The sequence below is a fragment of the Camellia sinensis genome, chromosome 3 (assembly GCF_055761805.1).
Source record: "Camellia sinensis isolate YWXY chromosome 3, ASM5576180v1, whole genome shotgun sequence".
NCBI classification, from domain to species: domain Eukaryota; kingdom Viridiplantae; phylum Streptophyta; class Magnoliopsida; order Ericales; family Theaceae; genus Camellia; species Camellia sinensis.
In genome coordinates, this window is record NC_138963.1 from 169,667,956 (window position 1) to 169,740,044 (window position 72,089).

Below are 72,089 nucleotides of genomic sequence, written 5' to 3' on the forward strand. Positions count from 1 at the left end.
GAATAGAATTCTTAAATTACATCACATGCGTGGATTAAATAAAAAATCTAATTATAAAATCAAAACTTTAGGATTAATTCCAAATTTCCATAAACTTGGTTTTCTTAAAACATTTCCTTTATCTCTTCAAAATATGGACTTGAATGACCCAATTCTCTTAAAACTCATGTATTACAAGAAAATACTACAAAATCAAATCAAAACTATTAATTTTCCAAATGAATTTCCACAACTATGAGTCTACTTAATTTCTTACTTAAAACCTTATTTCTTACAAAATCCAAGAGACTAATTTCATAGCTTTCTTAATTCATGATGCATATAACTCATTTTATGTTTAAAACTCAATTTCATCCTAATTCCATGAATTTAATCTCAAATCTCAAGTATTTAGGATGATTCTACAAAATCAAGATAAAGATAATTAATTTCTAACTTAACTCTCATAGACTTGATTTTAGCTCCAATTCATCATTTTCTTATCAATTTCCTTCTAATCCTATAAAATTGATTTCTAGCTCTTTTCTATCCCCTTAAATTATGAAATTAAAATTATAAAACTCTTAGAAAATATTTGCATGTGTAAAATTAGGGTCAAAATTCAAACCAATTACATCCAAAATTCCTTTAATTCAATATTAAGTTCAAAATGTTCATGAATTTATAATTTTCCAAAACTTGCTCTCCTTATACCCAAACATGAAATTAATTTTCCAACTTTCTCAAAGATTCATTGATGCATGTAAAGATGAAGTCCAAATTCATGAGGAATAACATAAATTAAACTTACTTGATAAATTTTCTCAAACCCATTTCCTTAATCTCAAGCTTAACTCAATTTATTTTAACCTCAATTTAATTCATAGTCATAGATGTTCTAAAATATGTTTAATTTGAGTCAAACTCTTAGATTATATTACATGCATTGGTTAATAATTAAAATCAAAACCCATATTTATTCTTTAATTCTTCCAAATCACATGCATGTAGAAATAAGGCCCAAATTCATGCAAGATTACAAAAATTAAATACAAAATAGTTAATTTCTAAATTGATTTCCATAACCAAGAACCTACCTTAATTTCTTCATCTTTGTTTCTCTAATTTCTTCCAAATTATATGAAATTGAACCCAAACTCATCTTTAATTCAAGTGTAATACAAAGATTCCACAAAATCAAGGTTGAAATCCATACCATTAATCTTTAATTTGATAGATTCTTGATGATTCTTCAATTTCCTTTCTTGAATCTCCTTCAAAACCCATTAGCACAAAGAAGCAAGCTCTCTCTCTCTTTCTCTGTCTCTCCCCGTGTTGTCCTTCCTCTCTCTCTCGGCTGTGCTAGTGTTCAGCACAAAATGAACACACACACACACACACCACACACCACACACCTACACTAAGTCTAAAATAATAAATAACTAAAGAATTAATAATGAATAAAACCACTATTTCTCTTCACCATCTTTCTAGGGCTTTTAAAATTTTACTCCATTTTATTTTATAATTAGGAATAGATTAATCACTAATTATCCATTAGCTTAGTTAATCACCTCTTAATTTAATTATTCTTGATCTTGATTCAATTAATCATAACTAGTCACAAATTCCACATAATTTAATTAATCTAATTTTACTTCCACTAGAGCCCAATTAATTATATTTAAATTTATCAATCTGAATCAGGTGTTAATTAAACTCCCAAAAGCTCCAAATATCAAATTGAACTTAATATCATTATCAATTTTGATTTCCCAAATCATTTAGGCCTTCAATTTCTGATCAGACTCAAATTTCCATCAATAAATTACATATTCAAATTGGACCTCCCATAAATGAATCTAATTCATAATAGTCACAATTCTCAATCCTCATAATTTAATTAACTTAATTTTCTCCAATTCGGATCTAATTAATCGAATCTCAATTTTACTAAACTGAATCGAATATTTAGTTAAACTCCCAAATGGATCCGTAATTAAGATTAAATTGATTCAACTTCCTAACTTCACTTTCTTAAGCCATTTGGACCTTTAATTTCTAATTCCAAAATAAATCCTCAATAAAATCATATATGAATCAATCTCCATAATTTTCGTGAATCTCAGATTAAATTCTAATAATCGGCAATTAAATTTCAAATCCTCCTAATTAATTAAGTGCTAATTATTATACGCGATGGGGTCGTTATACCTATCTTCTCAATAATCAAAATTTATGTTGTCATTCTAACACCAGAGTAAAATTTTACTATCATTCTAAACAAAGCATGTACCAGAGTAAAATTTTACTCTAATTCTCTTAAACAAAAAACAGAGCAATAGAACTAGAGTAAAATTTTACTCTCATTCTCTGAAACAAAAGACAGAGCAATAAAATCAGAGTAAAATTTTACTCTGATTCTGTCAAATGAAATCAGATCAAACACAACAAAAATAAATCAAAAAAAAAACAAATGAAAACAAAAAAAATTAATCAACTAATCAACATATCTAATTGAGAAGAAAAACCCCTACAACTCGATCAACAATCACAAATCTCAATGAAACTCTCTTTTAATTGAGAGTGTTGATCATCGGCGGCGAGATCATCTATTGTTGACCAAGTAATTGATGTTCGGCTGCGAGATCTTCAGATTTGGAGATCGTCTATCATCTTCGTCTTCATCGATTTCGTTCCTGCGAGATCTTCAGCTTAGATTTCAAATATTTCAAATGTATGATACGTATATATAGAAGGGCAATATTGTGATAAAAAAAATAGAAATTATAAAATGTCGTTATTAAGGTAGGCTTTTCCTACTCATGGGCTTTTTAAAAGAAAATTGATTGGGTTATCCTTTATCCTAATAAAAAGGCCCAAAAAGGGGGTTTCACCAAAAATCCCTTCTATTTATACTCAAGAAATCATTAAGTAGGATCAATTTTTTAATATATTCTATTAAATTATTTTGAGTTATAATTTACTTTCAATACATTTTATATTTTTTTTCCAAATTACCCTTTAAGGGATGCCCAAATAATAAACAAATCAAAAATCCCAAATCATACTACTTTAAAAACCCGTAAACAATTTTTTCATTACAACTATTCTTTTTGTTCACATATAAGGAACGACGGCACCGGCGAAAAAAACGACGAAACACACTTCTCTCTTCATCTCTACCTTCTCATTCTCTTCTAATCTAATAATATTAATATATAATAATATTAAATAATTATATATACACATTTATAGATATGATTTATAAACTATTTAAATCATTGTTGTTTTGGTAGCATTTTTGAAAATAAAATTTAAACCAGTTAGCAAACAACCCCATTGATGAGTGATGCATATAAAATCAATCATGTACAATGTAGCGATCCCGGTTTCGATCCTTCTTTCATGTTTTGCCACTTCGACTAGGCCAGTCGGGGATCGAGCTACCCAGTCAGCTCGTGGGGGTCTAGGAGGCAGAGCCCCTTGGCGAGTCCGGAGGCAACGCCCTAGCGGGGTCTAGGGGCAGCGCCCCTGAAGCAAAAATGCAAAATGCGTTCGAAGTTGCTTGTTCGCTTGAGCGGTCGTTAATGCGCTCGAGTGGAAAATGTTTGGTTTCAGAAGTTTGACATGTTTGCAAAAGTACTGGGTTAGTGTATTTGACGCTTGAGCAAGGCATTCCACGCTCGAGCAAACCATGTTATATCAGTTTGTGAACCTGATATTTCATATCACTTTTTTAGTCCTCTCTCTCTCTCTAAAACTCTCTAAAATTCCAGATCAGGAGCTTCTCTCTTTAGAAGTCATTTTCTCTCTTTGATTTCTCCAAATCCATTATGATTTAGACCTAAGTTCTTCACCAAAGCTGGTTATCATCTCAAGGGCTTTGTTGTGTGCGGTGAAGATCGAGTTTCGACACCGTTGATTTTGGGGGTTTCATCTCATTTATTCTTCAAAACATGAGGTAGGGATTTTCTTAGAATTATATATATATTTTTGCAAGATCTATATGATTTTTGAAATCATCTTTCGATAGCTTTGAAAATTGATTGTTAATTCAATAAGTTGAGTAATTTTGAAAGTGGGTTTGTCTCTTATTCTTTTAAAATGATCTTATGGGTTTTGATCTTCGTTGATTGAAGAAAATATGATTTTGGAAAGTTTTCTTTCAAATGATTTGAGCTGTATAGTTTTGGTGAGAAAACCTAGAATTTGGATGTTTGGAAATTTTCTTATTTATATTTATATAAATGATGAATTTCAGGGAATATGAGAATTGTTGTTCATTTTGGAAATTATTGTTCAAAACGTTGAAATAGTCTTGAAATGACTAATTGTTGATGATACTTGAGAAGAGGGAATTGTGTTATTCCTTGGATGATGAATTAGAAAAAAAGTATTTATATTTAACTTGTGTTATTGGCATAACAATTTATTTGATTACATTAAACTTTGAAAGTTGATTTGAAAACTTGAATTGAGAAAAGAATGTTGAGAAACAAGTTTTCATGAAATGGTTTTGAGGTTAATACGTTGGTAAGTCTTGATAGGTAGTATAGATGATATTGAATAAGTTGCCTGAGAGTTCGGGGTGAAAGACCGAAAACCCGTGCGGATAGGTGTCGAGTCTTTCGGTTAATGCCGGTAAAAATGACAATTTGGTAATACTTGTATAGTCTACTTGCAGACACCGACCTAGAGATTACCAAAGTCGTATTTACCGCCTTTGAAATAAATTGTTAAGTTTTGAACAATTAAAATTGCAAAACATCATTGAGCATGATGGTTTTCAAAAGATGAAAATGTGATTTATTTTCAAAAATGGGCATAGCATGGCATGTGCATTTCATGTCTTGAGACTTATATAAAATGTATATACTTTATTAAGGATTTCCTACTAGGTTTTATGCTCACCCTACAGGATTTTTGCGCAGGAAAAGATGTGGTGATGCCGCTTAACTAAAGGCGAGGAAATGTGTGTTGAGAGTACGAGACTCTCATTTTATTGTGACTCTATGTGTAAGCCAAGGGTTGTATGTGTATAGGTTTGAATAACCGTTTTGTGTAACCAGGCTCAAGCCTTAGAAACTTGTAAACCCTTGGGAGTATTTATTTGTTTATTTACTTATTGTTGGATTAATGTATTGTTGCATGAAGAACTATTGTATCATGTAATATAAGTTTGGAGATTTATATTCGGTTTTCCTTGAAAGAGCCATGATTGTTGTATTATCATTTGGGTTAGAATTTGAAGCGTTACATACAAGATCATCACATTTAAATACATGAAGCAAGGGTGCGTAGAAAAGAAAAAGGCAAAAGAGAGAAAGAAAAAAGGAAAAACAAAGGCATGAAGACTTTTAGAAGATTGGCTTCATAAAAAATCAAGAGGCTTTCAATGAAAATACAATGGCACATATTTTGTTCTTGTTTTCTTCTGTTTGTGAGTAACACAATAACAAATAATGATGTTGATGACAATGGTGAGTTTTGGTGGAGTGGATTGGAATTTTAGAGTGAGGAGAATATAAAATAATTGAAACTTGGGGATGAAGAAGAATACATATATAAGTGATTTGGGTGTACTATGAGAAAAAATATATATTTATTTTAGGATATAATGTGTATTGTCCATATTAATAAATTTATATTAGGATATAATAGCAATTAAAATTTTAAAAGATAGCTGCTATTTTCGTTGAACCCTTAATTTCTTTGAACCTCCACCCTAAATCCTAAATTTTAATAAGATTTATTTGAGCAATCCACTTAATACCAATTTTACCCATATTCATAATATCATCACCTAAGTACACATCCAACTAATTTTGCACACCCTCTACTTTTCTTCTCTCAGTACACGATGAACGATTGAAAGACAAATTAATTGTCCCTCGCTTCTCATTCTCTCATAAAATGATGATCTCTTTTTCGTTGTCACCGTGAACGATAGGGGTGTCCGCGGTTCGGTTTGGGACGATTTGCGGTTCGGTTTGGACCCGCCTGCATGTATGCGGTTTGAGGAAAAGTCAACCCGCAACTGCCCGCAATGCGGTTTACGGTTTGTGCGGATAGGGTTCGCGGTTGCGCGGGCGGTTTGCGGATTGAACTTTTTTTCAAATTTTTTTTGTTAAACCCTTTTTTTTCCCCATTTTTTTATCAATATTTCTTTTAGACCTTTTTCCTCCCATTTTCTAAAATGCTCTAACATCAATAATTAATGAATTAAAACTTACAAAAAAATTATAAAATAAAAAACACAACAAAATCAATTCGTAACCTAAACAAATCATTCAAAATCTACCTTCATCATTAACTTGCATACATCTCAATTCAAAACCTAAACAAATCATTCAAAATCTACATTCATCATTAACTTGCATTCATCCTACATTCATCATTCCTAACCCAAATTAAAAAATCCTACATTCATCATTCCTAACCCAAATACAAAAATAAATAAATAAATAATTCTTCATTAACTTACATTCAGCCAAAATGCAAAAAATAAATAAATAAATAAAAATTCATTAACTTACATTCATCCAAAACCAAAATGCAATTAAAAAAAAATTGTTGCCAAACTTCATTCAATTCAAGCCCATAAAATAAAATAAAAACATTTCTAAGATATCAAACTTCATCATGAATCATCCAATCCAACTTTTAGAGAAGATAGAGTGAGTGAGTTTGATTAGGGGGTTTTTTTTTTTTTTAACGATCAGATTTGAAGGGGAAAAAAAGGGTTTTTTTTTTAATGGCCAGATTTTTAAAAAAAAAAAAAAATTTATGCGGGCAGGTCCGCAACCCGAAAATTAGATAAAATCCAAACCGCACCCTACCCTAATGTGTTTGCGAAACTGCCCGTACATGTGTGGTTCGGATCAGGTATGGCGGTATGGGCGGGTCGGATGACCCTATGCCCAACCCTAGTGAACGACAGTATCTCAGTCAGAAATCTCTTCAACGGTTTCTTTCTTCTTCTCTCAAGTAGCCTCCAACTCCCCATCACATGTTTTTTCTTTCTTTTTTTTGTTTATTTCGAGGTAAAACCCTCGATACATGGGGTTTTAGAGGGAAAAACCCACAGAAAAAACAGAAATAAGGGAAAAATCCTACAAAATGGAACCGTTCGTTTATGTTCAGCATTGTATTATTGAACTAAATGTTTATATTCAGCACTATATTATTGAATAGAACCTTAACAATCGGCAAACCAGTACCAAACCGAAAACGACCCAAAATTGTAAATGCAAAATAGATAAACTTACCAATGCAATGTCAATCTTATCAAAGTTGTCGTCATCGTCCTCCATTGTTCTATAAGTATCGACGAATGGTAAAAACAACTACAAATGTAGAAAACTCGGAGTCTGTCATAGGATTTTTTGCAATGTTAATTGATTTGAAACATCAAACACATTTGAAGCTACCGAACAAAACATTAACTGATTAGGTAGTTTTAAATATTTTTCACGGAAGATGAATACAAGTTTAGGATGGTGATGAAGAAGAATAACGTTAGGATTTAAGTTGATAAGGAACCTATACTATATATATAATCAAATGTAGTTGTTAAGTCAAAAGACTCTAAAATTTGAATCCTAAATTCTCATAATTTTGAAAAAAAATAATATTACGTGGCACTTCCCTTTACCTCCCTTCCCACTCTTCAAGCCTTCTCACTCCTTCTCCCTATATAAAATATAAAATTAAAAAATAATAAAATATTTATCCATATCCATCACCCATAATAATACTTATCTCAAAATAATAAAATATTCATCTATATCCATCACTCACAATAATATCTATCTCACTCTCAATCTCAATTTAAAAGAAAAAAAGAAAGAAAAGAAACCGACAACTCCTACAACTTCCACACACACACATTTCTCTATTCAGTTTATTCCAGTCATCTTTTATTTTCTCATAATAACTTATCTTCTCCATTGTTACATTTTGCAAGTTTGATTATTTGCAAAAAATCATTACAAGGTCAGTATAATATTATTTTTTACTTTATATGCATTTTTTCAGTGTTTGTTACTTTGTGTGTATATATATTTTTAAATATTTTTAGTTCATCTGCATATATCTTTTCATTTTCTTCATTTTTATGCTCATAATATTATTTCTTACTTTATATGTATTTTTTCAGTGTTGATTACTTTTGTGTATATATATATATATTTCTTTTTTCCATTATTTTTCAGTTTATCTACATATCTTTTCATCTTCTTCATTATTACATTTCGCACGATTTGGGCTTGCTTACTTTTTAATTTGTAATTTGCTTTTGTTTTTCAATTTAATCAGATTCGAAACTCATCAAATCTTGAATTTAATTTAATTTACTTTATCTCATGTCTATCACACCATCACACCTGTTAATGACTTTGCGTAAACTCTCGAAATCAAGAAGATCAGCTCTGCATAAAGTTAATCTCACTTTTGCTCCTTCAAGCTCTCTCAAATGAGAGTTCTTCAGATCATCTACAACCAATATGCACCCACTTAACAACACAAACACAAACAACAGCTTCAAACCTTAAACACAATTTCTCAATTTTAAAATTTTTGAAAACAAAATTATATTTGGCTTAAAGTGATTGGTACATCTAACAATATTTAATTTTAAAATTTTAAAATCTTTAAATTTTATCTAAACATATCTAATTTAAAATTTTGGATTTTTTTTTACAATATTAGAAAAAAAAAAGACTCAAATCTATTAGTGTATTATCTAAATTTTGAATTATTACACATGGCATAATATTACTGGATTTAACATTTAAGTCTTAAAATTAATTAAAATATTTAACTATATGATTTGTGGAATTCCAATACTTTTTTTCTGAATTTTTCATTTTTTTTAAAAAATTTTTACAAAATTTAAGTTGCTAAGTGTCAATTTTTTATTGGCTATCCATGATTTTATCCAAAATTATTGGTTAATGATTGACCACTATTAAATTCTTTTTGGCTATAATGATAACAATTGACTACCATCAATTTTAAAATTTTCTATCAATGTATTTAAAAAAAAATAATTTATCATCAAGCATGCAATTTAAAAATTAAATATATTTTATTCTATTACAATTTTATTTAAAAAGTAAATTTATTTTGCTACTATTCAAGAAAATATATATGCCTTTATTTCAATATAACAAAAATTAAATCATCTTCTACTCATACATAATCTCTCATAAATATCTTATCTTTTTAAAAATTTTGATTATCAACAACTGAATTCTCACATTTCTCTCTCTCTCTCTCTCTTTTTTTTTTAAGGATGTTTATTTTACTTTTATCTTTTTTCAAATTAGATTTGATATCTATCTTTTTACCTATATATCTATATCTATCTATAGATATCTATCTTTTTACCTATATATCTATATCTATCTATACTATCTATCTATCTATCTATCTATACTTCTATCTATACTATCTATATAAGCAAATGTAGTGGAAGCTCACAGACTATCAATTATTTAATCCTAATTTCTCATAATTTTGAGAGATTAAAAAAATGAGGTGGCACTTCTTCCTCTCTCACCCTGTTTTTTCTAGCCAAAATAGAGGAGAGACAAAAATCCATATGAAATATATAAGAAAAAATATAGATTTATCATTTTAGATAAATTAAAAATTTTAAAACTCTCTTATCACCTTTTTCCTTTATCTCAATTAAAGTAACCTCCTTTCACATGACTTCCTCTCTCACATGTCTCTCTTCTCTCCTTATATATAGTTACATTTTTGTTTCAATCTCACATTGCTTCTTATAAAAAAATAAAAATATGACTATATCTCTCTCCCAAAAAACTTGCCCTTATTTGTCACCATCACCTCCATGGTCATTTCATAAGAAAGTTAGATTGGTATTGCCTATATGGCCATTCCGTAAGAAAGTTAGAGATTGGTATATATGATACAACAGAGATTGCCATTGCTTTATTTTTATTTATTTTTTAAGCCCCTTTCCAAGTTTTTGAGTTATATGTTTCACTTATTATATAGACAAAACAATTGCTTTACATAGAATTTTGTGTGTTTGTATTCCATATCAATAAAGCAATCTATCAATTTTTTTTTCTTTTTTTGAATATGTTTTTCTTTTTCTTATATTTGAGAAAATTTAGTATTTTACAAGTTACAATAGTGCTGAAGTTCAAACAATACTCCTAAGTCATAAGGAGAACAAACAACAATAAATGCGAAGGATAATCGAGAATTACTGGAACGATCAAATAGATGGCTTTTATAGAGGAATTAGAAAGTTTTACTATGAGGAAGAAATTTTAGTTTGGAAGCACATATGGCCAACGAGTCTTAAAACAATATGTCAATAATAAACTTATCAAAGACTCCTATGTAAAGAGGGCACTTCTGTTTTTGTTGCCCTTTTCTTTCTTTCCTTTTTTGTTTTATTTTTTGTTTTTGTTTTTGTTGTTTTTGTTTTTTTTTTTTGTGTGTGTATAACTAGAATCTTGAATCATAAAAATGGTGTATATAAGATGGAGAGTTTTCTATTTGAGTGTTCACTGTTGTTAATTGTGTTTCAATTTTTTTTTGGCATAATTTTTTCTTAGTCCAATAGATATGAGCACACCATTGTTTTTTCTTTCTTGCTAAAGTTTTAGCTTGAGGTCATGTGTGACAAATGGTTAAAACATTAATCTTAGATAATAATAATAATAATAATAATAATAATAATAATAATAATAATAATAATAAAAACTAAGGACCAAATAAGAAAAACAAAATTACTTATATTAATGTGTCATTTTGGTATATATGAAAAAATAAAAATAAAATATTTATAAGATGTTCAGTCCCTTCCTTGTTTTTTATCTTCTTATATATTATAAGAATGTAGTATGAAACATGAAAGGCCTCCAAACCCTTAATACTAACTCTTAATCACTTTCTTTCCTACTGGTATTCTCTCAAGTCCCCTTTACTAATTTTCCTAATTTTTATTTTTTTTTAAATAAACGTAAAAAAAAAATGATATAGAAATAGATAAAGTTAACAAATTTGATCTATCTCGCTTCTGTTAAAATCTTTCGTAATTAACAAATTTGATCCTATATTTTCAGTTAAAATCTTTATTTTATCTCTCAATATCTAATTTTAAATTTTATTTTTTTTAAAGTCTATCTAAACAAATCTAATTTAAAATTTTGATTTTTTTTATTTGAATTTTTATTTTTTTTACAAGAGCTTCAAGCATTAAATAGAAATTTTCAATTTTTAAATTTTTAAAAATAAAAAATATATTTGGCATAAAGTGATAAAAAATTACAAACCCACAAATATTTATAACCATATATATAAATTAAAAATATATATAAACCCATAACAAATATAGGTAGATAGATTTATGGCATTCAGTTTATTAGTAATTCTTTTTAGCATATATATGTTTTAGACATTAGGGTTATTGAGAAACATCTTATATATTGTTAGTATTATTTCATTAGTTAGAAATGAAGTTTATTATTTCAAGAAAAATAGATCAGTTGAATTATAATAACATTTTGTACATATCTGCTTTTTAAATTATTGTCTTTACTTATGAAATTTGAGAAGATGGTCTTTATTCATTATGATTATAATTTTAAGATAGAATTTAGAACTTGATGCATTATTAAAAAATTTATATACTATAAATCAGTCTCGTGCATAGCACGGGTTTACCACTAGTACGTATAGATGGGGATGGAGATGGGTGTATAATATTATAGTGTCATTTTAATTATTTTCATTTGGTGGGTGGGTATTCCATTGCAAGTTGTCTTTTAATGTAATTTTATTCTAGGGTATAATTGTAATAAAAAAATGTGAGAATTGAGGGGTTCAAAAAAATTAGGTTAGTATTAATAATAGTACTCTTTTAAAAAATTTAGTTGAATGTACTAAAGTATTAAATAAAATCACCCCCAAACTTTATATTTGTTGAACCGGTCACCACTAGGCTACATTAGGCACAATCACGTAATAAAAATAAAATAAAAGATAAATTTAAAAATCCCTCAAACAAATTTTATAATATGAAAGTTACATTCCACCAATTTTTAATGGCTAAAGTCATTTATTTCATGAAGTTTTTGCCGCTCTTTATATTTTTAAAAAACCCCAATAATAAATTTGTTGTTTAGGAATTTTCTTAATTATTTTGGGCATTTTTTTAATTATGTGCCACCAACGAAAAGGAAGTTGTGAGGTTACGAGTTTGTCAAATCTTCCAACAAACATTATCCTTGTATATGAACAAGGATAATGAATCCACTTAGCCGTTTATTGAGAAAGAAAGGACAACCTCCTTTCCAATAATATATTTTACAAATCTGCAAAATTTAAAGATGCCATAACTAAAGGGGTGACCTCCTTCTTTTACTTGTTTTTTTGTTATTCTAATTTTTTTATTAGCATTTCGGCGGTTGTGTTTTTTTTTGTTGTTTTGATCTTTCTATTCTACGTTTTTGTGGAGAGATTCAATATGAAGAGCAAGTCTTGTACTTTTTCTTTGTGGTCACAAATGTAAAATATTAAATGTTAATAGAAAAATGTAGGCTCTATTTGGTAGAGTTTTGGAACTTTAGTTTCACCTTTTAGTTTGTACATGAAGTTTTTTACAATTTTCAAAACTTAATTACATACTCACTTTTGGAAACTCTATCCAAGGCGGGAAAATTTAGACTAACTGGTCGTCCTCCCAGACGTCCTTTCGGTTGACCGAAACAGCGTAATTTTTTTTTTACAATTGCCACGAGTTATTTTTTATATTTTAAATAAAATAAAAATTCGGAATTTTTTTAAATTTTTTATGAGTTTTAAATAGAATTTTGAGTTGTGTGTTTGGTTATGAGTTGTAAGTTTTTATATCAAATATCATATGTCACATCAAAAATTTCCCAGTTAATTCAAAACTCTTTTCAAAACTCATTCACCAAACAAATTTTTTATACTCAAATCATAATTCTAAAACTCACAAATTCAAAATATAACTTATATTCTCAAATTATAGTTAGAAAATTCTATCAAACACTATCTAAATTACACCAAAAAATATATATATATCCCTGGTTTATCAGCTAGAATTTCAAATTTGACTGCACCTTAAAATTGACTACATGACCACGGTAAAAAATGTCAGGATCTCACCAACCTTACACTTATGATGACAACAATAGAATGTGCAACGATTATTTTATTTCCACTAATGTATTGAATATAAAATCAGTTTGAAAAGGAATCTTTCCCATTACTTATGCGAGCATGATTCCCTCCACTTTTTCTTTTTTTTTCTTTTTCTTTTTTTTAAATAATGTGTTCAAGGTACATTATGATGAGGTTGGCAGAATTGAACAAGTGAGATAACGTGATCAATTTAATTTTGATAACATATATTTTAATTCAAAAGGTTGAGAACTGATTATCCGAGCTAATGGTTGTCGGTGAACTTATGCCGAAAGCTATCTCATAAGTTTAAGATTATGTTAAAAAAAATAAAAAATTATGATTTATTTGAATCGAATGGTAAAATTTTAGGAAAATTTACTTAAAATTTCACTTTAGAAATCTGCATATCATGAAACCCCCCTCCCTTTTTTATAGATCGGTAGGTCTTGTTTATTTGAAAATATTTTTTATGAGATCCTGCTTAGAGTTTTTTTTTTTTTTTTTTTTTTTTTTTATCAGTAAAAAATTCTTTATTGATGATAGCAAAACAAAATTACATCTTGGTATACATCAACAAAAAGGGGAAGACAAGAGCAAAAAGTATCATCACATACCTCCCTAATCCCAACTAGGTTGGCACTAAAGCCCCGTTTGTTTACAGAGGTAGAATGAAGGGGATTAATAGTGAGGGGATTAAGTAAAATTGTGTTTGTTTTGATGATAATTATTCATGTAGGGATTGTTAAATTATTTTTAGATAAAATAATAAAACAAATAAAAAAATACAAAAACATTAAACATTAATGTTTTTAAAAAAATGCCCAACATATAAAAAAAAAATTAAAAAATAAAAATAAAATAAAATTTTTCCAGAAAAAAATAAAACAAATAAAATAATGATTTTTACTTAACAAAAAATATAAAAAATTAAATATAAATGTTCAAAAAAAAATGCCCGACATGTAAAAAATAAAATAAAAAATAAATAAAAATAAAAAATTTCTAGTCCGTCGGACTATTTTTCTAATACCAAGTCCTGGAGATCCATCTGAATCCCCTTGGGGAGGCCCGTCCTAATTCGGAGCTCACTATCAATCCCCTCCCCATCTCTCAAAACAAACACAATATTACCAATCCCAATCTCCCCTCTAACTCTCCAAACAAACGGGAAAGGAGACTGCACAATCATCTGCTAGCTCAAGCCAGGAGGTTGGAGAGAAACCAACCAAAAGAGTAAACAAGCACTGATGAAAAAACAACACCAAAACCCCACACAGCAACCCCACACAGCTAACCAGTGGGTGATCCCAAAAACACATCAACATTTAAACACACAAACAGATAGACACTCCAGCAGCACTGCCTCACTCCATTTTGTAATCCAAGAAAAGAACCAAACCAAGCCATTTAAATAGCACTGCCTCACTCCGATTTCACACCACTATCTCAACACTGCCTCACTCCATTTTGTAATCCAAGAGCAGAACAAAACAGATCAGCAATGATGCACAAAACTGATCAGCACAAAACAAATCCATTTTGTTAGCCTAGATAAGCACAGAAAGTCCATATAGAGCCAAAGGACCACCATTCCAAAAGAGTAGATCAGCACTACACGACTCTAGTATCAATGCCTCAGACCATTTTGTATACTAGATAATCACAGGAACAAATCCCAGATCACACAACAAAAAGACAGAGTAAAAAAAGACAGACCAACCTAGAAATGATCAGCAATGCATCATAGAATAATCAACAATACCTCAATGTGCCAATGTGTAGCCCAGATATTCACAAATCAACACCATTCAAACAGACAGATCCAGCAAAAAACACTGCCCTCACAGAAGCAACAACCTCAATGTGCTCACTCACTCACAGGATAGATTAACAATACCTCAATGTGCTCCTTTGTTTCAAAATAAGGTATCTAGACTTGGATTTTTCTTCACCAGCAGTAGTAGCAGCCAAATCAGTAGCAGCAACCAAATTAGGTAGCAGCAGCAGAGACACACCAAGCAGCAAATTAAGAAACACTAGGAACAAAAACAACCAAATCCACTAGCAGTAGCAACCAAATCAGATGTGCTTTCAACTTCTTCTCCCTGAACCAATAGAATTTCTCGCCTGCTGTAGATTAGCCACAAAGTCATGAACAGAATAAAACTTGCCCAAAGAGTTGTTCTTCATCCATATTGCCACTCTTATCTTGATAAGATCAACCAATTCCATGTAATCTGGTTGAGCATTATTGAAAATGATGTCATTCTTATGCTTCCAGATTGACCACATTACTGCACATGGCAGAACTTTCCAAATATGCAATTCACTCTTCTTGAATTTCCATCAATTCCACCAACTAAGCAACCTTACAATGGATTCAGGAGTTACCCATTGGCACCCCCACCAGTTGATTATCTCAATCCATATCCTCCAAAAAAAAGGGCAGTTAAGCATTATATGATCTACTGTTTCTGGTTCATACTTACAGAACACACAGGTTAAATCTACACCATCATGTAAGACACCAATCCTCTGAAGCCACACTGATGTTTTTAATCTGTCTTTCCAAACCAGCCAAGTGAAGAATTGTGTCTTTAGAGGGACATGATTATTCCAGATCAGGGGTGGTAACGCTAAATCCGGACCCCAAAGTGATTCACACCAATTGAACACTGATTTGACTTTAAAAGTCTCAGAGTTATCAGCTTTCCAAACCAATGAGTCCCCTGCTCCTGGAAGCAACACTGGGCCCGATTCCAACAGGGTTTGTAATCTTGTAGCTTCCTACTCCTCCCATGCCAAAAGTTGTCTCCTGAACCTTAGATTCCAATTGCACGAACTTAGCTTATTATTGACAAAAAACTTCAGTGATTCATTCTTGTCCAACGACAGGCTGAAGAGTCTAGGGAAATGTTCTAGCAATCTTATTTCCCCACACCAAATGTCTCTCCAAAATGAAATTCTATTACCATCCCCAATTATAATTTTAATATTCTCCATGAAGTAGCTTAAAAATCCATTATTAGAGGTTATAACACCAATGATATCACTCCAAACATTTGACATGGCTACACTCACAGCCTAGTTAGGGAACCAAGTACCTCCTTCAGTCTTGTATTTGCTGCATAAAAGAGTTTTCCATAAAACATTCTTCTCAAAACCAAACCTCCACCACCATTTCATTAACAAGCAAGAGTTTACAGTTCTGATATCACGGATTCCCAGTCCACCTTTAGATTTATTTATTGCTACCTCTTTTCACTTTACAAGGTGAACTTTTCTTCTCACTTCTGTGTCTCCCCACAAAAAAGCAACTTGAACCTTCTCTATTTCTTTAGCGATCCCCACAGGTATTCTAAAAATGGACATATAATAAATAGGAAGATTAGACATCACAGCTTTAATCATTGTTAACCTCCCAGCAAAAGATAATACCTTTCGTTTCCAACCAGCCAGCTTCACCTTATACTTATCCAAAATTGGTTTCCAAAAAGCTTTCCTTCTTGGATTGGCACCTAATGGCAATCCTAGGTACTTCAATGGTAAGTCTTGCTTCAAACAATTGAGCTTTGTAGTAAATTCTTCAACTAGCTCACCTGAAACCCCAATTCCACTGACTGTACTCTTATGAAAATTTATCTTCAAGCTAGACATCACCTCAAAACATCTAAGGATTCTCTTTATATTAACAATCTCCTCCCATTCAGCTTCACAAAAAATAATAGTATCATCAGCAAATTGAAGGTGTGATATGCTAAAGTTATTTTCACCAATTTTTGTACCTTTCACTAGGCCCAAGTCTTTAGCTCTTGTTAACAGAATGTTCAAACCTTCTGCAACAATATTAAATAGAGTTTATATGGGAAGAACATTTGGGCTAAAATAACCATATAAGACAAAATAAACTATTTTAGTCAAATAGGACAAAATGTCACACCCAACCCATAATCATTTCATTTCTTTTTTTACAAAAGTCAGAAAAAATCAAAAAGTCTATTCCAAACGAAACTTTTTAGCCCTAAGAAAATAGCTAAAAAGTCAAAAAGTCAACCCACATCCTAATTATTGTGTCATGTTGGGGCTTTGTTTTGGGATATGGGTTGGTTTTTTTTTATTATTTTAGCCTGAGGTTAAAAAGTCTGGTTTGAAATGGACTTTTTGGGTTTTGTGACTTTTGTGAGAGAGAAAATGAAATGATTATGGTTTGAATGTGATATTGTCTTATTGACTTTTTGGCATTTTTTATGACTAAAATAATATATAAAAAAAACCCCTCAAACCTACATGCCAAAAGAAGGCTGAGACATTTTTACCTTTATTAATTGTTAGGCTCAATTTTTTCTTGGAATGTGATTTTTGAAATGTAGCATAAGGTTTGATTTTCATAATGGGCATGTTATATTTTGGGTGGAATGAATGTGGAATGTAATTTTTGAAATATGAGATGTGGAATATGATTTGTCCAAATTAGTAATGTAACTACAAAATAAAACACTAAAATTGAGAAGAGAATCTTGGCCATATCATAAAACCAATGGTAAATGTGTCAATTTATACAAACAATAACTTATGTGTTCATTAAAATAATGGTAAGACTAGTTGATTAAGTTCTCATTTTAAAATTTATAGATCAGTGCCCTTTTAACTTTTAAATTTTGAATTTTTTCTTGAAATGACAAAAAAAAAATAATAATAATAATTTTTTTTTTGAGCTTATAGATTAGTCTATATAAGATGGACCGGAAAAATAAAATTGTTTGACATAATTTTAAAGAAGATCACTAAAAAATAATAATAATAAATAAAATAAAGTGGGTTATTTGAAAGTTCCCAAACAACCATTGTCATAGTAAATAGTTGTTTGAGAAGACGTTAAATTAATAAAAAAGTAAAAAAACAATAAATTTCCATTATTTCTATTTTTTGCACTGTATTTTCATAAAAAAAATTTTAAAAATGGGAGATTTTTTTTAGGGTCCTTGGTATTAAGATTTTATAGCATAAAGGACACACAATATTTTTATAATGTCTAAAGTCCCTCAACATGGATCCAGAGAAATTTCGATCCAGAGAATTTATCTGGACTTCCTAGAGAAATTATCTCCAGAGAAATTCTTTGCCTTTTCCAGAGGAATTCGGGAATTTCCCAAAGAAATTCTTTGCCCAGAGAAATTCTAATTTCCCAGAGAAATTTTGGGAATTTCCTAAAGAAATTCTTTGCCCAAAAAAATTCTACACCAAAGAAATTGATACTATTATGACCAATTGAAGAAACCAAATCCAGTAACATTATTATTCAATCAATAAGAAACTCTAATAACTAGAAACCCATCATCCCATAAACACTAACCTAAATGAATTTAACAAGAAAAAACCAACACTTGGAAGGGTTTAGACACAATAGACAGCCAATCAAGAAATTAATCCAATCAACGCAACAAATAATCACAAATACAAACCAGAGAAATTCATAGAGAAATTCTGGTTCAAAGAGCATTTCTCTGGTCTACTTTTCTCTGGACTTCACAGAGAAATTATCTCCAAACTAGGGAAATTCTCTTCAAATCAGAGAAATTCCTCTGTCTCATTACGAGCAGATAGAATTACTCTGGAATCAAACCAGAGAAAATTGAGATTTCTCTAAACAAAATTGTCAAATTTTGAAACTAAACTTTACAAATACAAAGCAATTCATTGTGCTCCATTTGAAAAACCAGAGAATTTCTTTAGTTCAAACCAGAGAAATTCAATCCAAACCATAAAAAATTCAATCTAAACCAAAGAAGCCAGAGAAAATTCAGTCCAAACCAGAGAATTTATCTGGTCAAACTAGAGAAATTCAATCCAAACACATTTCTAGTATGTATCTGATGTTTCACTAAGATCAATATTAATAAAAATTTAACCGATCAAGCAATCGAACAAACAAACAAATCATAAAAAAATAAAAAATAAAAAATTGAAAATGGGAATCAAGGTCTAGCCATATTGGGCAGAGCCAAAATTGATATAAGCGTAGCTAAGAGAGGTTTGTCTGGCTTGATGATAAGCCGATCTAGTGGTCAGAAAGCGGACGAGGCGAGATTTGGAGATGGTATAACAGAGGCTGATGGTGGTATAATTGGGTTTTCGTCTGATGATTCGGCAGCTAGAATAGTTGTTCCTACCACCACTCCCCTACTTCTTTTATAGCGATTCTGGTTTTCCCTTTCTGTATCTTGTATTCCGGACTTGGGTTCCGTGGAGTTAGTGGTTGTATACCTTATTGTTATCCTTTAATTCCGTATATTTGAGTTTTGGGATGTGTTGGGTGTGTTTCGAACAGGTAGCTTGAGTTTTGGTCCCTAATGTAGTTGCCCAGGTTTTTGGTGTTACGCTCGAGCGGGTCATTCTGCGCTCGAGCGGAGTTTTGGTTTTTGGTTGTCCGTTCGAGCGGGCTTTATTGCGCTCGAGCGGGTTTTACACACTCCCAGTATTTCGTGTCCCTGCAAAACTTCTGCAGGTGTGTTTTTCACTCTCGAGCGGGTAGCGCTCGAGCGGGTAGTGCTTTGTCTGTGAAAGTTCTGGAAATGGGAAATCTACGCTCGAGCGGATTGGTTTTCGCGCTCGAGTAGATGTACTTTATTCTTGTGTCTTGGCGCTCGAGCGTGTCCAGATTTTTGTGTTTGACGCTCGAGCGCTCTATTCTCCGCTCGAGCGGGTCATACGTATATCAGTTGGCAGCTGGGCATTTTTGAATCACTTTTTACACTTTTTCTCTCTCTCTCTTTTACTTTTCCAAAATCGATTTTGAGAGCTCCTCTCTCTAGAATCTCCCTTCTCTCTAGGGTTTGATCTAGCTAGAGTGTCCCACTACCTTGTTGTCTTTGCAAAAGGTGTGTTGATCGTCGAGGGCTACATTTTGATCCGAAAAGTTTGGATTTTGGAGCACTTTGAATTTCTTCTTTTTCTCCGTTTGAGCTCTAACTTCGAGGTAGGGATATCCTACTCCTCCTTATGAGTTTTGTCTTTAAATTTTAACATTTTGATATGTTGGGGATTGTTGGGTGATTTTGAGAAAGTTTGGGTCTTTGTGTAATTTTACAAAAGATGGGATTTTATTTATATAAGCCTATATGTATGTTTAGCATGGAGAAATGAGATAAATGTTGGGTGATTGATAGAAATGAAACCTTAGGGTTGTTTTGTTAATTATGGGAAATGCCCTAATTACATTGATGAATTAATTTGTGAAATAATTTTGAGAAATGAGAAGTCGAATTGAGAATGTTGAAATTGGAAACGTATGGGATTAAAGGGTGTAGTTGGATCATTTATCACTCACCTAGTTGAAATGTTGATATTTTATCCATTTGGTGCATTTATTTTCTGTTTAGAAATAACTGCTTTGGGCTATCGGTGGAGGATAGTCTTGATTGTTGTAGACAATGCATGATGATTAGGCAAACTAAAACTAATCGATTGAGTATGCTATAGAATATAGCGGTTGGAATAATACATTAACTTTATGTATTGATTAATTGTGTATGTGATCTATGTTTATATACATTGTGTGTGGGAGGAGATAGGGGATGTACTCCACGGTTTAGGAGAAGATAAGGGATGGACCTCTAAATCGAATTTCGGGTGACATTGATGCAGCACTACAATGTGTATCAAGTGTGGATTATGGTAGTGTATGAATTGATTTGATATAGCAGTAAAATGTATATCGTTATCAATTGTGAAGTATAGAAGTGTTTCTATGCGTTATTGATACAACACCAAAATGTGTATGCATCATGAATTTCGAAAGTGTTTTAAAGATGAGTCTTCATTTCATTGAGTTATTTGGCTAGGTTCTAAGCCTTGTTTTCAAACTCAAAGTTGAATAAGAAATTGAAACCGAAGTATGCCATGGGCATGAGTGTCGTGAAACTGTAATACGAGATACGTTGGAATACAAGTGTGGACCATCTATTGAATGCTATCATTTTAGTCATTGTTTATAGTTGGTTTAGTATATTTCTGCTGGGTTGTGGCTCACCCTTTATGGGACATCATTTTCAAGTATAGGCAGCATGCCACCTCCAAGGACATAGCTTGGGAGGCTGCAGACTGTTGGGTTGTTTTGTATTTTTGATTGTATTACATGTATATCAAGCCAAGGGCTTTCTGTGTATAGAGTCAGTACTCTCTTTTTGTAACCAAGTGTTGACTTGGAAAGTTGTAAGCCCATAGGGCATTTACTTTTGATATCAACATGTAATACATCTTGTAAAGACTACTCTGATAGAATATATTTATGCTTTATCCACTTATGTTTAAGCATGCTATTGTTGGATGGTTTATGGGTTTATTTTGAGGGCGTTACAACTTGGTATCAGAGCGTACCGGGTTTGAATACTTTGGGTACGTGGGAAGTGATTAGTATCACAATGGGTTTGTCTCGCTTGTTAGAGACTTATGTGTGACAGCATGTGTTTATTTGATATCATGTTTATGTGACTACTTGAGTATGGGATTTAATTTCTAGGATGTTGATTGGATCCTTGGGTTTCTGTGAGTCTTGTTGGAAAAGCACTTGATCAATGCTATTTCTAACCGGAACTCTAGTAACGCCTCGGGACTATCATTATCCGGAAATAAAATTCGTAAGTGCTTATGTGTTTATGTGCTTACATGGAGTGAATTACAGTTGTCCATGTATTAGGACGCGAGTGTTTGGTTTTGGCACACTTATGAATGTGCTAATGTTCTTCGTTACCTTTATTAGGATGTCAGGACGAAGAAGAGGTGACGAAGAAGAGGTGACGAAGAAGAGGTGGTAGGCGTGGTAGGCCTAGGAGGTAGGAAGTGCCTTTATCATATGAGATTCCGGCAATGCATGAGGGGGTTGGCCAGGCCAATGTGGCCGAGCCAGCAGGTCAGCAGGCTATGGGCGACTTAGCCCATAGGATAGCCGACGCTTTGAGGGAGTCTATGGGTATCCTCAGAGCTGAGGCTCCAGTTCAGGCTCCAGTGCAGATCCAGGTTGTTGAGACAGGGCCTTCCTTCTTGAAGATGGAGTTCTTCTGGTCTAATCCAGACGAGTTTGTTGGGGATCCAAAGGAGCCACTTAAGGCGGATGAGTGGTTGGAACAAATGACGAAGACATTCGAGATGCTTAGCATCGAGGACGGTGCATTGAAAGTGACCTTGGCATCCTTCCAGCTTAAGGGGGGCGTGGGTCAATGGTAGAAATACATGAGGGGCCGCATTGGTGGCACGCGGGAGGCTTTTGTAGAGGCTTTCCAGGAGAAGTATTTATCTCCAGCAGTCAAGGAGAAGCTGAGAGAACAGTTTTGCCAGCTCAAGCAACTGAGTTTGTCTGTGGCCGAGTTTGAGGCTGCTTTTACTAGTTTGTCCAGGTTTGCACCTGAACTTGTGGTGTATGAGGAACGCCGTCGCATCGAGTTTGAGAAGAAGTTGAGGCGCGGCCTCAAGATAAGAGTTTGGGGTTCTATGACCCGAGATTATGGGCGCCTGGTTGATGCTGCAGCTCATATGGAGATCATGATGCAGGAAGAGGAGGAAGGGCAGAAAGGCTCCAAGAGGAGCCAGGATGGTCAGGGTGATGGCAGGAGACAGAGAGGTTCTAACCCTCAGCAGTCTCAGGGTGGCATTGCTAGATCGACCTTTCTAGTACTAAGTGCAAGCTCGGGGAGAGGCAACCAGGGAGATTTCACCTGTTACAAGTGTGGTCAGTTGGGCCACAAGGCTTCGGTTTGCCCATAGAGGGGAGGAGGTCAGAGAGCTGCTTCATCTTCAGCTAGACCGCAGAGCCAGAGTCAGGGCAGGGGCCAGCCCTTGTCTTATTATTAGTGTGGTCAGCCTGGGCACCTGAAGAGGTTTTGCCCCCAGTTGAGTGCCACTTCGGGGGCATCTGGTTCTAGGCAGACGCAGGGTTTTCAGCCAGCTCAGTCTGTACAGGCCTCGAGGGCCAATCCGGGAGCTTCGTCGTCCCAGTTTGTGCAGCAGTCGTATACTCCGAGGGGTGAGCAGGTGGATCAGGGGCCTACTGGGCGCGTGTATGCTGTTACCGTGCAGGATCTTGTACCTGCTCCATCAGTTGTGAGAGGTACCTTCTTGTTTTGCAACTCGGTTGCTAGTGTATTGATTGATACGGGTGCATCTCATTCTTTTGTATCTGCTGCATTTGTATCTGTTTTGGGATTGGAGTTGGCACAGTTAGCATCTCCTATTTGTATAGTGTCACCTATTGGGGGTGAGCTGATTTTGAAACAGGGATGTAGGGGTTGTGATATAGAAGTCGCCGATCGCCGGCTTCCGTTTCCTTTTGTGGTTATGCCCATGTCGGGATTTGATGTTATTTTGGGTATGGACTGGCTATCGTCATACCGAGCAGTTATTGATTGCTACTGCCAGTGGGTCATAGTATGTACCCTAAGCGGGGAGTGTTTCCATTTATTGGGGGACCGGGTTGGTAGTGTGTTGCCACCGGTGTATGATCCGCGAGGGCAGAGTGAGCTTAGTGGTCTTCTTGCTAGCTTTATAAATAGTGAGTGTGATGAGACCCAGATTGTATTGCCGAGAGTGGTTTGTGAGTATTCGGATGTCTTTCCCGATGATCTCGTTAGTTTGTCACCTCATCGAGAGATCGAGTTCTCTATTGATTTAGTGCCGGGCACGGCACCGATTTCTATGGCACCTTATCGTTTTGCCCCAGCTAAGTTGAGTGAGTTGAAGGTTCAGCTCCAGGAATTGCTAGATAAGGGCTTCATCTGCCCTAGTGTTTCGCCGTGGAGAGCACCGGCTCTCTTTGCTAAAAAGAAAGATGGTGCCTTAAGACTTTGCATAGATTACCGGAAGTTGAATCGGGCTACAGTTAAGAATAAGTACCCTATGCCCCGTATAGATGATCTGTTTGACCAGTTGAAGGGGTCCCGTTATTTCTCTAAGATAGACTTGAGATCGGGTTACCACCAGTTGAGGCTCAGGGAGGAGGATATTCCGAAGACGGCATTTCGTACACGGTATGGCCATTATGAGTTTCTGGTGCTGCCCTTTGGATTCACCAATGCACTGGCAGTGTTTATGGATTTGATGAACCGGATATTCTGGGAATTCTTAGATCGTTTTGTAGTCGTCTTCATGGATGACATTTTGATTTATTCACCTTCTGTATGCCAAGTTTGGGAAGTGTGAGTTCTGGCTAGGGGAAGTCAAGTTCTTAGGCCATGTGGTTTCCGGGGAAGGGGTATCTGTTGATACATCCAAGATAGAGGCATTGCAAGATTGGACACAGCCTAAGAGTGTTTTTGAGATCCGCAATTTTCTGGGATTAGCTGGGTATTATCACCGGTTTGTGAAGGATTTCTCCAGGCTAGCTTCGCCATTGACTAGATTGACTAGGAAGGGAATCAAATTTGTGTGGAGTGAGACTTGTGAAAAGTCGTTCCAAGAGCTGAAAGTTAGATTGACCACCGCTCCGGTCTTGATTATTCCGAAGAGAGGGTTGGGTTATGCGGTTTATTGTGATGTCTCACGAGAGGGTTTGGGTTGTGTGTTAATGCAAGAGGGGAAAGTGGTGGCCTATGGCTCACGTCAGTTGAAAATACACAAGAAGAATTACCCTACGTATGACTTAGAACTAGCAGCTATGATCTTTGCCTTGAAAATCTGGAGGCACTACCTTTATGGAGAGAGGTTCGAGGTGTTCTCGGATCATAAGAGTTTGAAGTATCTGTTTACACAGAGAGACTTGAACTTGAGGCAGAGGAGGTGGATGGAGTTTATTGAGGATTACGACTTCGAGTTGCACTATCATTCGGGGAAGGCCAATGTTGTGGCCGATGTCGTTAGCAGGAAATCCATTATTGATGTTGCTTATACAGCCATCCGGGAGTGGGAGATGTTAGGTGCGCTTGGCGAGTTTGACTTGCTTTTGAGCGAATCTGTTGAGGCTGCAGCCTTGTTTTCGGTTGTCGCGCAGCTTACACTTACGACTCGAGTGTTAGAGGCATAGGGAGGTGACCTTGAGGTAGAGTCTTTTCGAGAAAAGATTTCCAGTGGAAAGGTTGAAAAGGGTTTGACGGTGTATCCCGATCAGAGTGTGAGATACCGAGACCGTTTGTTTATGCCGGAGTCTTGCCGAGAGGAGGTACTCTGAGAGTTTCACCATTTACGCCTTGCGGTACATCCGGGAGGCACTAAGATGTATCGGGATTTGGGTCGCCAATTTTAGTGGAGGGGTATGAAGAAGGATGTGGCAGTGTTTGTGTCTAAGTGCCTTACTTGTCAGCAAGTGAAGGCCGAGCATCAAAGGCCAGCGGGTTTGTTACAACCCTTGCCTATTGCCGAGTAGAAGTAGGAGCATGTCACTATGGACTTCGTTGTAGGTCTTCCGAGGACTCAGCGGGGTAGTGATGCTATTTGGGTGGTTGTAGACCGGTTGACTAAGTCGGCGCACTTTATCCCTATGCGCGTGAGAGATTCGGTAGATCATCTTGCCGACTTGTATATTCGGGACATAGTGAGATTGCACGGGGTCCCAGTGACGATCGTCTCAGATAGAGACCCTCGTTTTACTGCTAGGTTGTGGCAGAGTTTGCAGAGTGCCTTGGGCACTAAGTTGACCTTTAGTACGGCTTATCATCATCAGACTGACGGGCAGTCCGAGCGTACTATTCAGATCCTTGAGGATATGCTTCGAGGTTGTGTCATTGACTTTAGTGGGACGTAGGAGAGGCACTTGTCCTTGGTGGAGTTTGCCTACGACAACAGCTTTCAGTCGAGTATCGGTATGACACCGTTTGAGGCCTTGTATGGCTGACCGTGTAGGTCTTCAGTTTGTTGGGCTGAAGTGGGTGATGCACCCTTGTTGGGCCCGGAGTTGGTGAGGGAAACGACGGAGAAAATTGAGTTTATCCGTAGGAGGCTTGTTACAGCCCAGAGTTGCCAAAATAGTTATGCCGACCGTAGGAGGAGGCCTTTAGCTTTTGAGGCGGGTGATCATGTCTTTCTGAAAATATCACCTAGGCAAGGTTTGATGAGGTTTGGGAAGAGTGGGAAGTTATCCCCTCGGTTTATCGGTCCCTTTGAGATCCTTGAGAGGATTGGGGAGGTTGCTTATCGTTTGGCTTTGCCACCGCAATTGTTCGGGGTACATGACGTATTTCATGTTAGTATGCTTCGGAAGTACGAGCCAGATCCATCGCACGTGTTGGATTGGGCTGACTTAGAGGTAGATGAGGATGCCTCGTATGAGGAGAGATCGATTTGGGTCTTGGATAGGCGGGATCAAGTCTTGCGACGCAAGACCATTCCCTTGATAAAGGTTTTGTGGAAGCATTACGGAGTGGAGGAAGCCACTTGGGAACGTGAGGCTGATGTCCGTGAGAATTATCCGGGCTTGTTTGTTGATGTATAATCATGTATTGAGATTTTGTAATATTGTTGAACTTTAAGAGCATTATATATGTCTTAAGTTGTAAAACATGGTATATGTTTTGGTTTATGGAATTATGTTTTGGAACTTGCCTTAAAATGGAAGTTTAATGTAACATTGTATATGTTGAATGTATTGTAGGAATGAAAATATATCATGAATATTGAATATGATATAGAATTGTGGAATGTGGTATTGAAATTTGTGAAATTTCAAAAAATACATAACTATAATGCATGTTGTGGGAAAATGTTGTAAATTGCCTCTTGAGAAGAGATGAGATGACCGATAATGGGTCGAGTTGTTAAAATTCGTATTGTAATAATGTGGGGAATTGAGAAAATCTTGTCTTTGAAAAACTTGTATTTAATTTCGGGGACGAAATTCTTTAAGGGGGAAAGGTTATAGCGATTCCGGTTTTCCCTTTCTGTATCTGTTGTATTCCGGACTTGGGTTCCGTGGAGTTGGTGGTTGTATACCTTGTTGTTATCCTTTAATTCCGTATGTTTGAGTTTTGGGATGTGTTGGGTGTGTTTCGAACAGGTAGGTTGAGTTCTGGTCCCTAATGTAGTTGCCCAGGTTTTTGGTGTTACGCTCGAGCGGGTCATTCTGCGCTCGAGCGGAGTTTTGGTTTTTGGTTGTCCGCTCGAGCGGGCCTTATTGTGCTCGAGCGGGTTTTACACACTCCCAGTATTTCGTGTCCCTGCAAAACTTCTGCAGGTGTGCTTTTCACACTCGAGCGGGTAGTGCTTTGTCTGTGAAAGTTTTAGGAAGGGGAAATCTACGCTCGAGCGGATTGGTTTTCGTGCTTGAGCGGATGTACTTTATTCTTGTGTCTTGGAGCTCGAGCGGGCCTTCTTACGCTCGAGCGTGTCTAGATTTTTGTGCTTGACGCTCGAGCGTTCTATTCTCCGCTCGAGCGGGTCATACGTATATCAGTTGGCAGCTGGGCATTTTTGAATCACTTTTTACACTTTCTCTCTCTCTCTCTCTTACTTTCCCAAAATCGATTTTGGGAGCTCCTCTATCTAGAATCTCCTTTCTCTCTAGGGTTTAATCTAGCTAAAATGTCCCACTATCTTGTTGTCTTTGCAAAATGTGTGTTGATCGTCGAGGGCTACATTTTGATCCGAAAAGTTTGGATTTTGGAGCACTTTGAATTTCTTCTTCTTCTCCGTTTGAGCTCTAACTTCGAGGTAAGGATATCCTACTCCTCCTTATGAGCTTTGTCTTTAAATTTTAACATTTTGATATGTTGGGTGATTTTGAGAAAGTTTGGGTCTTTGTGTAATTTTACAAAAGATGGGATTTTATTTATATAAGCCTATATGCATGTTTAGCATGGAGAAATGAGATAAATGTTGGGTGATTGATAGAAATGGAACCTTAGGATTGTTTTATTAATTATGGGAAATGCCCTAATTACATTGATGAATTAATTTGTGAAATAAATTTTGAGAAATGAGAAGTTGAATTGAGAATGTTGAAATTGGGAACGTATGGGATTGAAGGGTGTAGTTGGATCATTTATCACTCACCTAGTTGAAATGTTGATATTTTATCCATTTGGTGCATTTATTTTCTGTTTAGAAATAACTGCTTTGGGCTATCGGTGGAGGATAGTCTTGATTGTTGTAGACAATGCATGATGATTAGGCAAACTAAAACTAATCGATTGAGTATGCTATAGAATATAGCGGTTGGAATAATACATTAACTTTATGTATTAATTGATTGTGTATATGATCTATGTTTATATACATTGTGTGTGGGAGGAGACAGGGGATGTATTCCACGGTTTAGGAGAAGATAGGGGATGAACCTCTAAATCGGATTTCGGGTGACATTGATACAGCACTACAATGTGTATCAAGTGTGGATTATGGAAGTGTTTGAATTGATTTGATATAGCAGTAAAATGTATATCGTTATCAATTGTGAAGTGTAGAAGTGTTTCTATGCGTTATTGATACAGCACCAAAATATGTATCCATCATGAATTTCGAAAGTGTTTTAAAGATGAGTTTTCATCTTATTAAGTTATTTGGCTAGGTTCTAAGCCTTGTTTTCAAACTCAAAGTTGAATAAGAAATGGGAACTGAAGTATGCCATGGGCATGAGTATCGTGAAACTGTAATACGAGATACGTTGGAATACAAGTGTGGATCATCTATTGAATGCTATTATTTTAGTCATTGTTTATAGTTGGTTTAGTATATTTCTGCTGGGCTGTGGCTCACCTTTTATGGGACATCATTTTCAGGTACAGGTAGTATGCCACCTCCAAGGACATAACTTGGGAGGCTACAGACTGTTGGGCTGTTTTGTGTTTTTGATTGTATTACATGTAAATCAAGCCAAGGGCTTTCTGTGTATAGAGTTAGTTCTCTCTTTTGTAACCAAGTGTTGACTTGAAAAGTTGTAAGCCCGTAGGGTATTTACTTTTGATGTCAACATGTAATACATTTTGTAAAGACTACTCTGATAGAATATATTTATGCTTTATCCACTTATGTTTAAGCATGCTATTGTTGGATGGTTTATGGGTTTATTTTGAGGGTGTTACATCTTTATTGGTGACAGAGGTGGAGCTGCGGTGGTAACAACAGTGGCACTGAAGGACGCTGGTGGTGCTTGGCGAAGAGAGAAGAGGAGACGATGAAGGAGATAGCGACGACGATTGCGATTGCGATCTGAGGTGATGATGGAGATGGCAGAGGCGGCGAGAAGCCAAAGATAAGAGAAAAGGAGAAAAGAGATAGATCTAGGGAAGGAGATCGTCGTTGAGATCGATGAAAGAAAGACAAAAGAGCAGCGAGAGAGCAGCAGAAGAGAGAGAGAGATAGAGAGCGTGAGATACTTCAAATTTCTCTGTGATAAATGTGCGTGAGATTGAGAGACCTGAGACATCAAAAAATAATATTATGGATCCCTTCCATTACTACAACTGGGAGAGGGACTTCAGACTAATTTTCCTTAAGAAAAATCACTACAAATAAATAAATTTACAAACAAACCCTAAATGTAGTGATTAGTGATGATGAAATTTCATTTTAAATGTAAATTTAGCTAGTATAACTTTATTGTCCTAGTTAATAGAGATAAATTAAAATTTATTTATATATTTTTTATTTTTATAATAATTTATAGGTAACATGTATATTGTTTACTGTTTTGTTGAGTTTTTGGAAAGTATTTTCGAATTTGTTACTTTTTTATATATATATTTTTTGTCCTCAGTATTTTTTATATTTTAATTATTTTTTTTTACACTTTTTAAATACACCTTAAACTAGATATAATTTGAAAGTAAAATATATTTAAAAAACATAAAAATTATCAAATAGAAAAATTTATAAAAAATATTATTTTTTGCAATAAATATATTTGCATTTACTCCCCCCACAAATATGTTGTTTTTTATATGTATATAAATAAAGTGAATTTATGAAAATAAACTAAAAATTAAAAATTAAAAAAATAAGAACTTAAAAACAGAATTCGGATCTGAAATATAATTTTGGAAAATCTAGTGTAACATCCCTCTTTAACTTTTAGTAATGAAAGAGGTTCACAATATTGTTTTTCGTAGCCTAAAGTCCCTCGCTCATATCCTCTCTCATCTCTTTCTATTCTCTTCTTTCTCCCCCATGATTGTCTAACATTTGGACGGTGCCAGTGATCATGTTCTTGACATAATTGGCATGGTGTCAAGGTGCGCCCATCCAAGGGTCAACACCTTAATGCCACACTCGTTTGTGCCCTTCAAAGAGCCAAAATCACGCCTAAGAAATTGTTGGTGCAAGTGCAAGCAAAGGCCTAAGGCATTGTGCAAGATAGCCCAAGGCATGCCATGAAGCAACCTAGCCACAGTAGGCCACAAACTTGCCTATCAAAGTAGCAACTTTAGGCCAACTTAGGGTCAAATGTAATCTTTTTGCCTTGCAAATTTTTATATAAATACATTAGTATTGAAGGTATTTTGGGACCAAGAGTTGTAATTTTTTCTATTTTTGTAGAATTTTTAAAAATCCATTATGACTCTTTAAATATATTGGATATTTCCTTCTGCCAACTAGGAAAAGACTTAACAAGCTATATTAAGGAGGGGGTACCCAAGTATTGAACCAGACTACTTGTACCTTTAATGTACCTCAACCTAGCTTATGGTAAGGCAACTTTTGTAGCACTTTTGGTACATTATTCAACTATTGTAATGCCTTCTTTTGATCGATGAAAAATTCATTTCGCCTTTAAATTGTGCAAAGCCTTTCAATTATTGCTTACTTTAAATTTTAGCTTGTTGATTGCTATTTTGTGGCTTGTCTCCAATCTTGTGGCTCATTAACTTAACTAATATTGTGTTTGCTTGTTTTTGCAAACCTTTTGAGCTTTATTGGCGGGTTAGTGAAGAGAGATAACTAGCGCCACGCACACTTGCATATCTTTGTCAAGGCTTCCGCATTGTCGGTATGTGACACATGGCCAGGGCAATCGACATGAGCATAATGCCAATTCTTCGTTTCGTACTCGACCGTCGCGATGTTGATTGTGATTTCTCTTGCTTGCTTCTCCAGCGCGACATCGATTTCGTCGTAAGTCTCACTATCAATCTTCTTATTGTGCTTTTGTTGTTCCTCTATGAGTGTTCCCGTCTTCTCTCTCAATTACTTACTGGGTTTCTTCTTATATTTGCATGATCTATTGAATTTGCAACTTGGGTTATCCTAAAATTGCTTTCTTTTTTCACTTGTCTGCTGTATTAGAGGATTGGGAAAATGGGTTTTGTGAAATTTTTCTATTCACATTGTTGTGTTATAGGCTTTGATATGAATTGGGTTAGTGGTGATATTGTTTAATTTGTTTATATTTCCTTACTATGTTGCCTTGGCTATTTAATTTGTTGGACTTTGCCATTGTTTTGCATTCTTAACACTTGTTTATTATCACTGAGGACGTGTTGTCTGCTTGGTTATTTAAGGTTTCTTTTGGCTTAATTTTGATTTCCAAGATGGTGTTGCTAGAGAGATCGATGTCCGTTGCCAGAGAGTTTTGATGATGACACTATGGTGGATCTGAAAAGTGTTAAAGAGAAGAGAGTGGTGGTGGTTAGGGTTGGGTTTGGATTTTCTGGATCTAGTGAAAGTGAGGTTAGATAAAGAAACATGTGAATGTGATGAAAATAGAGAGAAATGAATGTTTGATCGAAGAGGTTGTGACACTCTTGTACTTGCAGCCATGGAAGTTGTGTAGAGAGTTGGTGAGTTTAGGATTGTGACAATCTCTCTCTCTATATATTTTTATTTGGTTAAAATACAGAAAATTGTTCAAAACATAGTAAAAATTATGAGTAAATTAGAGAAATTTGTGAGTAGTCAGAGAAATTTCAAATCAAAAAAATTTCAAAAGACGAAAAAAAATTGAAATATAGAAAAAATCAGAGAAATTTCAACCCAGAGAAATTTCTCTGGTTTAAAATTTCTTTGGATTAAAATTTATCTGAAAAAATATTGAGATACTTCTACCACTATGAAAATATTACATATCATCATATAATATTTTAATAATAGGGACCTTAAAAACAATTTCCTTATAATTTTATCAAAAATATTATCTACATAAAAATTATCTAATTTTAAAACTTAAAAAAAAAAGATCCTTTTTATCATAAATTATCAAAAATATTATCTACATAAAAATATTATAAATCTTAAATTTTTTTATAAAATAAATGACTAAGGCTTTATTTGGCATGATTTAAAAAAGTCAAAAAGTTAAAAAGTTACTATCTTATTTAAGTCACATCATCTTAAGTCACATCACCTCTCTAACACATCACTTCAAATTCAACCCATTTTTCATAAAAATTTAAAAAGTACATTTATATAGATCACTCCAAACCACCCCTAAATGTTTGGGATTGACAAAAGTATTTAGTGTGTTTGGCTTGAGTTTCTGGATTAAGTTTTTTGAAAATTGAGTTTTTGGGTTTTCGTATTCTTTTGTTTTTAGTGAATATTTTTTAAATTTTAAACATTTTTTTTACTTTTTTAGATGCACCTTAGTTAGATGTATCTAAAATTTGTGAAAAAATATTTTAAAAAATTAATAAATGCATAAAAATATAAAAAATATACTGAATTCTTGTATTTTTTTTTATTTTTTTGGTATTTAGTGAATTTTTAAAAGATTTTTTTTACAATTTTTTTACTTTTTAAATGTATTTATGTTAAATATGTCTAAAAAGTAAAAAAATTATTAAAAATATTAAAAAAATACGAAAAATAAAAATATAAAATTTTTAAAAAAATAAAAACAAACAAGCTGATTAATTCCACGTCTACGTGAGATATTGTGAGACATTTAACCGTTTATTTATTAAATTTTTTTTGTATTTCTGACGTTGCCCAGTTATAAAACCGTGGGCACCGCGTGCTATTGCGAAAACCAGACGGTCGTCCCCTGTTCCCTGAAAAGTTCAAAACAAAGGGCTTTTCACCAGAACCTTCCAAAACGAATACAAAAATGTCAATGATCCTCCAAAACCCATCAGCACGAAGCTTCGTGTACCACCACATCCATCTTCAAGTTCTGCCTCCAATGTACTTTCCCGGGAAACAAACAACCACCTTCCCAAAATTAGGGTTCTTTTTCCCTCCCCTTGCCCCATTTACATATTCTAAAGACCCAAAATGAATGCCTTCAACCAAGTTTCTAATTTTGGACAGGTCATTTTGAGAAGTTTAATTTGATTGTTATTTTGGGTATTTATTTATTGTGTTTCTTGTAAAGTTGTTATTTGTAGACATAAATATAGTTCTGTTTCTATCTTTAGTGGTGGTGATGTTAGTGCTTATCTGTTCTTTCAATTTGGAGTGGGGACGAATTTGTGGGGCTTTAAAGCCAAAGTCAATGCTTTTCCAGCTCTTACCATGGTTTGGTTATTTATTTATATATGGAATAACACAGCTTGAGATTTTGATTAATACTCAACTTTCATTGACTTTCTAGGATTCTTTCACGTTGCCAGCTCTAACTTTGTTTTCTTTGTTTGGTATATATATATATATATATAAGAAATACAGCTTGACATCTTAGATTCATTTTGATTTGAGTTTTTTGGATTCTTTCACGTTTCCAGCTCTCATCTTGGGCAACTTTCAAGATTTGGATCTCAAGAACCATTTTTGAAGGCTTTTGAACTTCTGGGTCCTTTCTTTGCCTTCTTCCATTGTCGATTTTTGGGTGAATTGGGAAATTCAATTCTGTGGGTTTTTGAGTTTCTGGGTCCTGTCTTTGCCTTCTTCTTGGTGCTAGTGCTTTGAATGGGGCAGAGGATGGGAGGATAAGTGCAATGGTAGTGGGGAGTAAGTCTAAAAATTAACAGTTAGATTTCTGACAAATCCGTAGCAGCAGTCATCGTTGTTCTTAGATATTCTCAATCGAAGGAGTTGAGTGATACTTGTTCGCCTCGGATTTGGAGGGGTTGGTACATGCAATCTTTTGTTTGATTTATTTTATTTTGTTATATATCTATATATATTTTCTCATTTATGAATGTGGAGATCTAACATTAAGCTTAGCAATCCAAGTAGTTATAGCACTTTCTTCATATTGAAATTCACCTTCAAAATAAGTGTGCTAGATCTTTTCGTTTATCCCATTCCCACAAGTAATATATAAACTCTCTAACTGTCTGGAAAAAGTTGAGCGAAATCTTCTTTGACCCTATCATTTAAAAATCTGCAAAGTTTATGGTTTGAGATTAAAGTGCACAGTTAACACTATGAACGGATAATATAAAAAGACTTTTATACCCGCCTACCATTACACTGTCTTCCTCCCATTCACTGTGTCAAACACTGCCGTCTTCAACCCACCACCACCACTATATTCAATTTACAATATGTTGAAATCAAATGGCTTTAATGCTTGAATTTATGAAAATAAAAATAAAAATGGCTTTAACGCTTGACAACCAAAAGTAACATCCTAAGAAAAAAAAATTCATGTATTAGCGAATAAAAATTCAAGCTCTCTAGTGGTGTAGCCTCAAAATGTTATGACTCATTTGTTTCAGTGCCACAGATTTGTATCTGAGCACCTGACTTTAGTTATGGTTTGATATCTTGAACCACTTCTAGGTGGTTTAGAACTGTTCCCTTTTTCTTTAGGGCTATATTGTTGTTTTTATGCGTTCGCTGACATTGTGGTATTAATTTTCTTAAAGGTTTGGACCATTGCATCACTGCACCTGAGGGCTCTCACAAAAATCTCTTTATGGATAGACTGTCAGACCTTGAGAAGGTGAATATCATAACATTGACTGCATATATTGAAGTATTCAACTCCTTATGCATTCTATTTTCACATCTCTACCCAAATACATAAAAACCAATCAACAATGCTTTACAAATACATATGTATATCATAAACATCAGGGGTGAGAATTTCCAACGTGACACGTTAACCATACATGAACTTAGTGGGCTAGGGTTAGCCATTTTTTGACACGAACTCGATTCTAACACAACACGATGACACGATAAATAATCAGGTTAGGTCAGCGTTGAACCTACATAACATGAAGTTGACACGAATGGCCTGTTTAATGGAAGATTACACATTTTAATGTTATTTTTGCTCAGAGGTGTCATGACATGTTTAAATCCCTAATTAAACAAGCATGGATGGGATTATTTTATTGGTTGTTGATTCCTAATGTTTTCGTTGCTATCTCTTGATGAGTTTATTGTAGATGACGTTATTTAGTGGTATGATATTCTGAACCACTTAGCTATTGGTTCTGGAGCAAGAATTATGCTATTATAAATATTTCTCATCATTATTTCATGATCTATGGTACACGGGCTTAGTATGAGTATCATGTGAGGGTGTGTGTCTAGTTGTTAGGATGTACGAATATGTATCCAAACTCAAAGCCTTAGGATGCACATATTTTACGGTTCATGACTATAATATTTCTTATCATCATCATTATTACTCCCAAACTCGAAGCCTTAGGACGCATGAATATGTATCCAAAAGTTGGGTATTGGTACATGTGTGCATTTCCTCCACATTCAAATACATTGATTGTGCATTAAACTGTAGTGTAGTATGCTGCTATTATTTAAAAGTATACTTGACATTAGATGAATTCAATGGGAAAAAAGGAATTTTTATTTCCCTACACACGTGAGAAGCACAACTTCTTTTTCTTTTTCCATGATCAAATGTAGGTTTCAGGTGCCAGATTTGGGTATTAAGGTTGGACACATATCTGATACCCTTGTCATATTGTGTCATCACTGGTATCTTGGAAGGAAGAGAGGAGCACATGTTATACGATTCATGTAAAAGCTGATTCATTTCTAGATATGTTGTTTTCTCTTTATTGGTTGAATGCTGATTAGTTGATGTGATTTTATTGTCTGTTATATCTTGTAAATGTGCTTTAAGGTATGCTTTCTGTCAAGTAGTTACTCGAGAATCTTATTACTCATGTTTATCCCTTCTGTCCTCCCGTAGAAGTCCTGTTATTTTAGTGTATTATTATATTAAGTTTTTACTATTTTTTTCCTTCTTATGTTTGTTCTCAGGAAAATTTCATTGTGAACCTGGTAAAGATTCAAAATGACAGTACATTGGAGGTTGATCTATCTAAGAGTGCACCTGTTACCTCGAAAATGTCAGAACCTAAGTCTGTTGAAGGTCCACCTTGTAATATTGATCACGTCACCACCGAATTTAATAAATCAGTTCCAAAATTGAAAATTGCTATGGTTGTGGTTGGGACAAGAGGCGATGTTCAGCCTTTTTTGGCCGTGGCAAAGAGGCTTCAGGTATGTTTGACTCAAGTGCAATATATAATTCATAAGAAAAAGCAAACAACGGGCTATATTTGTTGGTTCAATGATAGTACAAATAACATAGTTTGTTGATTTTCACTGGTCCCTCCCAAAAAGAATGGCATGGAGGATCTTTGTAACTCCCACCCATGGTATAACAATAAATCACCACAAAAATGAAGAAAAGTACCTTAAATCAACCGGTTATGTTTATCTGAAGCAACCAGCATCAGCACCAAGAAGAACCATAATAATAGAGGGCACAATCAAGCCTGAATCTTAAAAGTTTGAAGCCCCAGTTGAGTATATCTAAGTATTTAAAACAAGTGGGGGGCAACAAGAAGCAGAGAAAGGAAGAAAAATGGTGTATACTTGTGTTATGTGGCTCTAATGCCTAATCTAAGTACTGTATTTAATAAATGTCTTATTTTACATTCTGCAGTGTAAAAAATCAGGTACTTAATCTCATGTATCCTCCACTTCTTTTTTTACGGGAGGAAGATACTATTACCAGTATTTTTGATTATTGTTGTTGTTATTCATATATATGTATATATTAACGTTAGTGTTTGTTTTGATGTAAGCTGATTCTGTGTTTACCTGCAGGAGTTTGGTCATCATGTTAGGTTGGCCACTCATGTTAACTTCTCCACTTTTGTAAAGTCAGCTGGAATAGACTTTTACCCTTTGGGCGGTGATTCTCGGGCTTTGGCAAGATGTAAGATGTCCTTGACTTTCATTTTTTTTTTCAATTTGTTTTCTTAATATGCATTACCTTTTGCAGTTGCCACTTTCTATTCTAGGCCCCAGATTTTGTTTCACTTGGATTAGTTTTTAATCTTATGCGACCTTTAGGAACCTGCGGAGAAATGCATTGTAGCATTATTTCTTATTTATTTGTTTTTAATTTGGTTTTGATGTATGTGCAGAGCCCAGTTCTTTATGACCAATGATTTGTTGAAGCCAATAATATGCCATTAAATGCATCTCTTACTACAGTCTTGAGATTTCAACCTCTTTAGATTAGACTTCATACTGCCAATTCTCAACCTGTTTCTAGAATGTATTAAACATGTTTGATACCGTCAATACTTTAGACAAACTAAGCTGTGCTTTTTTTCCTTGTCTTCTCTCTCTCTCTCTCTTTTTTTTTTTTTTTGCCACAATTTTAGATATGGCCAAGAATAAAGGTTTAATTCCGTCTGCACCAGGAGAAATATTGATGCATAGAAAGCAAATAAAGGCCATTATTGAATCTTTTCTTCCAGCATGTACTGGACCAGATATAGAAACTGGTCAGCCTTTTAGAGCCCAGGCAATTATTGCAAATCCGCCTGCCTATGGTGAGTTCAGACAAATTGAATTTGTAATGCTCATTTATTTATTTTCTTCCTTCTTAAAATATTATTTCTGCTAACTTTTTATATATTTAATAAAAATAGAAAGTTTAGCTAATCCTGAGGGGTGGACAAGATATGTAGGATTCTGCCTTGGGAACTGGGAGTCTTAAGTGTGAGTTGTGCCCTCCCCCTCTAAAGGTCATTGCCAGTGTGTCCTAGAAGAAATGCAAACAGCTTGTTACCCGGGGGAAAAAATAAAACTAAAACTAAAATCAAAATTTTGAAAGTTGGTTTTATAGATTTCTAGCTGTATGTTTAAGATGTATGGACATGGATACATTATGATATAGACACTTTAACGAGGCTATTTTCAAATAATTAGGGCATGAGCACAATAGGGACATGACAAGAAATAAATACACTTATTTTGTATATCATATGAAGATAATAACAAAATATTCATTTTCTATGTTCATAACTTGGAAAAGAAATGGGAACCAAAAGCTCTAGTGCCTATTATAAAAATTCCCAAATATTTACAGGTAAAATAGAAGCACTCAGTGCTAATAATGACTAAAGGAAGGCTTAACTTTTATTTTGTTAGATAACTGATAATGATAAGAAGTTAAATAAGTTTCATAAGGACTAAAAACTTAAGTAAGTTTCATAAGCACTAAATATCTTTTCCTGATTAGTGTACTCCAAGCATTTAATATGTCCTTCTGGCTTGCAGGACATGCACATGTTGCTGAAGCTCTTGGTGTACCCCTCCACATTTTCTTCACAATTCCTTGGACGTGAGTATTAGTTAAAAATTTTGTCTTTGAATTCTGTAATGTTTATGATTTTTCCATGTTTTTTAGTGTAATGTTACAAGAAATATTTTGCCACTTTGAAAGGAAATCTGGCCTTTTTTTTATTTTTTATGTTTATTTTTGTTTTGGATGACATTTATAGTTTGTTAATGAGAACTGAGCTCATTGTTACGGTCTGAAGTTGTTTTTTGCTTGGTAATTGGTGCAGGCTTAATTTACTTGGGGAACTTTTGTTTTATTTGCTCTAACATAATGAGGAAAATTTTGGATGTTCAATGTGTTATATGTTATGTCCCCAACCCCACATGGTGAGGGTTGTGAAGATGATCGGCCAGTAATACCCTTTTGTCAAGGGGTTGGCCTGGTGGCAAGGTCTTAGGTCTTGGGTGCCTCTTAGGTGCTAACAAATCCTTTGAGCCATCGGACTGGGGCAAAACCTTTGAATTAACCGTGATGCACTTGTGGGAAACTCTTTGTCAAGGGCCTGTGCACCCCTGGGGATTAGTCGGGCTTTGATTCTGACACCCCACTGCCAATAAAAAAAGATAAATAAATAAAATAAAAGATAATCTGAAATAGCGGACTCAATAAATTTGTGAACAATTGCTAAATTAATCATCAACATACTATCTAAATTAATGAGATATTGATTTTGAAATTCAAATCTCAACCCATGATCTCTAGCTAAAGGATCTATTACACTTCTTAATCTCAAATACGAAACATTTTGACATCCATTTGTTGTATCTAACATCTTGACATACATTTGTGGTATCTGTGTCTGTACTTCTCAGGTTATCGGTCATGGTCTTATATTTAACAAATCTTACTAAAAAATTGTTGTAGCAGAAAGTTCAAAAACAACACCATTAGCTGTAAGCAAAATTTTTCTTTCTCCAAAATTTAGGATAATTTATTTATGTTATTTTCTGCACCACAGCTTGTAGAATTCTTCGTTTGGAGTGACAAGATGTCTAGGGTGCAACTGTTTGTACTTTCTGCTAGGACGGACGATTTTCACCTCCCTTAGCATGGAAATATGGAAAGCAGGAGAAAGGATGCTTGTGTGCACTTGCACATTTCCTATATGTGATATTGGCATTTTAAAATGAAAAACAAATGCACAGTGCCGAGCCAATGTGTGTTTATTGATTTTGAAAGTCATGTGATTTTAATTACAACCATTGGTTAGATTGTGTCAAACATTTTTTCTGTTCCTTATTTTTTTTTTTTAATATTTTATTTCATTAGACAATGGCCTCTTACATCCTTTTTCAATAGGCAGACCAACAAATGAATTTCCCCATCCATTGATACGTGTACCCCAAAGCGCTGGTTATTGGGTATGTTCTTGTCTAATACTTTGTTTTGCATTTGATTTCCCAATTGAAGAGCTTTTGACTTAAATTTTACCAATGAAATATTCTCTAATTTTTTCTTGCTGGGTCCAGCTATCATATATAGTTGTTGATTTACTGATATGGTGGGGCATAAGGGGATATATTAATGACTTAAGGACAAAGAAGTTGAAGCTTGCTCCTATTGCATACTTCAGTTGGTACCATGGGTCGGTATCTTATTTGCCAACAACCTATATGTGGAGTCCCCATGTTGTGCCAAAGCCAAGTGGTAAGGATGATATTGTTCATTTCTTCTGTAATGCCTGAAGGATGATATTTGCCAAAGCCAGATCATCTTTGTTATTGTCCATTTCTTCTGTAATGCCTCAAGGACATCCTCCAGTGTTGTCTAATTTTTTGTATTTTTAATTTAGTTATTTACTTGCATAACTATCTTCTTTTTTGACATGTCTTATTAACAAGGCAGGAGTGGGTGCCACCTGTGAGAATATTATGTTAGTTACGGAAATATATTAGATTGATTGTATATTTTAGATTGATTGTGTGGATATTAGATTGATTGTATAAGGTTATTCTTATTTCCTATTTTAGATTAGTTCTAGGATTACTTTGTATATCGGTTATACTATTTGCATCATACACAATTTGAATATACAGATTTATTCAGAAACTTACATGGTATTAGAGCCATGTCTGAAACCCTAGTTCTCACCTCTAATTAATTTGAAGTTTTCTCTGGTTCAAGGTTTTGCCTTTGATTCGAAGTTCTCTCTTTCTGGCTTGAAACCATCTCTGGTTTTGATCTCTGGCTTGATCGAGTTCTCTGGCTCAAGTCCTCGTCTGAGTTCAAATCAACCCTTTTGTTTCAGCCTCTGGTTCGTGGCCATCAGACGCAACCTCCCTCTGAAATCATAGCCATGGTCGTGGCCTCTCTCTCTCTCTCCGAAATCACGATCGTGGTAGGTAGCGATCTCTTTCTCTTTTCCAACTTGCGTTCGTGATCGCCACTCCTTTGAAATTGCAGCTGCCTTGCTTCTCTCGATCAGCTTTAGTCTCTCTAGTTCTCTGCTTCGGTGCTTTCTTTGACTTAGGATAGTTGTGTTCAGTCTCCCTCTGGCGCTTCTAGTTCGGTGCCTTCATCTGACTTGGGTATATTTGTGGTCTCTAGGTCAAAATTCTAGTTATTATATTTTGACCCCACTTGATTATTATGGGTGTGTTTGGTTTGTGTTTGTAGAGTAGTTTTTGAGATAAAAAGTACAAAAACTTGTTTGGTTTGCCTTTTTTCAGAAATGGTTTTGGAAAATTGTTTTGGGGAGAGTTTTAAAAAAAGTGATTGATTTGATGTGTATGAAAGAGAGAGTGATTTTGGAAAGTAGGTAACCAAACAAAATTTTGAGATTTTTTTTGGAAAAATTTGTTTGGTTTGATTACTCTTGAAAATTTGTTTGTGGAGAATTTTTCTCAAAATTTTTTCTGAAAAACAAACCAAACAAGCCCTATATCTTTCATTTAGGACCTTTGCAGTTTGTAGGTCTTTGGATAATTTGTTGCTTATTACAATTTGACCCATCTGGTTCTGGTTGTGGGTTATTATAGTTTGAATCCTTGAGCTTTCTATTTATGATGTCTTTGGCTTCTGATGAGTGTGCCTTCTGCCATTAGAGGGACCATTGGAAGTACCATTGTCCCAAGAAGAGGGATGTTTGCCTGCCTCTACTCAACAGTCTCAGAACCAATTCTGGGCTCCTCTTGTTGCTTATATTGCATCTGTTTCGGCTTCTGATCCTGATTTAACTTCCTTGAGTGCTCAAATTAGTCAGTTTCAGCATATACTGTCTACTTCCCAACCATCCTCATCTGCCTCCATTGTTTTCTCTTTTCATTCAGGTTTGCTTGGGTCTTCTTCAGGTATTTGTTCGTCTGTCTGGATTTTTGATTCTGATGCCTCTCATCATATGACTCCCCATCTCTCCTTACTTCAAAATTGTACACCCCCTCCGTTTCCTATTACTGTTAATGCTGCTAATGAGTCTGGTATGTTTGTTATATTTGTTGGTTCTGTCTTACCGTTTGCTATGTCTGCTGTTTCTATTTCATCTGTCCTTTATGTTTCTCAGTTATCTGTGAATTTATTATCTATCAGTCAGCTTAATGCCTCTAGTTTTGATGTTATTTTTTCTTTATCTATCTGTTCTGTGCAGGATCAGATGTTCAAGCAGTAGATTGGGACTGGTCGTAGAACTGGAGACCTCTATGTGGTGGAGAGCCTATATGTACCTATGACTACCTCTCCGATTGCTTTTTCCTCTTTTCAGTTAGATTCTTTGTCAAGTCCTTTCTATTTGTGTCATTCCAGGTTAGGACATTTGTTTGTTGACTGTTTACGGTCTTTAGTTCAGCCAGGTATATTGGGTAAAATTTCTCCTAGTCCATTTACCAAGTGTCGAGGATGTAAAATTGCTAAAATGACAGCTTTACCTTTCCGTAAAAGTACCTCTATATCTGATACACCATTTTCTTTAGTTTAAATTGATGTCTTGGGTCCTTCTGCTGATCTCACTAAAGGGGGTTCTGCATACTATGTTTCATTTGTTGATGACTGCACCGGTTACACTTGGGTTTATCTTATGACTCATAAGTCTGACTTCTACTAGATACACCGTACTTTTCAGGCTATGGTTACTACATAGTTTGGGTTTACTATTAAATTGTTACGATCTGACTTGGGCGAGGAATACTTTAAAATTGAGTTCTGTGAATATTTGGCCAATTTAGGTACCATTCACCAAATATCCTATACTTGTACACCTACCAAAATGATCGAGCTGTGCATACACACCGTCATCTCTTTGAAACAGCTAGGTTTCTCCTTTCTGCCTCTGTTCTAGCTCCGTTTTGGGGCAAGGCGGTTCTTACTACTATTCTTCTCAACCATATGCCTACCCCCTTTCTTTTTAGTCGGTCTCCTTATGAGGTTTTGTTTTCTCAACTTCCTAATTACTCACTCCTTCGTGTGTTTGAGTTGGCTTGTTTTGTCCTTTTACCCCGTAAAGATGGGACCAACCTTAGTATCCGGTCTGCCTATGTGTCTTTTTGGGTTATAGTTTCACTCAGAAAGGTTATCGTTGTTATGATCCTGTTTTCCGTCGCCTTTATATCTCCCGTCATGTTGCCTTTCTCGAACGTCTACTTTACTTTCAGCTTTCTCCTCTCACAACCCCAGTTTTCAAAGAGGTTTTTGTTCATATAAATCCATTTCCTTCTGAGGTCTCTCTTGATGAGTACATCTCTGCTGTTCCCCATAAGTTTATTCCCTTTTCTTCTTGTACCACCCCTCCTAATATCCACTGATCCCTATGAGTCTGTTTCCTCATCTCCTTCTATTTTCCCACCTGCTCCTGCTCCTGCTCCTGCTCCTTCTCCTTCTCCTTCTCCTTCTCCTTCGGTGTTAGTCTATTCTCGTCGCAAGGCTCTCCCTCCGCCAATTGTCTCTGCCCCTGCTGCTGATCCTCCTGCTTCTGACAACTCTGATCTTGCTAATCGTAAGTATCCCCTTCGCATCCGTAAACAGGTAGTCAAATTTGATTTTGTTAAAACATATTTTTCTCCTTTATGCTGTACATTTTTGTTTGTTATTTACTCTTTTTCGGAACCTCATTCTTACAAGGAGGCCTGTCAGGATCCTCGTTGGATTCAAGTTATAAAGGATTGTCTGCTTTGCAGAAAATTAGTACTTGGGAGTTGGTTCCTTTGCCTGCTGGTAAGAATTTGGTGGTTGCAAATGAGTCTACAAAGTCAAGACTCATTCTAATAGTTCTCTTGAGCATTACAAGGCTCGCCTAGTTGCTAAGGGGTTTTCACAGGAGTATGGTATTAATTATAAGGAGACCTTTTGTAAGAATTTATGTATTATTGATTGATATGTTGTATACAATGATTCCTATATATAGAAGAGTAGGTGGTAGTAGGTGGTAGATGGAGTAGGTAAAGTGGAGGTGGTAGTGGTGTAGTGGGTTAGGTTTAGTAGAGTAGGTGAGGTGGTAGTGGTGTAGTGGGTTAGGTTTAGTGGGTGAAATAGGTGATAGGTTTTAACAGCCCCCCGCAAACTCAAGGGGGATAGGAACTAACCAACTTGAGTTTGGAGAGAGTAACAAAACAAGAAAATACTCTGAAAAATAAAAAAATGGATAGGAGACACTGTATGGTCGTGTCAGACCGTTGTAGAAGACTGTATGGTTATGGCAGACCGATGTAGAAGACAGTTTATGGGGTCATGTCGGACCGTTGTAGCAGACAATGTTGTGACAGTTTACGGAGTCTTGCTGGACCCTTGTAGAAACTAACCGGAATTAATGTCGGGACAGTTTACAGAGTCTTGTCGGACCCATGAAGGAGCTAACCGGAATCAATGTCGGGACAGTTTACAGAGTCTTGTCGGACCCATAAAAAGTCGCACCCTTAAAAGGTGTGCCCAATCTGTCAAAAGGCGTGCCATCAAAAGGCGTGCCCAATCTATAAAAAGGCGTGCCATCAAAAGGCGTGCCTATCAAAAGGAGCGCCCATGTTGTCGGCGAGCGCCGAGAGGCGCATGATGCGCGTGTCTGCCTCGGCTATATAACCAAGGTTGAGGCGGAGGCTGTGCAAACCAGTCTGAAACCGCCGAAAATCCTTTGAAAAAACTCTTCCGTTTCTGAGAAAGAGATTCTGGAACACTCTATTGCCATTCTGTAACCAACCCTTCTCTGAAACACTCAGCAACCCATAACATGGCCTCGTCTTCCCGTTCAGCTACCCAGAATATGGCCTCTTCGTCCCGTGGTCTGCTCACTCTCTTTCCAGACCTCAACGAGTCAACAAGAGAGATAACTGGTGCGGTGGCCCGTGAACCTCAACCAAACACCTCTGATTTTGCTCCGTTGAACTTTCCGATGCGGTCTATGGAGCAAAAAATGGCGGTGCAAACTGATATTGAGGCCAATCAGTATACTTTGAAGTCATGTGTGGAGACCATGACGGCGGTCACAAACTTGTCGCACCGGCTGCAGAGTAGGACAAATGAGGTGCAGCAGTTAAACTCCCAGCTGGCTCTGCTCCAACGCATGTATAAGGATGCGCGAGCAGAGATAAGTGTGCTAAAGGCGGAAAATAAGGAGCTGAAGCGGAAGGCCACCGTTATGTTCCGATTTGGAGGTCCACCATATACTGTAGTGGAGGAGCAGGGAGTAGGCAACTTGCTTGGTGGTTTGGGAAACACGGAGGCAGCACCGGCAAGGGCCGCCCAGGACGGAGGCAAGAAGAAAAGACCGGCGGAAGAGTAGGTCGGTGGGTAGCCGTCTGATGATGCATCGGGGAGGAAGGGACGACGAGCTGGTCGGGACGACGAGATCGACATCGGGGAGGAAGGCTGTGAGGCCGTTGGACTGGCCATGGCCTTCGAGATCTAGGGCGAAGCAGGCGAACCCATGTTGGGCGAGGAAGATCGGGGTGGACTGGAATGTCCAGCTGATGCCGTTGCCGTAGCCGTGGACCATCAGGATGACGCCACGTGGAGGGGAGCTGGAAAGGGGAAACCATGATCGAGTGAAGAGGGGAAACAGAGCCGGAGATGTAATTAGATATGTCGAGCGAAACAATTGATCTGTTGTTGGTATCACATTTGATGCCAGTCCAAGAACAGAGAGACATGTAATTTGAGACATTCCAAGTATTCAGACAAGAGATTGGAGGTTTAAATGATTGTGTGAGAGAAACAAGGATTGAAGCTTGCCTTTTAAGATACAGATTGTGCAGAGGAATTGAATGAGAAGGTGTGAGGAGGATGAAGAGGAGAGAGAAGATGAAGAGAAGCCTCATAATAGGTTCGGAAGCAGCCATTAATGGAAGATTTGTTGAACTCAGAAGGTGGTGATTTTAAAGAATTCAACTGAGCTGCCAGAGACACAGAGGAAGAGAGAGGGTTGAATTGGTTGAGATCCGGCGGGCGGTCAAGGCAAGGTTGCCGCCCGCCGGAAGGCGAAGAACACCAAGATCTTTAACCTTGCTCTGATACCATGTAAGAATTTATGTATTATTGATTGATGTTTGTATACAATGATTCCTATATATAGAAGAGTAGGTGGTAGTAGGTGGTAGATGGAGTAGGTAAAGTGGAGGTGGTAGTGGTGTAGTGGGTTAGGTTTAGTGGAGTAGGTGAGGTGGTAGTGGTGTAGTGGGTTAGGTTTAGTGGGTGAAATAGGTGATAGGTTTTAACACCTTTGCCCCTATTGCCAAGATGACTACTGTCCGTACTTTGATATCTGTCGTTGTTGTTCGTCATTAGCCTGTTTATCAGATGGATGTTAAGAATGTTTTTCTTAATGGTCATCTCGCTGAGGAGGTTTACATGTATCCTCCCCCAGCCTTCCTCATTCATCTGGACAGATTTTTCGTCTTCGACGTGCTCTGTATGGTCTGAAGCAATCGCCTTGTGCTCAGTATGATATCTTTCAAACTGCTGTTACTGAGCGTGGGTTTCATCCTTCTGCCCAGGACTCTGCTTTGTTTCTCCTCCACACCTTTGCTGGTTTTGTTTCCTCATTATTATATGTGGATGATATGATTATTACTGGCTCTGATTCTTCTGCTATTTCTGAGGTCAAGCAGCGTCTCTTCCGCACCTTCGAAATGAAGGATTTGGGCCCCTTGGGATACTTTCTTGGTATTGAGGTAGTTTCTTCTCCCAAGGGTTACTTTCTATCTCAGACCAAGTATACTAATGAAATTATTCGCCGTGCTGGTCTTACTGACACTAACATTGTTGTTACCCATTGAGCTTAATGTGAAACTTAATACTACTAATGGTGTCCCTCTACCGGATCCTACTTTATATCGAGAGCTCGTGGGTTGCTTAGTCTATTTGACGGTTACTCGTCTTGATCTTGCCTATGCTGTTCCTGAGGTTAGTCAATTCGTTTCTGCTCCTCGTTCTACACATTGGGTTGCTTTGGTTCGGATTCTTCTCTATCTTCGAGGTACTATATTTTAGGGTTTACTGTTGTTTTCTACTTCCTCTTTGGACTTGATGGCTTATGTTGATTTTAATTGGGCTGGTGATATCACTGATCGCAAGGCCACTTCTGGCATCTGCATGTTTCTTGGTAATTCCTTGATTTCTTGGAAGAGCAAGAAATAGACTGTTGTTGCAGGTTCCACTACTGAGACGGAGTATCATGCTATGGCTCATGCCAATGCTGAGATTGTTTGACTTTGTTGTCTTTTGATTGATTTGGGTGTCCCTCAGTCTTGTCCGACCTCCTTTTACTGTAACAACTGCAGTGCTATTCAGATTGCCCATAACACTGTCTTCCATGAGCGGACAAAGCACATTGAGATTGATTGTGTTTTTGTTCGTCAGCATCTTGCAACTTGCTGATTTCTTTATCAAAACTCACACCACTGCTCGATTTCAGTTTCTTCTTGGTAAACTCTCAGTGTTTTCTGCTAAAACACCTTGAGTTTGAGTGGGAGTGTTAGAATATTATGTTAATTATGAAAATATATTAGATTGATTGTATATTTTAGATTGATTGTATAGGGTTATTCTTATTTCCTATTTTAGATTAGGTCTAGGATTACTATATATATCGGTTGTACTCTTTGCATCATGCACAATTTGAATATACAGATTTATTCAGAAACTTACACCCACATACAACTAGAGATCAAAACACCAAAAGAAAAATCTGCTATACAGAAACTCCTCCCCCAAAAGTCACTGAAATTATAAATATCATCAAGAGATGCGGAAACATTCCTCTTTTTATTCCAAATAGAGGTTGCTCCACCTCCTCAAAAATCCTCATCCTATTGTTCCCACCACAAATGATCGACATCAAACATAATAACACAGCTGTCTTCTTAGCCTGTTTTCTTTGCATCGTTATGGGCAGATGCATGCCAAGCTTATTATTGAATGCTTGGTCAATGAATCTTTTGATGGTTAGGCATTATCCCATTTCTCAATAATTTTACTTGCACCTCATTGGTTCTAATTTAGCTTCCATAGAGTGGTATTGGGTGATTCAAGGGAGCTTACTTGTCTTCCATATTCGTGGCTTGTTTTATTGTTGTCAGTTCACCACATATATTCACTTTGCTTCCCTTATACCGGATTATATGGCTAGGGTTTATATATTATATTTACTAGTATAGCATTTGTTCTAGACTAAGAAGCGCAAACACTTCTATGGAGGCGTGTCATGTTGGACACGACACTCTGTTGACACTCCTAAAAGCACATCTGAAGCTTCTTTGGCTCCGTTTGGCAAGAGCTAAACGAGGCTTTTTTGGCAATTTTAGCCATAAAAGACAAAATAGGCTATTTTAGCCACAAAAAAAACAAAATATCACATCCAACTCATAATCATTACATTCTTTTCTCAAAAAAAAATCAAAAAGCCAAAAAGCCAAAAAGCCCTTCCTAAACCAAACTTTTTAGCCCAGGCTAAAATAGCCTAAAAATCCAAAAAGCCAACCCACTTCCCAAACGGAGGCTTTACGTGTTTTAATGAAAAAATTAATTCAAAATATTGGATACTTTACTGACACTTATCTTACACTTCAGTGACACTTCTTGAGTCCTCTAAACACAACCTATGTGATGAATCTATATTAATAATGTTCTACATTCTCCGAATGCAACTTGTGCACTCTAAATGATGGTACAAATTTGCTCAATTTTGTGATTGATGCTAAAATCTTGTCATGTAAAGAGATATTTTTTTAGTTCCCAATATGATCATCATAGCTACTGCTACATCCAAGCCTTTTACTCCATGTGATTTCATTTTTTTTTTATGCAGAACAGAAATATCTATGATTTGTATAGTAACAACTTACTAAAAGATTGATTTCATCTGACTAACGTGCAGATTGGGGCCCCCTGGTTGATGTTGGTGGTTATTGTTTCCTAAACCTTGGGTTAAATTATCAACCTCCTGAAGATTTTGTTCGATGGATTAAAAAAGGACCTCAACCTATATATATTGGTTTTGGGAGCATGGTATGGTGATCCCCTTAAAACTATGTAGAAATATAATTTGCATTCGCAGGTGTAGTTATTCTTTTGGCTACCAATCATTGGATTATTAGGGTTTAATCCTTCATGTTATGACCGGGTACAATAGTTTCATCTACCTACTGTGTTTTTTACTTTAAATGAATGAGTTAATTTATATTTTTCTCCAGATTATTTGAACTTCAAAGCATTTTGTCTAACTTAACAATATTTTGACATTTTTAATAGTTTATCATTGCATCATTTGTGTTCAGATTTGCCTAACCTTGATCTTCTTGGATGCATTTAATGGGTCTGGCAATGAAAATTGCATTGTATTTTGAATGTTTTAATCAGCCGGAAATCACAGAATTTGCAATGGAGGTGGACTGCATATGAGTTATATACGTGTGGCAGTGGGTTTTAGGTCATTTGGTGTTAGCGATGGAGTCATAAAGGATGCATTCGTGGTTAGGATGGTGTTCTGTGCTTCTGCCATAGTGAATGCCATTTTAGCCACTTTGAGTCAGTATTTCCACCTGTGGAATACTTCAGTTAGAGCGTCATTGCTCAGTAGCTATCGTGGTCAAGGAACTGAAAGTAAATGAAGGATTTCTATGAATGTAATTTATTCACTATTAAATTTGTGTCACACTTTAAAGCAGGCAGTGAAGCAAATAGATAAAGGGGGAAAAAAAAAAAAATTCAAGGTATCAGCAATTTGGTTATCATTTTTTTTCATAATTTGTTCATTTAACTGCACAAAGGTGTAAAATCAAGAAAGCTAAAGAGTAAACTACTTCAGCCTGTAGCTGGAGGCACAAGTTGAGTGAAAGACTGCTTATCAAGGTTTGTGAATTGGGATTCTTGGTAAGACTGGCGTGAGGGCTATCGAATTCAAGTCATTTGAAATTTAGAATCAAATCAAATGAAATAATAAAAAAATTATAAATATTTTGAAAGGGAGCCATATGTTATAGAAACAAAGTTAAAGAACTTGAAACTTTTAAAAAAATAAATAAGACTTGAGACAGAGCAAATTCCTATGTTTTTTTTTTACTTCATCTCAACATGCAGGAAAGCAAATCAAAATGGTAAAACTATGGAATAGATTTAATTTATTTGTTTATGAAAAATACATGCAGTTGAAGACGATTAAGTAATTAGATTTTGGTGTTAATCGTATCCCAGTCATGGATTCTAGTGTTGCAGAATCACCTCGCTTTCCAGTGAATCTGGACTGTTTTCTTGCTATATGAATATGACGTGAATATTAAGGAAGTATAACTTCTTGCATATCTCTTGCCTCATCTTGTTTTCAATCTGTTCATTGGAGAGTTCATTGCACAGTATATTTGCTTCATTTTTTTGAATTAATTATTGGATGTTTTATTTTATTGTGGTGATGGGGTTTGGTGTTGACATAACGGATGTGTCTGCTGAATTTTCTGTGAACTTTGTGTTCAAGGTCTTGGCTATAATGTTGGTAGATGTTATGTGTTCTATTTATTGAAATTTTGGAGAGGTTATAATTCAATATGTTACTTATTGCTTGTTAAGCTTCTTGAAGATCCCAAGAAAACTACAGAGATTATTTTGGAGGCGTTGAAGAATACAGGACAAAGGGGAATAATTGACCGAGGTTGGGGAGGACTTGGTACCTGTGAGTGTCTCCCCGCTGCCCTCCTTTTTTTTTGGTTAAATGATTGATGCCTAGTTCTTGGTTAAAATCTCTCTTTCAATACATTCACCTTGTTTATGATATTGGTAACTGTGGTTGACCATATTGCTTTCCAGAAATAGATGTATCTTCCTCCTCCCATCTTTCCTCCTCTGCCTCAATCAAGAAAATAACTTGGTATCATTTTGAACTGTTAACTGTTCTGTACTTGTGTTGACCTGTATCTGATTTGGTACTTCTCAGGGCATTTCTTATAGTTTTACACTATACGTGGAATGAAAATATATTCAGTGTGTTTGGTTTCAGTTTTCTGAATTCAATTTTTTAATAATTGAGTTTTTTGTTTTTCGTGTTTTTTTTTTTGTTTCTAATGAATATTTTTAAAATTTTAAGTAATTTTTTTATTTTTTTAGATGCACCTTACTTAGATGTATCTAAATAGTAAAATATTGTGAAAAAATATTTTAAAAAATTAATAAATACGCAAAATACAAAAAATGTATTGAATTTTCGTATTTTTTTTGTATTTTTGGTAGTTAGTGAATTTTTTAAAGATTTTTTTTCACAAATATTATACTTTTTAAGTGTATTTATGTTAGGTGTTTCTAAAAATTAAAAAAAAAATTGCTTAAAATATTAAAAAAATTTAGTGAAAACAAAAAAATATGGAAAACGAAGGATCTGTTTGTCACTCCCACTATGACCCTTATGTCAAGAATCAAAAGGATCTGTCGTACAATTGTAATTGCTCTACATGTTGATTACCTGGATAATGGCAATGACATAATTGCTAAAGAAAAATTTACTAATGACATGATCATGCAACAAGTTAAACCTTGACATCCTTTTATATTGTGATGTAGTGGGAAGATCTCTAATCTTCCTATCCAATGGTGGAGAGTTTCTTGAGTATTCTAGAATGATTAGGGATGTGTATTGAAATTCCTCAGTCTCTCAATACCCTTTCCTCCTTTGATGCCATCCTTAGTTCTGCTTCACATTTTGTCTTTGATGCCATCCTCTCATTTTTGACAAATACGCTCATTTATAAGCCATTGTCTTCATGTGTTCTGTGATTCTGTCATTTCATTTTATTGGGTTCTGAAAATTTCTCGAAACACAATTTTTCTATATTTCAATCTTCTGGAATTTTCATGTACTATTATTACTTATCTGATCTGATATACTTCATACGGCAGTTAAAACTAGAAATATACAAAAATCTGTCAAAATTAGGTTTGATTACTTTTTGTACTTTTGTAATTATAAAGCAGGCATGTATTTTAGCAAACCGATTTCTATTTCACTTCAAATTTGTGTTGCAGTTCCAGGAATTCCGGACAGTGTTTTTTGTCTAGTAGATTGCCCGCATGATTGGCTGTTCCCTCAATGTTTGGCTGTGGTGAGATGTATTTTAAGCTGTCTTTAGATTAGCAAACCTGTTATTTGTTTTTCAATTTATTACTTCTTTAGATATAAATTCAGAGGAATTTACAGAAATCTAAAGTTATATGATATATCATCTAGATAACTGCATTTTGTATCTTTTAAATGCTGTTATGCATGCCAGGAATTGCTATACTCTACGAAGCATGTGTATAGGTACGGGTATATGGTAAAATCTAAAAACAATAGGGTACGGGTACGGGTACGGCTGGGTACATTTGTAAAAAATATTTATTTTTAATTTGGAGTAATGCAAAAATGAGTTAAATGATTTAGTTTGTTACAATTCAACCTACAATTCACATTTAATGTCAAAAGTAAAGATATAAACCAAAATTAAATATCATTATATTAAATTACGTACAAACCATAGCTTAATTTTAAAATCAGACTAAACATAATTACAATAAAAAAGCTCAATGAAATTAATTTTATCTCTGTATTAGAAGAAAATAATATTTTGATTGAGGTATGACTAGAGTATATACTAGGTACATTTGCGGTACGACAAAAATTAAAAAAAAAATTTGGATACATGTTTCGTGTATCCAGTATATATGCAAGAGTATCATATGAAGTACCAGTGCTCGGTATGGATACGACATGCTTGTCGAAGTATCCATGCTTCATAGGCTATACTAATGCACAATTTTTTTTAGGCATTTTAAATTACCAGATATGTGTGAGAAATCACTAAATGAAAATAATATATCATAAATATGCAGGTACACCATGGGGGCGCTGGAACCACAGCTACAGGACTAAGGGCTGGGGTAACATTCTTGTTCATAGTTTTTCATTTTAGATATTGGTTGCATATGAGAATAATATCAGTATAATTATGATGTTTCAACATGGCTAAAATGTGTTTTATGTCTAGGAAATTGATTATTCTAATGGTTGCACAGATAGTTCTTGGCAACAAGAGATGGTAGTTATGTGGCAGTAGACTGTTAAAAAATTAAAATGATTGTTTATTAAGTCCTTACCGTTGTTGCCAAAAAAAAATTAAAATAATGTTTTATTTTTATGAATACAATTTTTATTAGAAGGGGTAGAAAATTTCAAACCTATACCATATTCATAATTATTATCTTAAATTTTATTTCATGAGTAGTTCAAATATTTTAAATATCAAATAGTTTTTGGAGGTATAAAAATATTTCAATTTTATATTAACAAAAAAATGTACCAAAATTTCAATGGTTCAAATTATTTAGATTAGTTATTTAATCTACTCTCATAATATGCTATAATCAATTTAAGGATTACTTTAATATGCTACCATTATAGCCAAAGAACTAGTGATTCACTAAGCAACTAGTGCTTTTGATCAATTGTACATTCATTTCAATTCTAATTTAGCAGACTCCAATTGCTTTGGCAAAAATAGTTATCACTTGAGTGAGGACTAATAAAAATATGTGGATGGATTATCTCTAAATTATACTATCCTCATTTGATGATTACATTGGCTGTTCTTTTTTTATTAATTTATTTTCTCCTCCCTGGAACTCATATTGTGCTTTATGAGAACTGATTTCCATTTCTACACACTATACCTAAGAAGTGTAGTTGGTCTTACCTAATGTCTACATCATGAAATGCAGTGTCCAACAACCATAGTTCCATTCTTCGGAGATCAGTTCTTTTGGGGTGATAGACTTTATCAAAAAGGACTGGGACCAACTCCAATCCCTCTATCTCAGCTCAGTGTTGGAGCCTTATCAGATGCCATAAGATTCATGCTCAAACCAGAGGTAATTTATGTGCAAGTGAATGTGGGCATACTCAAAATGAACTCATCTGAAAATTGAAAATGTTACGGATTAGACCATTCATTGTCATTGATCATTCTAATTAGCATGAAAAGTTGCTGCAAGTATAATTCGTAATTAGGTAGTACTGTAACTACTGGTTATTTTTATCTCTCCCTTTTTGATTCCCGCCCACCACACATTTTTTCAATGCCAAATTGTCAATTAATGGACAATATTGTTTGTCCGCCGGGGGGGGGGGGGGGGGGGAACAATGTCAAACTAAAATTGAATAAGGTGAATAGGCTCAATTCTCAAAATCAATGTCAAACTAAAATTGAACAAGTGAATAAGAGAACTCAGTTTTATTCAATTTATCAACTAGTAATCAATCAAAAATCAATTGGACAGTTCATCCATCAATCAATTGAGCAATTGAACTATCAAATCTACAAATCTCATAAGAAAACAAAAGGCAATCAAGCATTTAACCTGGAAACTATAGAAGCCCACTTCTGTAGGGAGAAAACCACTATCCCAACACCAATCCACTGTTGAATCAAATGATAGTAATTATGGCCTTCACCAAAGTTTACCTACAATTGAGTCTACCACATGCTTCAACAAGCTTGATCTTTGCTCCAAAGCGGTCTTGACATTCTCAAGTATTGTAGATCCCTTGAAGTGTGCTTGATTATAACGAAGGTTTCAAAAAGCGGTATTACGTAATGGTTGTGGCCATAATGTAATGGTTGCGGCGGTAGGCACAACCCGTTACACCCGCTTTTGCGGTGTGACGGAAATTCACATAAATAACGGTCGTAGCGGTATTGTAACGGCCTGTTGCACACAATATGTTTATATAAAAAAAAATGTTTATAAAAAAAGAACGAATACTAAAGTGATCCAAGCCTAAAGAAAAAATATTGTATGGATTTTTTTTCTTTATAATTTATTTTTTAATTTTTGTTTAATTACATTAACATGTAAAATAAAAAATATATAAATAGTGATTATATTTATTTTTATAATCATTTCCTTTTAATATTTAATTGTAAATATTTTTTATTTTGTTTCTATAATGTGTTGTCTAAAAATGTCTTTAAAAAAATAAAATAAAACTAGTAGCTCAAAAATAATTTTTGTTTATTGCACAATTTTTATTTTTATAATTATTTCATTTAATACTTAATTGTAAATAATTTTATTTAGTTAGCTGTAAAGTGTTGTCTAAAAAAATGTCTTTTAAAAAAAATTAATTGCTCAAAAATAATTTTTTTGTGGCACAATTTTTATATTTATAATCATTTCATTTAATAATTGTAAATATTCTTTTTTTAGTTAGTTCAGGTATTGGTCAAAAATAATTTTGTAGACATTTAAAATCAATTATTCCTAAAATTATTAACTATTGAAATAAAATGTAAAAAGCTCTTTTTATAGTGATTTAAAAATATGAAATATATTGCATCATACTTAAAAACTAACAAAAATTGATTAAAATTTATTTTAAACCCCAATAAATGTGATTTTGGAGAAAAAAAAATGCGTATTGATAAGTTTTTTTCAAATTGTGAGAAAAATAAAAAAATTCACGGTTTCGGTTATCGCGACCGTTGCGCTACAACCTTTACACCCTACAACCGCGTCACCGCAACCGCTTTTCGAAGCCTTGATTATAACAACATTTAAAAAAATAATAGAACTTCAAATTTTAAAACAATGAGCAGAGGAATTAATGCTGTAGTGAAGCTTTAATCTCAATCTCACAAATTCTCCGGAGAAGACGAGCAAGAATAAAGGAACATAGTTATTTTGTGTATTACCCTTTTGCATAACCAGTGCCCCACTTCTAGTATTAAAGCAGTGTTGTTGCATTCCTTCCTCACTTTGAGCCCAATAATCTTAGCTCATGGGTGCACCATGTACATCTTTGGAGTTAAAAATTTCTTTTTTAATTGCTAGCGAGTTTGATAAATTAGTTTGGTGAGATGAGTGGCTGTGGACATCTAATTCATTTACAGAATTTGTCCACGAAAAAATGTTTTTTCGTGATCCTGCATGGGGGTTCCATACACATTGGAACAGGCTCGAGCAATTAGTGAAGTTTTGTTGAAGATGAGATTGCAAATGGATGTTAATTGCAAATTGCAGTTTTCTAAGGGAACTTGAGGTTGAAATGAGATTTTGAAAATGAAAACTTACGCTTGAATGTTGTGGACTGTATGTCATCAACGATTTTGTTCTTAAAGTTCTAAACCTTAACATTTCCTTTTATTTTCCACCTTCCAGAAGCACAATTTGTTCTGCTTAATCTTAATGAACTTTCTCCCAGGTGAAATCTCGAGCAATGGAAGTGGCAAAATTGATAGAGAATGAAGATGGTGTTGTGGCTGCTGTTGATGCATTTCACCGGCATTTGCCTCCAGAGATACCATTGCCAAGGTCATTTTTACAGGACGATGACCATCCAAACCCTCTACAGTGGCTCTTTATTCAAATTGGGAAATTATGTTTGCTTCCTTGTGGTTTGTAAGCTTGCTGCAGTAATTTATATGTACATGCTTCATTTTGGTTGTTTAAATTTTTTATTGTTTGCATCAATTTCTTCATTTTATACATTTCATTCATCATTGTATTCATTTTATTCACATCATGTACACAAAAGGGATTCTTTAGTAAAGTTTGAATGCATGAAACTGTACATTAGGCTGGCTTGTTGATTCAATTCATGGATTTTATGCCAATTATTGTCATTGGCTTGGATTTTGTATTATCTCGATCTTGTCAAGGAATACATTGAATTGTTTGCATTCGAAGGACATAACATTTTCAACCAAGAGTCACCTTATTTATCATGAATTTTCGGACACCATTGATGAAGACTGTCACCTTCCCTTCATCCATCAAGTATATGCAAATCACAATATATAGTTACTTGCTGTTATTGCTATGCACCAAGTTTAAATTTACACAATAAGTTCAAGTTCTGAATACTTTATTTATTTATTTGTTGGGTAAATTACTTTTCAATTTGCATCACTTGTATATTTTTGATGTCTCTCCACCTGGATTCCATATAGTAGCTTATATTAGTTGGTGCAGCATATGCCCCGCATTTGAAATATAGGTCCCCTGGCCCTTGACTGTCACCTTCCCTCCATCCACATCATGAATTTACTTAACTCGAAACCATTTGTCATACAGATCAGTATCAACTGGCTCGCCACTGTAGTACCTCATGTCTCCATTATAGATCCTCAATATTATTGTTGTTGCACCATGAGATGCACCGTGAATGTGAATTTGTACTATTGTAGCACTGGAGGTTGGGTTTGGCACAAAACCATAGCCTTCGAATTGCCATACTCCGGATGAATAGTCAAGCCCCTACATGAAGATCAAAATGGTAAGCGGATGAAACAATTTTATGGAGCTTGGAAACAGTTATTCGAAAAGTTATAGAAAATGAGTTGTGTGGGCCCGATTGATTCGAGTGTCTCACACCACAGTAAATTCGAATGTAGACCAGGCTTTTTGTACTACTTTTCCAAACTCATGCGAATTTTTTAGCTCATGAAATTGTGAAATCTCACAACCTCACAATTTTTGTAGGGCAAATTTCACTTACTTTTTTGTGGTTTGACTTTTGTGTGGATTGCCTTCTCACAATTGAAAATAATCACATAGTTTGTGGTTTATTGATTGAAATACACCATTAGGTCAGTTAACGATTTAATAAAAAAGATTAAGGGGTGAATTACGCTAATGGTCTCTATAGTTTGGGATTTGTGTTATTTTGGTCCTGAACTTTTTAATTATGACACATTTGATTTTAAATTTTGAATCTTGTTCCAAATAAAGATAATTGAAAATACCATTACCTAATCTCAAGGGCAAAATTATCAATTTAATAAAATATAAACTAATTTGATGAAAATAAATGTCAAAAAAATATTTTTGAATTTTAAAAAATTATTTCTACCCACTAAAGATAAAATTATATAAAATTGATAAATTTTTTATACATTTATTTATTTACCAAATTAATTTTTATTATATGTTTGGACGATAAACATGTAATGGATGATTGTTTTTATTTTTATTAAATTAGTTTCTATCTTTTCAAAAGTTAAATATGACAATAACTTTGATATCATTATTAAACCAATCTATTAAATCAAAAAATTCAAAACTAAAAATATTTTATATATTAAATATATTGATTACACATTAAAATTGTAACAATCACCCATTACATGATCATCATCTAAACACATATAAAAAATTAATTTGGTAAAAAAAAAAATAAATGTTTAAAAGATTTATCAATTTTATATAATTTTATCTTTGGTTGGTAGAAATAATTTAAATATTTTTTTTGGACATTTATTTTTGTCAAATTAGTTTGTATTTTATTAAATTGACAATTTTACTCTTCAAATTAAGCAATGATATCTTCAATTGTCCTTATTTGGAACAAGATTCAAAATTTAGGGTCAAATGTGTCACAATTGAAAAGTTAGGGACCAAAGTGACACGGCTCCCAAACTATAGGGATTGTTAGTTTAATTCATCCAAGATTAAAATATTTCTGTATATAAGTAACATAAGTGTATGAATCATAGATATTTTCGTCATTTGATTAGAAGGTAAAGTGCCCTTTAACTTCCTGTGCTTTATTCCATGTGCGGTTTATCCCATTGAAATTTGAAAATGAGCATATGATCTCTTTATGTCTGGCACGTGTTTCATACTTACTGTTAAGTTGGACGGAATGTTTAATGATGCACTTTAGTCTACAAAGTAGAAGGAGCAATGTGGTTATTTCTAAATGAGAGGAGAGTAATCCGCACGTGGACAAAAGCACAAGGAGATAAACTGAAATTTGTCCATTTTTGTTTTTGAGAAATTACAAATTTTCACTGTTTTTGAATTTGAGAAATTGTGAACATTTTCTCAAGTACTGTGAAATTTTATGAAAACTCAAAAAATTATTAATTTTTTTAATAATCATTAAATTTCTTAGTTTGTATATTTGAGAAATCTCTAAATTTAATTGTTTTGAAAGACATTAATGCATAAAAGACTCTGCTAATCTAATAACTAATACTAACTGATTTTCGTCCATAAAAAAAGAAAAATGCATAAAAGACCGACTTTTCTCCAATTAACTTGACTGAATGTCCTATACTGGGACACAACAGTGTATACTCCAGTGAGAAAATTTATTAGGTACTCCTGAAATATTATGTGTTCACATTTCTTCATCAATTATTATTTATCATATCTTTTTATATTTCTCGATCACTTATATAAAATCATAATATCTTATTTTCTTTATCAATTATAATATTATAAAATAGCACGTCACCCAATTCTGAAAATATTCAATAATCACCCGTCCCAATGACCTTTTTACAGAAAAATCGGACGAAATGTTAAGTTGATTGGCGAGAAGTTCATCCCAATAATAAAAAAAAAAAAGGTGAATACATACACGTATGCGAACTTCGGTACGTGGCTGAGTATGACTGGTGGGCTCATTGGTGAAGCCATCTGTTGGATCAGCACCGCCGCATAACCTTAGGCTGCAACAATCCGATAAGCCCACAACAACCACAAAGAACATTGCATGGATATTTGAAAAATTCATGATCTCTCTCTCTCTCTCTCTCTCTAATGGTGCAAAGCTTTAAGGGACTCTAGTCAAGTATCTCTCCCCGAAGATGAGAGCCCTATGAAGCATAAGCCATTTATGAAGTGGAAGTTGGTTGAAATTTGTCCTATTTTTTAATATTTTGAGTTTGGACTTGCTTTGTGTTTTTTTTTTTTTTTCAATAAATATATTAATTAGACATAATCTTATATATATATTTTACATTAAGTAATGTGTAATTTTTTGGTGTCTTAATTGATATATTTGTTACTGTTTCAATCAATCATTACTATAATTAGGTTTACAAACAAGTTGAGTCGAACCGAATTTTAGTATGTTTGGACTTATTTATTAAGATTTTAACAAACTCGAACTCGATTTCAAACTCAATAAAAATTTAACGAACCAAACTCGAGCCGAGTTGGCTTAAGCTTGACTCAAGCTCCAACCTGTTCACGAGCCTTAACAAGCCAGCAAATTTATAAATTCATATTTGCGTATGAACTAAAGTTACAATTAAAATTTTAATTATACAATTATATATACAATATATATAAACATTTTTAAAAAAAGTCAATATTTTACCAAAATAATAATATCTACTACCACTATTATATAAATGTACTCTCTATAGTTAACTATTATTTACATTTATATTTTTTAAATATATAAATAACATATTTATTTTATTTTTTATACATATTTTTACATTATTTAATATATAAATAATAAATATTCAACGAGCTAGTTAACGAGTCGATCTTTAGAATGCTTGGGCTTATTTATTAAAAATTTAACGAGCTCGAGCTCAAATGCAAAAAAAAAAATTTAACAAACCGAGTTCGAACGAGTTCTTACCGAGTCGAACTCGAACTTGCTCACGAACACCTCTCTTCATTTTCAAACCTAACTATAATTATAGTGATACAATGTGGTTATTTGGTGTAGTTTATAGGAGTTATTCATAATTTTATTTTTTTTATTTTGGAAGTTAATATTAGATTGCTTGATGCAATTTTTATTTATAATGAGATTAGTTAAGATGTGCGTGAGTTAATTCGGATATCCAATTATTAAAAAAAAGATATTAAATAAAAATAGTTTAAATAAATAAAAAAATTTAATTATTTAAAATTTGACTTTCTTATTAATCAATTAACTTGCACCAAACAAAAACCTGTTATCTTAGACCATCTCCAATGGTTACTCAAATCTTTCATCAAATTTGAATTTAATGAAAAATGAGTCATTTTCCTACTCTAACAGCTGCATCAAATAGGTATCAAATTGAGGATTTCACTTTTCTTTCATCAAACTGAAGACCAATGTGTCTTTCATCAAATCACTGTTCATTGTCGTTGCCGGATATCCCTCCAATGTCCACCTCAAGGAAAAAAAAAAGTGAAAAAATTATACTGGCCGGTAGACCGCCCTGTCAACCACCTCAAAAAAAGAAAAAAAGAAAGAGAAAAATTTACACTGGCCGGTCGACCGGTCGGATATCCGCTTGATCGTCTTCTCGGTGTTCTAATGAAGCCCCAAAATTCTCCGTTGAAGCACTTGATATCAAAAGAAACTTTTACTCAAATTTAATGAAAAAATTGATGCACCATTGGAGATGCTCTTACTTGTAGGTTGTTAGTGCCCTAATCATGTTCTAAATTGTAATGCCCTGAAATAAATACAATAACTCATTCATAGTATCAATAAGTGACAATAATGATAAAGTAATTATCTTCCATTAAGTCCAATTGAGTTTACAAAAGAATACATATGCGGGTATACATGCACAAGCTTGACCCTGAATCTATAACATATGTTTAAAAAAAAAAACATAAATAGAATGAAAGTTAAATAGATAAGAAATGCCCTAAGGACTTACAGTTTTCCAAGTCAATATTTGGTTACAACAAAAGTGGATTTAGATCCACTACAGTTAAAGCCCTTGACTTGTACAAAAATAAATATAACAAATACACAAAATGAAGCTCTTGCTCCAAATCCTTCCAAGCTATTGCCTTGGTGGAAGCATATTATCAGCACCTGAAATGTTTTCCCACATAGGGTGAGCCAAAACCCAGTAGAAATAATCCAACACAGTATATGAATCTTAATAAAGCTATAAGGTGAATGCTTGTACAATGCTTGTGCCAAAACGTTTTATATCTCTTTCCAAAACTATGTAATACCAAGTTAATATCATGATTCATAAATCATTTTCTTTACAATAGAGAACAGGGCAGTGAATCACATTCTAGGAACCTTAAAAACAAATACAACCTTTCACGAAAATTTCATCATCGGGAAATCGTAAGGCGGCACTTATGTAAACATAGGCTATATAAACATTACTATTGCTATTTTACGGATATTTCGTCCGCAGGATTGGCACCTATGTATACGCAAGGTGCTTAGGACTTTTACCATGGACACTTATGCCAACTTATTTCAACGAGACAATACATATTTCCTAGATTCACCCATTTTCTCAAAATGATAAACATTTCCAATGTAAAAGTGAGATAATGTTCAATGTAATTAAATGAGAAAATAGGTTCAATTCTCATAATTCTCATGCAATTTCTACAACAATTATAGCTATCTTCTACTGATAGCCTAAAACAAATATTTCTAAACAGATAAACAATTATCAATAAAGATAAACTCTCTAAATTTCAAGATGTGAGTAATAATATATATTCGACTCCACCATCCTCATCAAAACCAATTCAATTTCATATTCCCAACACCAATCCCATAATTTGTATAAAATCAACATTTTACATAATTAGGGCAAAACTCCTTTTTCTTCCAACATCAATCCCAAGTATCAAAATCAACCATTTCATCACAACCCAACTTCATTTCCCACAGCATAAACATTTCCAAGAATCCATTATAAAAACCTCTCTTTTGATCTTTAACCCAAAACCCTAGGTTTGTTTAAAAAATCTCCAAAATCACAATATTATTTAGAAATTGCAAATAACCAAATTAAAACTCATAAAAGGTGCGAAGAATCCCTACCTCAAGTTTTGAATACAAGAGAGAGTGTGTAGGAAACTCAAAGACGCCAAAAATTAACTTTGCTCCAATTAGAATGAAACCCTCGTCGAGCTCTACCTTTTTAACAAAGGGACACGGGGTGAAAATATCGATGGATCTAGGTGGATTTGAGTGAAATAGATAAGTTTTAGAGAGAGAGTGAGAGAAAATAGGGTCTTGAAATCTTTAGAGAGAGAGAGAGAGAGTGAGGTGAAAAAGTGACTCAGAAAAGTGATTTTACGAACTGATATACGCACAGATCACTCGAACGTAAGAAGTGTCTCTCGAGCAACCGACACAATAAGTTGCATCACTCGAGCGCAAGAATCTTCGCTCGAGTGAAGAATACATACTCCCAAAAGTTTTACAGACAGAAGACCACCGCTCGAGTGTAGGAAATTTCGCTCGAGCAAAGAACACTATTTCCCAGTACTTTTGCAGACTTGCAAAAGTACTAAGAGTGTAACAACCCCGACCTGTGATTAACTGTTAAACCATGATTAAGGATGCCTAATAAGTAATTAAGAAGAAATTCTGAATTAATTGTATGTGTGTTGCATTATTTGTGTTTGTATTTGTTTACTGTAGAAATATATGTCTGTGTTTCTGTTCTGTTCCGCAAATTGAAGACTTTATTGGCATCCAATTACGAAATTGACTTCATTTATGTGTTATTCATGATTTTTAGAATTTTATGATAGGTTTAATTGGAATTCGATTCAGAACAAATTAATTAGGATAATTAATGCCTATTTGATTAGCTTAATCCAAACTTAATTAAGACTTATTAATGAGCCAATATAAGGCCACTTCTAACACCTTTTATACACTTTACACTCTCAACCACTCATCTTTGAAGACTAAAATGTATGTGTGTGTGTGTGTGTGTGTGAGAGAGAGAGAGAGAGAGAGAGAGAGAAATGAGTCAAACTAAGGGGACTTGCTAGGGGAATTGAGAGGAACTAAGGAGAATTAGCTTGGTCACTCGAGAATTTGACTACTTGAAGCTCAATTGGGAAGTTTAGGTGAAAATTCAAGCTTTTGATGATGTAATTAAGTTAGCTAATGTATGAGTTCAAAAGAAATTCTAGATTAAGACAAGAGTTGAGCTTAGATAGATGAATATGGGAGTGTATCATGCATGCATGCATAATTCTCATGATTTTGAAGTTGAATTCAAAGAATTTCCTCTTGCATGTCCTCATTTTGGTTTTGTTTTAAGAATTTAACATGTTTTTAAGTTAAACACCTCATTAGATCATGTTTTGAAAGCTTTGATGCCAAGATAATTCATACATGTTATGTTTTTTAAATTCTAAGTTTGATTTTGCACAATTGGCTTACTTTTGGGCTTTGATTTTGCGAAATGATTTTGAATTCACAATGTTTTATAAGTTTACACATGTTTCCTTAAGCTTTTGACCCAAAAGAACATGATTTGTAGCTTTGAATTTGAGTTTTGAAGCTTGTAGAGCAATCTGGAAATTCCAGAATTCTGCATCTCTGTCACGACCCAAACCCGGCCCTATGGGTTTAGCACCGTAACCGGCCAGTAATCCGAGATTACCAAAGGCCTGCTTAACAGTAGCACAGTAAAACAGAGTACAGGGCCTGGCGGAAGCCAAAACAGTAAAGAAATAATGTCCAATGAGCTGTGACAGTCTGTATGCCAAAAAGATTTTTCATGCATTCACATATACAAGCAGTACAGTCTATACAAAATTTACAGTTACACAGTACAGGGACCTAATCCCTTGGTAACAGTACAGTTAGCAGCTGACAGTCTATACAGTAATCCCAACAGTATGGAGACAGACGGGGGAAAGACAAAACACCCCAAAGCCATGGCATGGCAACTCGGAACCTCGCAGTGAGGCACAAAGGCTGGCTTGACAAAACTGGAGTCTAACCCTCGCTCCTAGCTCCGATCTGGTGGCTGAGCACCTACATATATATATAAACAGTGAGCTAAAGCTCAGTGAATAACATAATGCGTAAAGAGGTTAAGAATGAAATGTCCTTATAGTAATGAAAGCAGTTCATTAAACAATACTTCAGTCTTTCAGTCAGAACAGTTATTCAGTCATATGTGGTACATCCATTAGCATAGCAGTAAACAGTAGGTCTTAACGACCGAACAGTAATGATGGCCATCAATCAGTAAACAGTAGTGGTTCCACGAGGGAACCGACAGAGATCTCTGTAACAGTAGCAGTAACAGTATACAACAGTTGCTAAGGATGCCACAATACATTTCAGAATATAGGACATACATTCAAACAATTAACAATAATTACTTCAGAAAACAGGTTCGTTAAACAGTCAGAAAACATTCTTAGTTGAACATATCTTTACACAATTGTTACTCACAGAGTTTGGGCTATAGTATGCTAGAGCGTGTCTCCCCAGTCGCCAACCCTACACAGTTCACAGGTTGAACACACACTAAGCTACACAGTCGGGAAATATCATAACTTAATCCCTAATTGCCTCGGTGTGTTCTACATTTACATCCTTAATAAGATGCCTTAAACTAGGCCTAAGAATGCCTAGGATGGGGTGAGAATGCAAAATGCACTTTTAAAAGCATTTTCAGAATTTTCAGAAAACAGAGTCCCGCTCGAGCGGACATGCAACAAAGGTACACGCTCGAGCGTCAACTTTCCCGTTCGAGCGTACTGTAAAAGTACTGGATGGGTGAAATCTCCGCTCGACGCCTGCTCGAGCTTGAGACACAAGACTCTGCTCGAGCGCCCAATCCTCCGCTCGAGCGGACTGTAAAACAGTGCAAGATGCTGACATGCAACAAAGGTACACGCTCGAGCGTCAACTTTCCCGTTCGAGCGTACTGTAAAAGTACTGGATGGGTGAAATCTCCGCTCGACGCCCGCTCGAGCTTGAGACACAAGACTCCGCTCGAGCACCCAATCCTCCGCTCGAGCGGACTGTAAAACAGTGCAAGATGCTGGATGCTCGGATTCCACGCTCGAGCGGCACTTCCCCCGCTCGAGCGGAAGTGCAAAATCTGGAAAACCCAGATTGCACCTCCAAGCTCAAACTCAAGTTTAAATGCATCAAAACTCGACCTCTTGGGCTGAATTTCCAGAAAACATTTGTGAACACATAGAATAACATGCTTCAAAGCTCAATTTTGAGAAATCAAGGCCCAAGGGTGTTTAATTCAAACCCAATTTCAAACCAATTTCATGAACATGGAGAGCATGCAAACATGCATGAATTCAAATCAATTCAAAGATTCAATTTGATGCTCTAAGGAGCCAATTGTTTCCAAAACATGATGAAATCATGGACTTAAACATAATTGTGAACATGCATGTAACATTTTGCCATGAAAACGACTCAACATCTACAATACAAACATGCATGCAAGGAAAGAGCTTCAATTCACCATTAATGAACCAATTCATGACTTAGCTCTACAATTAGACATGAACCATGCAAGAACAACTCAAAGACACAATTAAGAAGATGAATGATCTACCTTAGGTGTAGAATTAGGAGTGAGAGAGCTCAAATATGCAAATACACTTCAATTTCCTTCAAGTCTCTCAAGCCAATTCACAAACATGAACTCAATTCTCTCTTAAAGCTCTCATCTCTCTCTCTACTCGGTGGAACTCAAGGAAAAGGCTGATCAAATGTTGCTCCTAGGTGAAATCAAGTCTCAAGAAGGTCCAAGTAGTGGGCCACTAGAGTGGCATTTGTGTAATTACGGCAACCATTGCAATTTAACTCATTTTAATCTAATTTAATCATACCTAATCAGTTTTCAGGTAATTATACCATGAAATCACATTAATTATGATGATCATAAAAAATCAATCAATTCCCGGTTCGGCCGCCGATAAGGCCTTCAATTAGCAGTTTAAACACTAAAACACGAACAGATCAAATAATCAATCAAACAGATAGATGCACAATTAAACAGATAGACTCAGTCAATTCAGTTCCAGTTTTCAGTCAGTCAGTTCAGTACTTTAATCAGTTCAATTATCAGTCGTAATCAGTTTAGTGTAACGGTAATCAGTGTTCATCGGTAAGCAGTGGTGAGGGTTATTACAATCTCTGCTCGAGCAATAGAACCTGCACTTAAGCGACCACTCTTTGTTTTGCACTTTTGCTCGAGTGACCAAAAGTTGGCTCGAGCGTAAAATTCATGCTCCCAAAAGTTTTACAACTCGAGCGACCAAACTTGCGCTCGAGTGGAGACCCTGTTCACTCAATCTCATGCTCGAGCGGCCGTCGAGCGAAAAATTCACATAACCAGTACTTTTGCAGACCTAAGGGCTCGCTCAAGGGTAAGAAGTGGCGCTTAAGCGAGGTGTCATATTTCTGAAAATTTGACTAAGTGTTGAACAACATGTTTTGGCATCCTCATTGCATCGTAGGCATTCCTAGGCCATAATTAAGACATAATAATGAGGATAACGATTAGAAGCACACCAAGATAAGAAAGATCTAAGTTAAAGAAATTCCAGGTATCTATTTCAATATGTATCTATTCTGTGTTTATGTAGGTTACGCGCCATAAATCGCCTAGTCTATTTGTTATATCTGTTTTGCCATTGGAGCCATCTGTGAGTAATAACTTTGTAAAGTTATGTTCACGTTTAAGTATTTTCCTATATAATATAACAAGAAATGATCTGTTTTTTGAAATGGTATGTTCTGTATCAATGAATGATTGTCTATGTATTGCAAAGTATTTGTGGCATCCTCGGCACATGGCCCTTGCCTAGAGGTAATAATACCGTGGTCTCATGGCCCTTGCCCGGGGGTAATAATACCGTGGTCTCATGGCCCTTGCCCGGGGATAATAATACCGTGGTCTCATGGCCTTCGCCCAAGGATAACAATATCGTGGCTTAAGTATGTTATCTATTCCCGGTAACAGAGGTTCCTTTATGGAACTGGTCAAGTACAACCCTTAATGCTCTGTATTTGATCTGTTAGTGCTAATGGGTGTTCCGCGTATGATTATCTATGAAATTGAATAAGTACATGCTTCTAAACTCTGCTTTCCGAATATGATATGAAACATCATTCGTTAAACCCTTTACTTTGTTATTATTCACTAGGCTTTTGCTTACTATTTATATTATGTATGTTGGTGATCAAGAGCGTGACCAGGCTCAGTGATGGTTGCCTGGAAGTCTGTTGTCAGCCAACCTTTGCACCTCCCGAGGAGGTTCTCATTTGAAGAAGTCAAGTCTTTGTGGATCTTGTTAAGGATTTTTGTTTTGTTTTCGTTTATCCGTACACTTGGTTAAGTCCCTTTTAATAATATCTATATGGTGATGTATGACTTATGTAATTTGACATTATATATTTAAGTTTTAAATATTCAGTTCCATGTATGTCTGCATAACTCAATGGATTATGTATGTTTTACATATTTGCTTCAGCAGCCCCGTATTACATGATGATCCGTTCAGAGACCTTTGGTGATCCCAGAATTACTGGCCGATTACGACGCTAAACTTATAGGAGCGGGTTTGGGTCGTGACACAGTGGTATCAGAGCACGAGTTACACCTCACACACGGGTCCATATAAGCTATTGGATGTCCTAAAAAGGATTAGGGGCATTCCATCTACATGTGTGGGTGTGTGAACTATTTGAACATACTCGAACTAAAATGAAATAATGTGAACATGTTTGAATCAATATGAAACAAATTGAATTGGAATTGAATACATAGAACAAGATTATTCTGAATATGTTTATTATTGTCTTGTTTACTTATAGCAATGGAAAATACAAGAAGTAATGATACAGTTGGATCTTTAGAGGCTCGAATGAGCTGGATGGAACAAATGTTAGAAGCTTTAACAAAAACAATGAGACCGCAACAAAGACAGTAACCTGTGCTCTCTTCACCACCTCCAGTGCCAGTTGAGCAGGAAAACACTGACATTATTTCACTAACACAAAAGCTCAACAAAATAAAGTCACCAATCTTTTTGGGTGGTATTAAGCCGTTGAAAGCTGAAACATGGCTGCTGGAGGCTGAAAAGATATTTGAAGTGTTCCCGTGCTCGAAAACTCAGAAAGTTCTTTTGGCCATCTACACTCTAAAAGAAGAAACTACACAATGGTGGAAGCTTATCCCAGATAATAGTGGGACTATGACGTGGAGCTAGTTTAAAGTGATATTTTATGAGAAGTACTTTTCCCAATGTTTTAGAGACCGTAAAGTGTCAGAATTCCAAGAACTTAAGCAAGGCAAGATGTTTGTAGCCGAGTATAAGGCTAAGTTCACTGAGTTAGCTAGATTTGCTCCTCATATGGTCGACACAAATTACAAAAAGACTCAGAAATTTGATGGGGGCCTAGATCTGGACATGTTTGATCGAGTAGGCGTTCTGAAGTTGCTTACATTTGTCGATGTACTTGACAGAGCATTGATAGCAGAGGCTAATCTGGCAGCAATGGAACAAGCTAAAGCACCGACAACAGAATGGAGAAGTAAAAGATCTAGATCCAATTTTCGGAAGGGCTATTCATTTCTTGCAAACAAAAAACATAATACTGGATTTTCAAGCAGTTCAAGTCAAAGCAGTGGATCTATGTCAGTTTGTTCTGAATGTGAGATGAAGCATAAAGGCGCGCGTTACCGTGTATCTGGTGCTTGTTTTTGGTGTGGCAAGACTAGCCACATGATCAGAGATTGTTTGATGAGATCCGACGATGCTAACCGTCTCACGGCAAGTTCAGCCGGATCCGCTTCTGCACCAAGAACAAATGTGAAAACTAATACTTGGAGAAAAACTCTGAGGCAAGGCTGAGTTTTTACATTAGTACCTGGTGATGTGCAGAACAACGAGTTAGTGGTGTCAGGTATGATCTATATTTGTGCTCAACATGCCTATGTGTTGATAGATTCTGGTTCTACGCACTCTTTTGTGTTGCATGCCTTTTCTCGAAAATTAATTAGACCCTTAGAACCTTTGAATTATTTGCTATCTGTATCTACACCATTTTGAGGCTCTATGTTATGTGCTTATGTGTATCCTGCGTGTGACATCATGGTTGGGGATATGTTATTATATGCTGATTTGTTACCATTAGATATTACTCATTTTGATTGTATTCTAGGTATGGATTGGTTAATTAAATACTATGCCACCATTGATTGTGTGAGTATATTTGTTGTGTTTTGACCACCCGGTGTGCCTGAGTTTGTCTTTACTGGGAATGAGATAGTTCCTCTGCCATACTTGATTTCGTTTATGAAAGCGAGGAAGTTGCTGAAAAAAGGTTGTCGGGGCTACTTGTGTTGTGTAATGACTGTATCTTCGGATAATGCTAATGTGGAAACTATTCCTGTTGTTTGTGAATTTCCTGACGTATTTCGTAATGGCCTAGCCAGGGAGTTAATTGATAGAGAAATTGAATTCACTATTGATGTAGTATCTGAGACACAACCGAATTCTAAGACCCCTTACTGAATGTCAACCTATGAACTCAAAGAAGTGAAAGTCCAACTCCAAGAATTGTCAGACAAGTAATTCATCTGACCAAGCACTTCCCCTTGGGGTGCTCTAGTTTTGTTTGCCAAAAAGAAGGATGGATTCTTGAGATTATGTATTGATTACCGAGAATTAAATAAAGTAACAATCAAGAACAAATACCCACTGTCCCGAATTGATGATCTGTTCGACCAACTTCAAGGAGCCCAAGTGTTTTTCAAAATTGACCTTAGATCGGGCTATCATCAATTGAAAGTTAAGGCAGAAGACATTGAGAAAACCGTTTTCCGGACTAGATATAGACATTATGAATTTTTAGTAATGCCATTTGGGGTAACGAATGCACCTGCGGCTTTCATAGACTTAATGAATAGAGTGTTCAAACAATTCCTTGATGAATTCATAGTTGTATTTATTGACGATATTATGATTTACTCCAAAAGCAGGAAAGAACATGAGAATCATCTGAGAACTGCCTTATAAATCTTGAGAGAGAAGAAATTGTATGCAAAACTCTCTAAATATGAATTCTGGCTTAACAGCGTAAGCCTTTTGGGGCATGTAATCAATAAAGATGGCATCTCTGTTGACCCACAGAAGATTGAAGTTATTGTAGATTAGCTAAGACCAACCAATGTGTCAGAAGTTCAAAATTTGAAGTTTTTTGGGGCTTGCAGGCTATTATCACAGATTTGTGAAAGATTTCTCCAAACTTGCTTTGCCATTCACTCAACTGACACAGAAAACTACAATATTTGATTGGAATGATCAAAGAGAGTTTGCCTTCCAAGAGTTAAAGACCATGTTAGTAACTGCACCAATTTTGACTTTGCCTAATGCTACAGATAGGTTTCAAATTTACAATGACGCTTCGTACAAAGGTTTGGGGTGTGTGTTAATGCAAAATGGGAAGGTGATTGCTTATGCTTCTCGGTAACTCCGTCTACATGAAAACAACTATCCGACCTACGACCTTGAACTAGCAACTGTGGTGTTTGCCTTGAAAATTTGGCATCACTACCTGTATGTTGTGACTTGTGAAGTGTACATTGACCAAAAAAGCCTCAAATATTTCTTCACCCAAAAAGAATTGAACATGAGACAGAGACGATGGCTTGAGTTGATCAAGGATTATGACTTGCAAATCTTGTACCATCTGGGAGAAAGCCAATACCGTTGCAGATGCTTTGAGTAGAAAATCCATTGACAATTTATCATGTTCACTTACCGGTCAAAGAGAATTGTTACATGATTTGGAAAGAAATGAGATTGAAATTGTGTTGCGTGAACAAGGTGGAGTCTTGGCTGCCATTTCTGCATAACTTACTATACTTGAAGAAATTAAAGAAAAGCAATTGCAAGATGAATATTTGAAGACGATTGTAGATGATATTGACTCGACACCAAGGCTAGGCTTTGTGATTACAAATGATGTGTTGAAATTCCAAGGTAGACCTTGTGTCCCGGATTGTTCTGACCTGAGAAAATGTAGTATGACTAAAGCTTGTAATTCTAAATTTACTATGCATCCGGGGAATACAAAGATGTACCATGATTTAAAATAGAATTTCTAGTAGCCTGGGATGAAGAAAAGTATTGCTGACTATGTAGCTAGATGTTTACATTGCCAACAAGTTAAAGCTGAATATCAACGACCCGCTGGATTGTTTCAGCTGCTTCCAGTACCGGAATGGAAATGGAGCATATTACCATGGACTTCATTATGGGATTGTCTCACTCTTCTTGAGGTATAGATTCTATCTGGGTCATAGTTGATCGTTTGACTAAATCCGCTCATTTCTTACTTGTGAAAGCTTTTTATAATGCAGATAAGTTAGCTAACATCTATGGGAATGAGATTGTGAGATTGCATGGTATGCCAGTATCTATCGTGTCTGATAAAGATCCTAAGGTCACCTCAAGATTTTGGCAGAATTTACAACAAGCTTTGGGGACTGAATTGAGATTGAGTAGTGCTTATCACCCATAGACAGAT

At 35.0% G+C, this 72,089-nt stretch overlaps 1 protein-coding gene across 8 annotated transcripts; it reads left to right on the forward strand.

Moving 5' to 3' along the window:
* Positions 1-33,031: 33,031 nt before the first annotated feature.
* Positions 33,032-56,624, forward strand: LOC114322512 (sterol 3-beta-glucosyltransferase UGT80B1). 8 transcript variants are annotated; one of them, XM_028269839.2, is made up of 15 exons: positions 33,045-33,336; positions 33,750-34,093; positions 34,839-34,915; positions 36,211-36,453; positions 37,066-37,177; positions 37,632-37,802; positions 38,533-38,596; positions 39,900-39,957; positions 40,066-40,243; positions 48,888-49,018; positions 50,573-50,675; positions 52,019-52,095; positions 52,865-52,912; positions 53,750-53,899; positions 56,232-56,624. In XM_028269839.2, exons 3-15 carry the CDS (start codon positions 34,889-34,891, stop codon positions 56,430-56,432), a joined length of 1,563 nt encoding a protein of 520 aa, XP_028125640.2. In that variant the 5' UTR covers positions 33,045-33,336; positions 33,750-34,093; positions 34,839-34,888; the 3' UTR covers positions 56,433-56,624. The 8 variants fall into 8 exon arrangements, with proteins under 8 accessions (XP_028125643.2, XP_028125640.2, XP_082777494.1 ...); XM_082921368.1 differs by having other exon boundaries at positions 33,051-33,336; positions 33,750-33,853; XM_028269843.2 differs by having other exon boundaries at positions 33,058-33,336; positions 33,750-34,097.
* Positions 56,625-72,089: the final 15,465 nt, after the last annotated feature.

Excerpts from the sequence above, each read along its gene's own strand:
- LOC114322512 (XM_082921367.1), top strand. The coding sequence starts at position 33,452 with ATGTTAGTGCTTATCTGTTCTTTCAATTTGGAGTGGGGACGAATTTGT. Across the intron at positions 37,178-37,631 it reads TTCTCGGGCTTTGGCAAGAT|ATATGGCCAAGAATAAAGGT; the intron begins GTAAGATGTCCT and ends CCACAATTTTAG. Across the intron at positions 50,676-52,018 it reads TTGGGGAGGACTTGGTACCT|TTCCAGGAATTCCGGACAGT; the intron begins GTGAGTGTCTCC and ends TTTGTGTTGCAG.